Source organism: Rhipicephalus microplus, unplaced genomic scaffold (assembly GCF_043290135.1).
Source record: "Rhipicephalus microplus isolate Deutch F79 unplaced genomic scaffold, USDA_Rmic scaffold_12, whole genome shotgun sequence".
Classification (NCBI taxonomy): Eukaryota; Metazoa; Arthropoda; class Arachnida; order Ixodida; family Ixodidae; genus Rhipicephalus; species Rhipicephalus microplus.
The window spans coordinates 42,176,309-42,248,397 of NW_027464585.1; the positions used below are offsets into that span (position 1 = coordinate 42,176,309).

The window sequence follows — 72,089 nt, forward strand, 5'->3', positions numbered from 1 at the left end:
GCCAGATTTAATTCGCGCCTGAAGGGGATAATAAATGGTTTGAACGTTACTCGACCATTTCAAGAAAAAGAAACACGTAGCAATAAAATGGTAATAAACACTAAATAAAAACAGATACATTGTTTATTACCATAACGGATGCTCACGAAATAAAAAAATATTTTGCCTTGGCATCATCTCCTGGTGGTTCAGGGTAAATAAAATATGCGCGTCATGTAGCTTCCACAACTTCAATCAGCGGTTTTTGTATTGATTCACAGCATGAAAGAACAACAAATTTGGCTAAGACATGGTCAGCTGGCTTTGTTTGTTCAACATGGCAAACAGCAACAAAATATATTGCCGCGTTCTATTTCCCAAGTTTTTATTATCGTACCAAAACATAACACGATTCTCAGCGCAAACCGCGCCTGCAGTTTTCGAGAAGGTTCCGGACTGTAGTAGATCATTTCGATAAGACCACGCCCACTGTGCGAATGGTACAGATTGTTCTGGAACCTACGCCACCGCCAGCGATAACGCTAGAACATTTGACGGCAAGAGTATAAATGCCAACGCGCTTCGCCGCTTGTCAGTTGTTGATCGAAGGCCGACGCTTCGTTCGCCGCTATCAGTCCGAGACTGCTATCTGTGCGAGGCTGCTGCTGTAATTGGACTTTCCGTTTACCGGGCACAGGTTCGCCCAAATAAACAGTTAAATACCAACACGAAGTCTCCTGCCTTCAGCCATGTCACGACCCCGTAACATCTGGTGGAGGTGCTGCTTCGTTCATGTACCGGACACCCCCGTCAAGCCGTGAACCCAGCCCACGTCGCGGAGAAGACACCGACGCCAACAAGGAGCAGCGAACAAGCCGCCGACAGCAAGGGCTACCATCGGAGTACGGGCTTCTACAAGACAAGGCGCGGAAGACCAAGGCCATGACCGCGACTGCAGCGACAAGGACAACCGTCGCGTCCGAGCCCACGATGGCCATGCATACTCAGGGAACCACCAATTTTCCATGGGTCATCGTTCGAAGACCCGGAGTCCTGGCTAGAAACATACGACCGTGTGGCCGCCCTCAACCACTGGGACCATGACGAAAAGCTGCGTCGTGTGTTCTTCTATTTGGAAAACACCGCAAGGACCTGGCTCGAAAATCGGGAGTCCACGCTCCGAACGTGGGATGTTTTCTGCGGCGCATTCCTGCAAACGTTCGCGAGCGTCGCTCGCAAAGAGAGGGCCGCTGCCTTATTAGAGACCCGGGTTCAGCTACCAAATGAAAATGTCGCCATTTTCACAGAAGAAAGGGCCAGACTATTCCGTCACGCTGACCCAGACATGCCTGAGGAGAAAAAAAGTTCGTTTCCTCATGCGAGGGGTCAAACAGGAGCTCCTCGCGGGACTGGTGAGAAACCCACCGAAAGCCGTCCAGGAATTTGTAGCCGAAGCGACCACTATTGAAAAGACCCTGGACATGCGCACCAGACAGTAAAATCGTCGCCTGACTGCAGACTGCGCTGCTGCTCAAGCCAGTAACTCCGGAGACCTGCGTGAAACGATCCGAGCGATCGTGCGGGCAGAGCTGCGCAAGCTGTTGCCTTCGGCGCAGCCTCAAGTGGATTAAATCGCCGACATTGTGCGAGAAGTTCGGCAACCGCTTCAAAATCCCCACGCACCACTGCCCGAGCCGGAAGCTATGAGCTACGCCGCTGCACTGCGTCACAACGCTCCTCACCGTCCACGCCAAAACGCCGCCCCATCGCACTTCCGTCGACAGACGCTACCCGCGCCACCACCCCCACCGACGTCATACCGTTCGCCAGCGGCCCAGCGCAGTGCACAGAAAAAGACTGATGTCTGGCGCACCCCTGACCATCGCCCGCTCTGCTACCACTGCGGAGAAGCCGGACACACATACCGCCGATGCCAGTACCGACAGATGGGACAGCGTGGCTTCGCCGTCAGTGCACCGCGTCCACAGCCAGGAGAACGACCACGTGACATCGCCGACTACCTGACAGGAACTCGGTAGGCACCACGAAGCCCTTCGCGTTCGCCGTCGCCCAGCCGCCGCACGTCACCGCACCACCGGCAGTACTCTAGCCCAACGCGGGGCCGGTCTCCTAGCCCGTATCCGGGAAACTAAGGGCAGCAACCGGTGGAGGTGCGGTTGCTCTGCGACGAACTACCGAAGATTCTCCGACGACGACGACGCCGCGACGGAGCTTTCCGAACACAACGCCAACCAGGCAAAGCCCTGACGGCGAAAGCTCACTTACCGAAGGTGGCTTGACGACACAACGTGGATGCAGCGGAACAAGCCGACGCAGCCGTGACCTGACGCCACGCCCTAACTGTAATGCGAGACGGCGAACTAGCGACCTCGACGTTACAAAACATGTGAACAAAGGAAGAACGGTCGCATACATTGAAGAAATTGTCGAAGCCACCAGTGCTTTCGCCCTCGCCTATTCTGCGGAACCTGCTCAGGAACCAAGCCCCTCCCATAGCTTTCGACATCAATTCCAGACTTCCGAACGATAAGCAAGAACAGCTCAAGGCCCTGCTCCTGCAATACGAAGCTTGCTTTTCGTCGTCAATTTCGTCGTCAAAATTCGTCGTCAATTTCGTCGTCAATTTCGTCGTCAAAATTCAGCAGACCCCAATCACGAAACATCGCATCATAACCGAAGAAAATGCCAGACAACTCTGTCAGAGTCCGTACACGGTTTCGACGCGAGAACGTGAGGTCATGAAGAGACAAGTTGATGAAATGCTGCGGGATGACATTATCCAGCCGTCCAAGAGTCCATGGGCATCCTCCGTGGTGTTGATGAAAAAAAAAGGATGGGACCCTACGTTTCTGCGTCGATTATCGCCGCCCGAACAAAATCACAAGAAAGGACGTGTATCCTCTTCCGCGAATAGACGACGCACTTGATCGGCTCCATAACGCCAAGTACTCTTCTTCAATGGACCTCAAGACTGGCTATTGGCAAATCGAAGTCGACGAAAGAGACCGAGAGAAGACGGCGTTTATAACACCGGACGGCCTCTTCGAGTTTAAGGTGATGCCCTTCGGCCTTTGCTCAGCGCCTGCAACTTTTCAACGCGTTATGGATACAGCGCTGGCAGGATTAAAGTGGCAGACTTGCCTTGTGTACTTGAACGACGTGGTCATGTTTTCCTCGAGTTTTAACGAGCATCTTCGGTGCCTTGAAGCTGTACTTCAAGCCATCAAGACTTCCGGACTCACACTAAAGCCAGAAAAGTGCAGATTTGCGTATGAGGAGCTGTTGTTTCTGGGGCACGTTATCAGCAAGTCTGGAGTTCGTCCCGATCCACGGAAGACAGCCACCATCGCCGACTTCCCGCCGCCCACTGACAGGAAAGCCGTGCGCCGATTTCCGGGCCTGTGCGCCTAATATAGGTGGTTCGTGAAAGGCTTCGCCCGCATCGCCGATCCTCTCACTAACCTTACCAAGGCCGACGTGGAGTTCAAGTGGGAAACGCCACAGGAACACGCTTTCCAGGAGCTTAAACATCCCCTCCAGACGCCTCCGTTACTTGCCCATTTCGACGAATTCACCGAGACAGAAATACATACTGACGCAAGCAGCGTAGGTCTTGGCACCGTTCTTGTGCAGAGGGCTGACGGACTTGAAAGGGTTATTAGTTACGCCAGCCGATCGCTATCCAAAGCAGAAGCAAATTATTCCAAAACAGAAAAGGAGTGCCTCGCCATCATCTGGGCTACATCGAAATTTCGCCCCTACCTCTGCGGCAGGCCCTTCAAAGTTGTGAGCGACCACCACGCCTTGTGTTGGCTAGCCACCTTGAAGGACCCTTCAGGTCGCCTCGCGCGATGGAGCCTGAGACTTCAAGAATATGACATTACTGTCATTTACAAGTCCGGCAAAAAACACTCCAACGCCCACTGTCTCTCTCGTGCGCCTGTCGACCAACCGCTATCCGACGACCCGGATGACGACTACTTCTTGGGAACGATAACTACCGACGACTTCGCTGAACGACAGCGGGCCGACCCGGAACTTAAGGCCCTAATCGAATACCTCGAAGGCAGGACTGCGGAAGTCCCGAAAGTATTCAAGCGCGCCCTTGCGTCGTTCTTTCTACGAAACGGTCTTCTACAAAAGAAAAACTTTTCACCGCTACGAGCTAAGTAAATCCTTGTGAAGCCTTCAGCTCAGCGACCAGAACTCCTGCGGGCCCTGCACGACGATCCGACGGCAGGGCACCTCGGTGTTTCTCGCACGCTCGCGAGGATACAAGAAAGGTAACACTGGCCACGTCTTACCACCGACGTCACTCGTTATGTGAGGACATGCCGGGACTGTATGCGACGCAAGACACCGCCGACAAGGCCAGCGGGACTTCTGCAGCCAATTGATCTACCTTGCCGACCTTTCCAGCAGACTGTTATGGACCTACTGGGGCCGTTCCCGACGTCGGCTTTCGGAAACAAGTGGATTGTGGTAGCTACCGACTACTTCACCCGCTACGCTGAGACAAAAGCCCTGCCAAAAGGCAGTGCATCCGAGGTGGCTAAGTTCTTCGTCGAAAATATCGTCCTACGTCACGGCGTCCCGGAGGTTCCTTATCACCGACAGAGGAACGGCATTCACTGCCGACTTAACTCAAGCGATCTTGGCATACAGCCAAACAAACCACCGCCGGACGACAGCGTACCACCCACAGACCAACGGCCTCACCGCGCGGCTTAACAAGACGATCACCGATATGCTGTCAATGTACGTCGATGTCGAACACAAGACGTGGGACGCTATTCTTCCGTATGTGACCTTCGCATACAACACGGCGGTGCAGGAGACGACGCAGATATCTCCATACAAATTGGTCTACGGAAGGAGCCCGGCAACGACGCTAAATGCCGTGTTACCCAACGTCACCGACGAAGAAAACCTCGATGTGAGCGAGTACCTTCAACGTCCCGAAGAAGCCCGACAACATGCGCGTCTCCGTATTAAGAATCAACAGACGACCGACAGCCACCGTTACAACCTTCGACGACGCTTCGTGGAATACCAGCCCGGTGAACGTGTTTGGCTGTGGACACCGATACGCCGACGTAGACTAAGTGAAAAGCTTCTGCGATGGTACTTCGGACTGTACAGGGTGGTTCGACGTCTCGGCCCACTTGATTAAGAGGTTGTCCCCGACGGCATCACGAACTCTCAACGACGCCGATCGCGACCTGAAGTCGTCCATGTCGCGCGCCTCAAGCCGTTTCATGCGCGTTAACAAACTGAAACAGTGTTTTTTATTATTATTGTTGTATCGTAATTGATTAATTGTACTTTCTTGCATTAATAATGTACCTTCATCATTAGTTGAAGCATCAGGACGATGCCGTTTTTTCAGCGAAGGGCATTGCCACGTTCCATTTCTCAAGTTTTTATTATCGTCCCAAAACACCACACGATTTTCAGCGCAAACCGCGCCTGCAGTTTTCGAGAAGGTTCCGGAATGTAGTAGATCATTTCGATAAGACTACGCCCACTGTGCGAACGGTACAGATTGTTCTGGAACCTACGCCACCACCAGCGATAACGCTAGAACATTCGACGGCAAGAGTATAAATGCCGACACGCTTCGCCGCTTGTCAGTTGTTGATCGGAGGCCCATGCTCCGTTCGCCGGTTTAGCTGTCTCTTCTCGAGTCCTCAAGCGAAACCCGGGGTCGCGTCCCGCGGACGTCGTCCACCCCAGCGTTTCAAGTCGACAAAAGAAGTCCAGGCGGCACCGGCGTCTTGTACGCGCGACCACCGCCCCTGGGTCTTGGGCCTTGCTGCCTGGAGCCCGCCTACCACATGCAAGGAGGAGGTGCAAGGTCCCCGGTTCACGCCCGCTGTCCCGGAGTCCCCCGGCGTTCCACCTGGTACCACCAAGACCTGCGCGGCACCCGCCTCGGCTGAGCCGCTTCCTACCAGAGTGCAGCTCGACTGCACGTTACAAGTCACCCACGAGCCACGCGCAACTGGCGGCTGGCGGCGCCCGCTTACCAGAATGGCCACGCCATTTGAACTCACGGTGAGGGAGAATTGTTTATGTTTTCCGCGCCCGAGGGCGATATCTCTGTCGATTAGTTAATTGACGCAATTGAAGAGACAGCTCGTGACGACAGCGTATTAGTACTGGAACATATGGGGGGGGCGCAAAATTTCTTGTATGCACCCGCAATGCTGGCCAGGCGACGAAGCTAATGGTGGCGGAAGGATTTGAAGTGAATGGGGCCAGGGTGCCAGTAGAGGCAGTCGGGCCGCCGGTTACATATGTGAACGTTTACCGTTACCCCGCTTTTCTATCAGACGAGGCCCTCAGCAACGCCTTAGCCCAGTTTGGTAAAGTGAAGGGCGTTTCGTTCGCCACCCTAGCCACTCGCCAGACCAAGTTAAACGGAGTACGTGTGGTTAAAATTGAGATGTGCCGCTCAGTCCCCAACTTCATCACTATTGCGGGGCACAAATTCATGTGTGAATACAGAGGCATGCGCCGGGTGTGCGCGCGTTATGGTGAAGTCGGGCATATGGCGACTGCGTGCACCATGGCGTACTGTAAGCGGTGCGGCACCTTCGGCCACGATACTGAGGGCTCCTTGGCAGACTGTAAACATTGCGGGGGTCACCACGGAACACGCGAGTGCTTTCGTAAGCGCTCATACGCTTCGGCCGCCCGCGGCTTCCCCTCGCTATCTGAATTCGCTTCGTCGCACTCTCAGTGAAGCGGCCCCGCCTCTGCCCGAGCAACTAACCCGCCGCGTATGCAGGTCCTTACGTCCAGGTCCGCATCCCGCACAACCAAGAGGGGATCCCCTTCCGGGGACCACGACTTAGACTCCGATCTGACTTCAGGTAGTGGCATGGGTGATCCGTCCGCCAGTGAGGGGGAGAGGCCCGGGATTTTTGACGAGACTACCACCAGGTTGACCGAAACAGAGTCGAGCGATATCGGGACGGGTTCAGCGCAATCGCCCCCCCCCCCCTAAGCCGCCTCCACCTTCGGCGAGCCGGGATGACTGCGGGAATTCGCTGACCATGGCTGAAGCGACCCCCGAGTCCAACGAGGAGGGAGAGGCCCTCCTCGCTTTATCCCACACACCCGTCAACGTCCGGGCCCCAGTGACCAGCCTGGCCTTGGATGCCGGCACCCAAGACCCAGCCGGCGACGACGCCCCCATAAAATGTAAAGGGTATTACTTTCTACCCGGCGACAGCGAATGCGACCATGCTATGGTTCTAGCCACCATAACCATGCTGCACAGATTTCCTCCCCCGCCTCCCATTCGGCACGCCCAAGCCGGAAATCGGACGCCAAAACTGGACAGATGGCCACTGGGCTAGAGCAGAGAGCTCGCTCACTCTCACAAAGACGCCCTGATGAGGATAAGCGGTATCTGGGTGAGAGGGCAGCCAGCAAGGAGGCCCGGCAGCGTAGACCCGGGCCAGCAGGTCAAAGCAGTGATAGTGACGCTCCACCACACGCGAAGACTCAGAAGCTCGAGAAAGACGGTGTAGCCAAAGGGGAACCACCCCCCAAGCCCCGAGACGCAAGTCACTGAAGCGGCGCGCCTGCCCTGTCGGCTTCAGGGCCCCTTTCCCTTCCTCTCGTTCACTCTGGCCGCGCTATGTCCCACTTGCCTTCCCTTCTCCTTTTGGCGCAGCACCTTCCTCACCCCTTTCTTGCGGCACGCGGCTGTCGCCTATCTTGCTCGGTGCATTCGCTCACCCTTCTTTCCTTCTCCCCTCCAGCGCTTGGCATCGCGCCCAATCGGGGGATGACGGCCACGCTGCTTGCTAGACTCGATACTTCCCGGGTTTTGTTTTCTTCTTTTTAAGGTTTTTCATGGCCTTTTTGAAATTGGCTACGTGGAATATCCGAGGGTTTAGAGATAGGGCGAAACAAGCAGCCATCCTAGGTTTCGCTAGGAACCAGAAGATAGATCTCCTCTTTATTCAAGAGGCGAATTTCCGAACGCCGCTGGATGTGGTTAATTTTCGCCGAGATCATCAGACCGACGCCTTTTTCTCTCTGGCGACCACGAGAGCATGCGGGGTCGGAGTAATATTCGTATCAGGCAGATTTTGATCAAAATCCCATTGTATTTTCGGGGCGAATGGTCGGTACATAATGACTGACATTTTCATCGAAGGCAAATAGATACGCATTGTGAACGTGTATGCCCCCGTGACAAGAAAAGATACGAAGTTCTTTCAAGAGATGCACCAACACCTCCTAGAGTCCATTCCCCCCGTTCTGGTCGGTGATTTTAATTGTGTGGTAGATTCTAACGGGGACGTGAGGGGGCCAAGCCAAGGAAGATCAACCTACTATGCAAAAGAGTTGGTGAAAACCCTTCGGCACCTAAACCTCTCGGACATATGGGTACACCTCTATATAGACCGCTTCGTAGCAACCCGTACCTCTAGATCAGCAGGAAGTAGAATAGACCTGATGTACTTTCCGGACCTCCTGCTCCCTTTGGTAGAAAGATGCGAAGTACTCGCGCTCCCGGCCAACCTGAAAGAGAAGACGGATCATGCCCCGCTCGTCACGATGGTAAAGGGATCCCCCGGCCGGCACTCTGATAACAATAGCTGGAGAATAGACGCTGAGCTGCTGAGAGATGAGACTTGTGTAGAAAACTTGGAAGCTGCCATCAGCGCATCAGTAGAAAATGCCGGACATATTACCCCCCCCCCCCCTGTGTGGGATAAACTTAAGGAAAAAATGGAAGGCCCTGTTACAAAAAGAAGGCAAAGCCAGAAAAAGACGTCATACACAAAAGATGAAAGGACTTCTTCACCGGATGCAGATCATCAAGGCAGCCGACACGTTGACCTCATGTACAACAGAGTACCTGACCTCGCTCGAGGAGCAATACAACCAACTCTACAGAGATACCATGAGGCGACCTAGAAGTGAGCATGAACTGTTGGGCACAGCGACCGGAGTTGATGTGAAGGAAGTACGTGGAAATGGCTGTTTGCGAATTACGGAGGCAAAGCACTCAGACGGTTCTGTAACCGACGACCCTGCAGAAATTGAGAACATCTTCAGAGAGTACATCAGCATACAGTTCCAAGACACCGAACCAATAGACACCAATAGAAGACACGACCATGTCAAAAAACTTCGCAAACATCTGCAGCGAATTGAGGAGGAGGAGGAGCCAGCAACCCTTAGCGGGGAAGTCTCCCCTGCAGAGCTTCGTGAAGCCATAAGAAACATGACCCCCAATTCTGCCCCAGGCGCTGATGGTCTGACTGCAGCCATCTATGTGACTTTTTTCGAAGTTCTCGAGGAACCCTTGCTCGCGATGGTGAATGCGATCTTCAGGTCCTTTAAGAAACCCGACTCTTTCGGAGTGGGCAAATTTGTCCTACTACAGAAAGAAGGTGCACCACCAAACTAGCCCACGGCGTGGCGTCCAATCACGCTTTTGAACACCGATTACAAGCTGGTAGCCACTATACTGAACAACAGGCTCAAGCTCCTGTTACCGGACATCATTGGCCGGTACCAAACGTGTGCGATTCCAGGAAGGTCACTTTTTGCGAACCTCACAGTGATCCGTGACTCTTTTGAATACGCGACGACAAGAGGTTTCAATGGTGTTTTTATTTCCCTAGACCAAGCTAAAGCATTTGACAGGGTACGACACCATTACCTCTTAGACGTGATGCAGGAGTTTGGCTTACTGGCAAGTTTTATATAACTGGCAAAAACTTTGTACGAGGACCTAACCTGCACCGTTGTGATAAACGTAGTCACAACGCCGGCATTCAAGTATAGCAGAGGCATAAGGCAAGGATGCCCATTGGGCCTGACCTATTTTGTCATGTCGTGCGAGCCACTGATCACAAGTGTTATTGCGCATGAAGGCATTCGGGGCTTCCCACTGACGGGCCAGGAGCAGCTAAAGGGCTGGCATACGCGGACAAAATTTCTCTGTTTGTTCGGGATGAAAGCAGCCTCCAAGCCTTCAGTGCGACGTTCACAACATACGCGCAGGCATTTGGAGCGGCGATAAATGCGGACAAGAGCAAGGCGATGCTATTTGGAACTTTCTCCAGAGAAGCGCTAGGAAACATCGAAGTGGTGTCTATCGTTAAAGTAGTGGTAATCTACTTCTCCAGTGAAGGGGTGGCACCAGCGACGTGGCAGAGAGCCCTCGAGAGGGCAAAGCAGGCAGCCGACCGCATTCGCCTCCTAAACCTCACGTTACGTGAAAAAGCGCTGGCAGCAAGGACCACCGTTTGCGCGTTTGCGTTCTACGCCAGTAGGGTAGCGGTGATCTCTAGGAAAACCCCGAGCCAACTGAACACCGTGATCACCGATTTGATATGGGAAGGGAAACCGGCACCAGTCAAGCGACACCTCCTTCAACTACCCGAGGACAAAGGTGGCCTCGGCCTCCCACACGTACAAATGACCAGCCAGATACTGGCCCTCAAGATTACCCGCACGCTTTATTACGCAGCGAGTTACGTTGAGAAGAATCTAATCAACTACTGGACAAGCACCATCACGCACTATCTGGAAAGCCACAAACACACTGGCCCGCGCGCGGAAGCGCCCTCTCACTTTTACAGGATGGCGGCAACTACGACAAAAATCATAGAAAAAGAAGCCCCGAACTGCGACATTGACAAAGACCCACCCGCCCGAATCGTCGAAGCGGTAACAGAAAATCAGTTGTCCGAAGAAGAAAAGGAGCAGATCAAAAGCCTAGGACTGTGCAAACAAAAAAGCAACAAGTACCGACCGCGCGAAGTACATTACTTCAAGTGGAAGCGCAAGTGGCAAGTTTTGTCCACGAGACATCGCCTGCACCGTTTCGGCATCACGCCGAATAGCCAGTGTCCTAATTGCCGCGCTGAGGAAACGATCTCCCACGCGTTGTTAGAATGCGGGGCGGCCAAGTCGGTATGGCGCCTGGTTGCGAGGTGCTTCAGCATCCGCCCTCCCCCGGCCCTCGAAAGGAATAGGGGCTGCTTCGCAAGGCTGGTGATTGCCATCACACTCTTTGTGATTTGGAAACGCCGGTGCCTTGCTGAGGTAAAGAACACCCCAGTGAGAGCGGCCTACCCAGCACTAGCCATGATCAGGCAGAAAATAGTACAGTACTTGGCCAAGCAACTGGAAGCTGGCGGGGAGAACCAGTTCCTTCGCCGCTGGCACACAGTTTTTTTTCGTCAGAGGTGCGAAACTCCGTAACCCCATAATCCCCTATTAACCCCTTCTCCCCAAAACAATGTGTTACAAGTGTATGTATAGCGCCAGTCGAAGTATCGTAATTATGCCTACCCATGTTCACGATCTCTTGTAAATATATGTATATATGATTGTAAATATATATTTGTGTTTTTTACGAATGTATGCGTAGTTTAGTACGAACTTGTATATACATATATATAAATAGTGGGAGTAATAATTCAATGGGCCAGTTAGTCTTCGTGAAGGTATGGGATATGGCACAACGGGAGCGTTGTCAACAAGGATAAATATATTTATTTCCCAACAGTTTCGGGAGGGGACCTCCCTTCATCAGGGGGGATGATGAAGGGAGGTCCCCTCCCGAAACTGTTGGGAAATAAATATATTTATCCTTGTTGACAACGCTCCCGTTGTGCCATATCCCATATATATAAATATATATAGATATCTCTGTATTTGCCGCTAATTTTCTCTATGGATAATGGAGTTTGTAGGCCCCATAGTGCACAAGAGGGGTGTCTAAACGAGCACTGTATGTATAAAATGATGTAAAGAGTTTTTTTGAGTACGAAGTTAATAAACTTCTCTTTGTATCAGTCCGAGACTGATGAAGGGAGGTCCCCTTCCGAAACTGTTGAGAAATAAATATATTTATCCTTGTTGACAACGCTCCCGTTGTGCCATATCCCATATATATAAATATATATAGATATCTCTGTATTTGCCGCTAATTTTCTCTATGGATAATGGAGTTTGTAGGCCCCATAGTGCACAAGAGAGGTGTCTAAACGAGCACTGTATGTATAAAATGATGTAAAGAGTTTTTTTGAGTATGAAGTTAATAAACTTCTCTTTGTATCAGTCCGAGACTGCTATCTGTGCGAGACTGCTGCTGTAATTGGACTTTCCATTTACCGGGCACTGGTTCGCCCAAATAAACAGTTAAATCCCAACACGAAGTCTCCTGTCTTCGGCCACGTCACGATCTCGTGGCAATATCACCTTTTTTTTAGTTAACCACGTAGTAGGAAGAGACAAGCCTCGCAGAATGAAGTTATCGAACTCTTTTATTTGCATTCCTATTTTGAAATAAGTCTCAAAACAAAAAAACAAAAATACATGGCTATGCATCATATAGGCACTTCAAGCTGCTGGAACTGTTGTATAACTTACAACTCGTTCTTTTGGGGCATAGCTTTGGGGCATAGCAACCAACTGTACCGATACAATTGTTTATTGTTTATAGCTTGCTATACTAACTGGTCAGTATGCTCAGTTACACTCATTCAAAAGAGATCTGTCGGTATGAGTGCGTGAGGAGTGAGTAAGTAGACACGAGTATGAACGCGATCAAGTACTCTCAAGTGAGAATAGGAATGAAGCAAATTCAATAAAATTTATTTTCATCCTGTAATACAGAAAATACTGTGATCAAAATTTGTCTTCAGAACAATCAATGTTGAGAAATTTGATCACAAGTAGACTTAACAGGGAACAACAGTGCACTGTGTGAGCACAGGAACACCAACATGAGCCTACTGAGAAGCTTCTGCAGGAATACTTTAGGTTCATAATATACTCAATTATTTGTTGCCATGAAGTATGAAGTTCAGCCTCGTGTCATGATGCAATTGTAGCAGCCCTACATATGGCTTGAGCGCTTTATAGTAATGCAGCTTAAACCCTACTGCGTGTGCTGATGGACTGTGGGGCATCACTTCTCACCTGCATTTTAAATTCTTATGATTGCATGCATTCACAGTTTTATATTGCTCGTAGCACTTGGACTAGGTTTTGCAGAGGTGTTTTTGAAATGAAATGAACAGATTTTATTTCTGGAGAGAATACAGAAAAACGAAGCGAAGCTAAAGGCCATTCGGCCTGACGTGGCTTCGCTACGCGAGAAAAGTTCAGCAAACAGTGCTACATTGAATAATATATATCACAATAAAAGAAGCAGCATAATAACAGAAACTCAGAAATAGCATAAAAGCAGAAATAGGTGACATATAAGTACAAAAGATAGGCTGCATAGACACAAAGAATCGGACATGGAGGCTCTTTTCATTACTTATCCAAAAAAAACATACATATTGATATATTCATACAATACACTCACATATTAATACATACATCTGCCCAAATGTACCTTAATGCTAACACGTGTACTAACACGTGTACCAATTCTTTGTGTTTACTGTTACTGTGTTTCACTAAAACCTTACTGATGCACGCATTCACACGTAGCAAGCCATACCTCCATGTACCGCAACATTCTTAAACGTTGTCCATCATTTCAACACTCACTCCTATTCTGTTGATGAGCTTAGCTTATCAACAGAATTATACGTCTTCTACTGAAAACAAATAGGGCTCATCCACACCGAAAGGAGTTCTTGGGATGCCACAATTAAGCTACTGTGAATAAGTTATTCTAGTTCTTTGTTGTTTAGTTTAAAAACAGTGCAATAAAAAAGTTTAGGATACGCTCAAAGCATGCAGTTTTGATAAAGATAGGCATAAACTAGGGCAACTGCAAATTAAAAACGTCTGCAGCTCTGTTTAGAAAAACAGAAAGAAGAAAACGCATGCTTGCCTGAGCTTTGTGCAATGACGTATTTCACTTCTGCTGTGACTGTGGCTCGAACTACACAGAATAGCCTTTTTTTCTAAATTTTATGATTAGGATTATCACCGCTTTTAAACATCTACCAGCAGTGGATGCTGGTAGATGTAAACGAACACAAATAAGCTTTATTCCCAAGCTCACTTGTCCCCTGCACATTATTTGTTTATATTTCAGTTGGAAATCTTTTGTGCTGGAGGCTGGAGACGTTAAGGCACTTTCTGTGGTGCAATGGAGTGATATCACCCCTTTCCACATTCACAAAAAGTTTGCTTGTTAGATAAAGACACATGGAATCAGATATGGAAATAAACAAATCAGTTTTTGCTTATTGCTTCCGGCAAGAAGTGTATTTGGAGAAGGGGTGATACTGTTTGAAGCATGATGGAAACAGCGCAGCACATAACCAAACACCTCTGTACTGCTGGAACGTACAGTGACTCTAATGAAATTCTAGAATATTTTTTTGCTGCATCACTCTTTAAGAACTGTACTCATCACTGTAACGTGGGTGTATGGGTAGCTTAGCAGGCCAAGTGTTGTGCTGCTAAGCTGTTTTGATTCCTGATGATGCTTTCCGCATTTCGATAGGGGCAGAGAGGAAGAGAACCAGTGTATTATTGTGAGCAGTATCAGAGAAAACATGAGAAGATAAGAATGGCTCTCGCAGCACTATGCTTCATTATTACATTAAATTCACAAGTAGCTATAGTGATACAATCAGCTGCTGTTTTGTATCCGCACTAGCAAGGCAGTGGCAACGCTTAGTAGAGCCATGCCCTTTGTTAAAAACAGTGAATATAGCACATGCTAAAAGTACAGAAAAACGAGAGATGAAGCATGGGACGAGGATCTTTGCGCTTCTTCGCTGGAATAAATGGCAGAGTTGAGACGCACTGCTTGATGTCTCCAGGTCCATCCATTCAGAAAACTCGTTCATTTACGAACGGAGTGTTCAGATTTTACAACTTTTCCGGTGTTTTCATCAGCTTTTGCCAATTACAATGCAACAGTGTGTTCGGGGCTATTTGCCATGCGCTTCCGTATTCCCGGCCATAGTGTTCATAATAGTATAATTTGAGGTTGATATTGTAGAACACAAGGAGAATAATCCACAACATCCCTTTAGAGTATGTGATATACATACTATGTTTTTTGTGCATAATGTCCAGGATGATATGCTGCTTCACTGGGCAAAGGATTCAATTATACCATGGTAATAAGGGTTGCAGCGCAAGCACGAAGGTTGCAGAAGGAACGTGAAACGAAAGGCGAAGCAAGGAAAGCAAAGAGGACAACACGAGCGCTGACTGACAACTTCTTGCGAATCACGCTCGTGGTAGGGGTCATCAAAAACTAAGCTAGATAAATGTTTCTGCAAATAACTCCCAAAAGCCCGGTTTCTCTTTCAGAAACAATTGCACGCAGTGATTTTTTCGGCTTATGACTCTTAATAGTGAAAAAAATAGACAATTCTCGGGAAGTAGTCTTCTGTACGCTACGCGTGCTAAACCTAGCGTATTTACAGCCTGGAGGCGAGCTATAGCATCTTTCTTGCAACCCCAATTACCATAGAATTTAACCAACTATCCCAAATAGCCGTTCTGCTTCAATTACACTTTAAAAGTTCGGAAGCTGCATTATTTGCAATGAGAACCTATTTAAAGCATAAAACTTCCATGAAACAACCGTATATATTGGGCTCCTCTGTGAATGTGATCGTCCGAACACACCTGATTCAGTTCTCAAAATACGGGCAGTATCCCAGCTATTCGAGTGACTGAATTGTATGCTTACATACAAGTAGCTTTCTAGCAGAACGCAAAGATAAGTAAAACATCAAAATCAACTTTACAGTCCTCACGAAATATTTGTTTACTAGTCATCTGCTCTCGCAAAATTCCTGTACTAAAACCCCCACATTTAGGCACCGGCAAGAACCGAGAAGTAAAGATTCTTTTTGGTGTGCGAAATGTTGCAGTCTAAACACAAAACCATACGCATGCATATCGTGCAGTTGCATAATGTACACATATAAAAATGAAGGCACCCAAGATTATTATAAAACACTCCTACAAGTAGGATATAGACCTGTCAGCATATGCAAAATAAGCCACTTTGTATTTGCACCTCACCAAAAGATGCACTTGAAGTCCACAGGTACCTAACTTTTCAAACAAATAGTACGTTAGAGGTGCAGATAAATCCAGCGTTTATTGTTTGATCAAGAAGACCACATGACTGATTACCGGCATAGTTTAATTAGTAATGCAAACACATTGCACGATGCACAACACATGAAACAGCCACTAAAGCTGCTGCGACCCACTGCAGGTATACGCCTAAGCAATCTATAGGTCCCTCAAAAGCTATGCCATCACGATACAGCAAAACAAACAGCAAGATATCTCAGAAAGAATAAAACATGCATGACAGCGAGGAAGAGGCGAGAAACTAATGCATTTCGCAGTGTACTCTGGACACCGAACGCAGCAATTCAATACGTTCCACGTTTGTGTTCAAGGAGCATGAGTCATATGTAGATTTTACTTGCATGGTATTACTTGAGAAGTTAATAATGGCATGAAACACACACAATCGACACCATCTGACACTCACGTACAAAGCACACTTTGTGCCTTTCCATAGGTGATATTACATCTAAAACCTAACAATGCCTCGCTGTTCTTCGATGAATAATTTCACAAATGCTGACTAACTCTCGTACTAAAATCGCAATATCATCCACATTAGCTTCTTTTATGCAGATGGTGTTTAGGCCTCAGCTCATCCTCACTCACTTTATGTGTGCATCATGTTTCAAGTCAAGCACACCTGAAGACGTCCATTGTCAGTGCCCTTTTCTCAGCCTATCAACGACAGCGCAAAAAGCTCACGTGAATATTTTACTGGCTTGAGTAGTTTAGGGACATGGTATCCAGCACCAGGTGCAAAAAAAATTGGTAATTAAAACGTACTGAAAGGAGCCTCCAATAAAAGTGTTTGGTTAGTAGGGTCAATTTTGTTTGCAATAATAAAAGATTTCTGGCGAAAAGATAAGCCAATAACAATAAGATGAGCAAAAGCCATCTGCAAGGTACTGGAAAGCTACAATTTCGGCAACTCAGTTGGCTTTTGTAACTATCGTTGACTGCCATAAAAGTTTGACACAAATTATTGTGACAGTTGTACGTTAACCGATTTTATATTGAAAAGACGATTTCGATTAGTTATACTGTATTTTCCTCTATATATATATTGCCTTCGATTGTAACAAGAACATTTGTAGAAAACTGCAGCATTTTTTTCGCTTGACTATCGATAAACTTTCCCTGTGGTTGGGGAACATCAAGAAGACTTTCGCATCATTACTTTTCTTATGTGAAAGTTTCTTTGTGTATTATTTTCACCCATTAGACGTGAACGCTACCTCAAGATGTCGTTTATGACTCCAACATTCTTGCACGTATTCAATTTAGCACTGTATGAAAGCAAAGCGTGCAAGTGCGGAAAGAACTTAAAACAAACCATACACGAGCTAGACAGCAAATTAAAGTTTGATGGAATTCCTCTATCGCGATGCCAGATACACAATAAAGCTCAACTGACAGCACTCATTCCCGGCACATTTCAGAGCACACACACGCCGCAAATAACGTTTGCGTCTAGCACCGCTGCAGAACATCACAGGATCATACCCCGACTGGTATCTCGTGAGCGAACTTAGTCAAATGGGGACACGATGGAGCACTTCGGACATGGCGCAGTCATCACAGCATACCGCCAGCGGCAAAGCAGCGCACACGCCGCAAAACATGTCGAATGACGGCAATACCGCAGATTGTGGCATCACCCAGTACTCCTCACGAATGAACAACGAACATGGCGCACATACAAATCACAAACGCTACTTGCAGCGATCGAACATTTTTGGTGACAAGTATGTGTCATCCAAAGATGTTGACGTTCCGGTTTTCCAGGAAAAGCGAACGATGGCACGATACACACGAAATCGTTGGTTCCGAACCTCGCATAAACCAACTCTCTGTCGGGTTTCATCGGCGATTGCAGCCAGTAACGAGAGCAAGAAGGTTGCACCGGCGTGCTGCCTTTCGATGAAAATATGCGCGCCTGCTCATTACATCTAGTGGTAATTTCAATAACGTCCAAATATTCCGTCTTTTAAGCAGCTGCCGACTAGTCCTTGCCCCTCACTTCATCGCTTCAGGCGAGCGCTATGTTGCACGACCGGCTTGCTTGATGACGTCATGTTCCACTGTTTTTTTTTAACTGATCAGCAGCCTAGAGAGCTTGCGGGTTCATCCCCTCCGGCCGAAGCCGAGAAGCTGTCGCCAAATCTGCACCGGTCGAAAACCGGGATCGCACAAAAAAAAACGGAGCGGAACCAAGCATGCGGCCGTACCATGGTTTGGCCATTTTCTACAATAAACGCCCCCTTTGCGGTAGCCGGGCGCGCGAAGTGATACTCGTTGGTTTTGCTGGGGAGCATGGCGATTGGGACGGCCTGAGATAACCACGCTGCATGCCCACAATCTCGGAGACCATGGTCAGGCAGAGGTTGTGAATGTTCGTGCACCTGCTTAAGACGATGCAGACAAGTTTCTGTGGGTGCTGTTCACCATCTGCCCGCTGCTTCGTATGCAAACACGGTACCCCTTAGCGGGAGATGTAGTGATACTTTGGTAATGTTCTTCCTGTTTTGTATGTATGCCCGGTAAGGACCGAATTCTGGTTTGCCAAATGTTATAAATAGATGAATAAATAAACAAATAGAAAATAATCTCTATCTCGAGTGCCAGCGCAAAAACACAAGTGCCGTGCTTCCATTTTCTATGTGCGCAAGGTGGCCAGAATGTACGATCAGTATTGAAGTGTGAATGTCTGCAAAGTAAAAAACTTCAACTGATTAAACTTTATAACACCCCGAATCGTCCCTTGCTGAGCTAACTGGTCCATTGTGATGCATATAACAGCAAAGCAGAAAGAGACGAACCCGTGCAATAGCAAAGCGCAAAACCCTAGTTCGTGAGTTCGGTACCAGCCTCAGCGGTCTCATTTCGATTGAGGCGAAAACGGTGGTGGCTCGCGTACTGTTCGATGTTCATGGACGTTGAAGAACACTACATGGGAGAAATTTGCGTAGTGTTTCACTACGGTATTCTTCATAGTCATATCGCTGTATTGGCACGATAGACCCTAGATAATATTAATATTTAATTATGATAATATTAAATATGACATTGTTAACCGTGTGCTTGGGGTCATTACAGAGAGGGTGTTACATGATACACTACAATCGAACAAATAAGTAAAAAAATTCCATAGCAGATGTGAATTATAGAAATAACCAGCGTAAAAAATAAAAACAAAACTGGTGCCAGATGGTCTGCTTCGGTGAAATTCATCAGGGAAAGAGGAGAAGGACGATCTATCTAAGCTGCTGCTGGGCTAGTCTACTCAACGAGCCCATTATATCAAGTTTGTTGTGAGAAACGTGACAAGACTGGTGGAGATGCTCAGTCCACGTCTCACGATCCACCCGATGCCCAAGAGCCCGCCCTGCAGCCGGAACACAAACCCTGCACCCGTGGACACTCCTGTTCACAGAGTAAGCCGCTGCCAACGAGGCCTACCGCCTGGGACACACACTACTGATGCAGCGACTATGACTTCGATACAAAATCACGTGCAAGCTCTGACACCTTCCACGCCGATATACTGCACCGTCCAGAACCCGTTCATGCCCAGCCCCTTAGACTGAGAGCAGCATGAAGATGTTGACGACTGGCTGAGTGAGTTTGAACTTATCGCAGCGATCAATTACTGAGATGATGCTGCAAAGCTCCGAAACGTGTGCACTTACCTAAAGGACGGTGCCAAGACGTGGTTTTTGAACAGGAATGATGTTCTGACATCTTGGCGCAAGTTCCAGCGTCGCCTTCTGAAGACCTACAGGAGACCCGACCGCCGCAAACGGGCAGAGCGTGCACTACAATCAGGCAACCGGATGCCAAACAAGACCGTCTTGATATACATCGAGCACGTGACATGACTTTTTAAGCGAGCGGATCCTGCTATGGCAGAAGAAAAAAAGTTGCGCCACCTCATGCGTGGTGTGAAGAAACAACTTTTTGCGTGGTGGCTGAAAGCAACAGATCACTTCTGCTGCTCCAAGGTGTATGCGCCACCCGAAGTGTTGTGCGTGTCCGTGATGGACAGTCACATAATCTAGGGATGAACTTCAATTACGAGCACCGGTATCTTTTCCGCGGAACCACCATAGCCTACGAGACCCTGTTGCCGACGTCACGGAGTGCTTCGCGTCCGAGGAAACGCATAAGGATGAAGAATTTCTAGACCACACCGACACTAATTCGACGCTGTCAGACGAGAGAAAGGCTGCACTTCATGACATTTTAAGGGAGTTTCATTCTTGCTACGCCTCTTAATCTGAAGCCAGTCAAACACACCTCACGAAGCATCGAATTATTACCGACGATGACGTCCACACCATTAGGCAGCAGCCTTATCGCGTTTCTGCTAAAGAACGCGAGGCTATTCAGACTCAAGTAAAATATATGCTCGATGACGGGATTACTCAACCACCCAGCAGCGATTGGTCCCCGGCAGTCGTTCTAGTGAAGAAAAAAGACGGAACGCTGCGATTCTGTATTGAATACAGGAAGCTTAATAGTGTCACGAAAAAAGACGTCTACCCGCTTCCGCGGCTCGATGACTCTCTGGACAGGTTACGACGCACGAAGTATTGATCTAAAGGGTGGATACTGGCGAAATTGAAGTGGATGAACGAGACCGAGAAGAAACCGCGTTTGCGACTGCAGACGGACTTTACGCATTCGGAGTTCTTTCTTTCGACCTCTGTTCTGCCCCAGCCACTTTTCAGAGAATGGTGGACACTGTTCTCGCTGGCTTGAAGTGGAAAAGCGGCCTTGTCTACCTCGATGATGTGGTCATCTTTTTCGAGAGCTTCGAAGAACATCAGAAGCATCTGAGAAAGGTTCTGGAAGCCATTTGCACAGCTGAACTCACGGTGAAGCCCTAAAAATATTATTTTGGCTATGAAAAGCTGAAATTTTTGGGACATGTCATTAGTGCGGATGGAGTGCGACCTGATCCAGACGTGCCCTTTACTTGTAGCGCAGAACTAGATATGAGATGACGTGCCCTTTACTTGTAGCGCAGAACTAGATACAGCGTTCATAGAGGTGTGAGAGAGAATGCAAACAGCCCCTTTTCTTGCCCATTTCGATAAGGACGCTGGTACAGAAAGTCATACATTCAACGTCGGGCTTGAGCTATCCTTGCACAACGACACGGCGGCGTTGAGCAGGTAATAGCTTACGCCAGTCGTACTCTTCCTCGAGCCGAGACCAACTATTCTACATCAGGAAAAGAATGCCTCGCAGTCGTGGGGGTGACGACCAAATTTCGGCCTTACCTCTACGGTCGTCCCTTTAAAGTGGTGACTGACCAGCACTTGCTCTGCTGGCTGGCTAATCTCAGAAATCCATCAGGTCGTCTCGCTCGGGGGAGTTTGCGTTTGCAGGAGTTCGGCATTACGATTGTGTACAGGTCAGGGCGCACACACGGATATGCCGAAGCGCTTTCTCGGGTGCCTGTGGGACACGCTGTCAGGGGCTTCAAGCATGAAGATGACTTTCTCGGAGCAGTTAGCGATTCGGAATTCATGTGAAAAGAGCGGGAAGACGAATAATTACGCTCAGCTATTGATTCACTAGTAGGCCGGTACTCTCAGGTCTCCCAACACATTGCTCGTGAGCTGTCCTCTTTCTGTCTAAGAAGAGGCATTCTATACAAGAAAAACGCCCACGGACAGCGACAAAGCCTTCCTACTCGTTGTTCCTACCGACATGCGTGATGAGATCCTCCTCGCGTGCCACGACGAGCCCACGTCAGAATATTTGGGCTATTTGGGCTATTCACGAACTCTCGCAAGAGTACGCCAACAGTATTACTGGCCGTGACTATCCTCTTGTGTACATCACTATGTGAAAAGCTGCCGTGAATGCCAGTGCCACAAGACTCCGCCTGTGAGACCCGCGGGCCTGCTCCAGCCAATCACACCACCGCGGATACCGTTTGACCTTGCGGCAATGGACCTTCTCGGACCCTTCCCTTTATCCTCCTCTGGGAACAAATGAATTATAGTGGCGACAGATTACCTTACTCGTTATGCTGAAAAAAAGCGTTACCCCGTGGCACGGCCTCTGAAGTCGCGCAGTTCTTCGTGCACCAAATCGTCCTACGGCATGCTGCCCCGTCATGCGTGATTACGGATAGAGGGACGTCGTTTACAGCACGAATGATGGAGGACATTTTTAAGTTGAGCTGCACAAGCCATCGAGAAACGACGGCTCATTACCCACAATCCGATGGGCTGACAGAGAGGCTTAACAAGACCATAGCAGATATGCTGTCAATGTACGTGGACGTACAACACAAAACCTGGGACGAGATTCTTCCATACATCACGTTTGCATACAATACGGCAACGCAAGAAACAACGCGATTTCAGCCTTTCCGGCTTATTTACGGACGCAACGTACGAACCGTGCTCGATGCTATGCGTCCGTGCGACCAAAGCAATGAACTTGCTCCAGACGCTGAGCAATACACTCAAGAAGCCGAAGAAGCTAGTGAGCTAGCTCGCATAAACACCAGTCACCAACAAGATGCTGACACACGGCGTTACAACCTCCGCCATCGAAATGTCACCTACCACCCTAAGGAACGAGTGTGGGTATGAATCCCTGTCCGGCGACCAGGCTTATTCGAAAAACTCCTATGCCGTTATTTTGGACCGTACAAGGTTCTTAGACGTGTCACAGATTTCACATACGAGGTATTTCCGGACGGCGCAGCGTCTTCTCCTCGACAGCTTCGGCCCGAAACCGTTCATGTCGTTCGGCTGAAGCCCTACTTCACACAGTAACCCTTGTGATTTCCCGTATTACGACAGGCCGTGACATTGCGTTGCTGCTGCTGTTTGGATTCTCCTGTGTTTTTATGCCTTTTCTTTTTGCGCTTGGCGCAAGTGTTGGCGAAACTTTCTTATTTGCGCTGCGAGCACTGGCACTCTCCCTCTTTTATTTCTCTGGATCTGCGTGTGTATGCTTTCACTTTTTTTTTCTTTACGAGCATCGAGTCGATGCTTTCGAAGGGGGGGACTAGTGCAACATGGTCTGCTTGGGTGAGATCCATCAGTGAAAAAGGACAAGAACGAGCTATCTAAGCTGCTGCTTGGCTAGTTTCCTCAACCAGCCCATTATATAAAGTTTGTCGTGAGAAACGTGACACTATAGTAATCGAGCAAACAAAATCTACAAATAACTGATGAAGTGCCAAGTATGACGAAATTTTTGTAAGCAATTGTATTGTCCACTATGTTATGACCCACTAGGAGGTTTAGAAGTATACTACATGAGTAAATAAAGATACATAATAAATAAATGAAAGCTTAGATTTGTTGAAGGTTGCTGGCTAGGACCGCCAACACTACCCGCGAAAGGAGATTGTGTATGTTTTACCCTGTGCATGTCATGCTGATTAGTCTAACATTTGTGATCACTTCGTTTTTTTTTAACTTGCTTGCCCGGGATCGTCAGTGGAATAGACGATTAGAGATCAGCGTTCTTTACACTCGGTATTTTTACGCTCCACTTCTGCGCATTGCTACATGGTACAATATATACAGTGCACCCCCTTCACTTTGTCAACGCCTCAAAAGTGTTGGGGAACCCTCAGTCAACCACGACAGGATAGCAATTATGTGCAGGCCGCCACCACTTATTAAACTTGCAACATGTGCAAGCCGACGTGCCTTTGCGAGCTATTTCCAGAAGTATGTTTGCGAACACACCGACAAAGTAGCGTGCATCGTGCATGGCATTTCACCGTCCACTGCAATTTGAATGAAACTGAACAGTGTGCACAATATTATCAAAATCTGATGGCGCTTGCAGAAGGTTCATGCTTGATCACGGTTCGTTTGGCTTCATTTTGCTAGTGTTATGGAATTATGTGACATCACGCCGGATGAATGATTCATTTTTCTCGTCTTTAAAAAGGCTTGCAGGGAGAAGCCGTACCGGAGGTTCCACTTCGACAACGTATACCGTGCCCCTTTTTCCTTCGACAAGCAGGAGCAGATGCTCTTCACCTATGACAGCGTGGAATCACTGCGATCAAAGGTGAACAACTCGGAACGAAGCGTTTTAAATGATGTGCACTTGCACTCTTATTGTTTCTTATTTTGTGAAGTTTCAATCGCTCGCGCGCAAGCAGTTGTATCATTTTCTGTATGAAAACCTTAAAGGGCCCCTGAACAACCTCTGAATACTCTTCCGGCATCTCCCATTCTCCTGGTACCATTCATCACGCCAGCAGTTTGTTCACGTGACGTCAGGATGTAATTAGCTCTCGACTGGTGGGTATGCGAGAGACATCCGTTGTGAATTGTTTCATGCTCTGCTTTGCCGTGCTGTCACATGCCCGTTTTGTGTTGTCTCGTATGACAACACTGTGCGATAAACTAATTTCTCTTCATTTTCTGCGTTTCTGACTAGGCTATAGCAGAGACAGCAGCGGGAAGTCGGAAAATGCATTATCCTGATATGTTAAATACTCACTTGGAGTGTTTCATGAAGCAATAAAAGGCAAAAGGAGGTAGAGGTCGTATAGGATGGGTAGTTAAAACGAAAAAAAGTAATCTCTGGCCTTCTAATTTGGTGTGGTTTGGGGAACCGACTATAATTCTCGGAAGCATTATCGCACGCGCCCGCATGTACCGAAACCGGAGGAGTTCGCAGAAATTTATTTCTTTGTGGGTGTGACGCATTACCTTGAACTGAAGTTTGGGCCAGAGGGTCGGGGGGCAGATGTGGCCAAGTGTCACTTTGCACTCTGGGTGCCATGCACACTGAAACAATCTTCTTTTTTGGGGGGCGGGGGGCGCACGCGCATAGTGCGCCACTCCATGTATACGCTACTGGCGAAAACCTTCTTGCACGTTTTATTTCGTGATTTCGTTTATGAAATTTAACTTGTCATGGTTAACACAGTGGCACAGAGTGCTTACTTCCAGTTGATTTCATTTCGCCAAATTACATCAAATATATAGCTTTGCGCAAGCCTACAAAAACTCCAACCGCAATAATGCCAAGATAACACATCATCACAGCTCAGTTTCATCGCCGGTTTCATCGCCGGCTTGCTGGATCAAGGAAGGTATAAGGCCAAGGAAAAGGCACTGATACATGTGATCTTAAGCCTCGCTATAAAATAAGCCTCTGCGATTCCTCGTGTGAAATTTGAACGTGGGAAAAGTATATGGCAATGCTCCTGCAAGATAAGGTTCTTTTTTTTCTAATTACTGTCTAATGAAGAACTCCCTCAGTTTTCTTACCTTCTTCTAACATAATAACATGGGCTTCAATGCATATTCTGAAGATATTATCACAAGCGCATACTCTTATCACAGCGTATAATCCGCACATCAGAGTTGCAACCGAAACCTGGTTGCATCAAGGCATCAATGACCATGAGCTAGCACCAAATGGCTTTAAAATCGAACGCAATGAGAGTGATGGTAGGAGAGGATGTATATCTATTTATTCGAAAAGTCATTGCGAGCGTCAATAGTTGCCTAATGTGCCAAGCTTAAGCTATTTCTTGAAGAATGCAACCTCATTGTATTAGCAGTACATCGTCCCCTGAGCTCGTATACTTCCTTTGCTGAAAACCTGAACGAGTTCTTGTGTTTGAACACGATCCCTTCCTGCAACCTGTTGCTAGCGGGAGATTTTAGCTTCCCAGCGATTGACTGGTCAGATAATTTCTCAGAAGCTTTTACTGACGCGTCTCAATCATTCGTGTACCTCATCATTTTGCACATTTAAACATAATTAGTTGAATTACCCACACGCACTCAGCAAAACGCATTGTCTATTTGGGACATTTTTCTTGTTTATAATGACCTATTAAGGAGGCATCCAAGAATAGGTAATATCCATTGAATATCTCGTCATATATTTTGATAATTAACTTTGGAAATGCAGTTTTCTTTGAAACAAAAATAAAACATAATATAAAATCATTGTTTTCACATGCTAGTGCCGTCGAGGTACTGGATTTGATTGGTACTTAGTTATCTGATTATAGCACTCTGCACGAATCAAGTGACAGCTTCGTTAAACAAATGTGGCGTCTCTTCAGGCGACTGGTTTTTTGATTAATTACGCATTTCGTACCCAGAAAACGCAAGGTTTTGCACAGCTGAAACCTTTGGTTGACGAAGAACCTTGTTCATATGGGGTGTAAATTAAAAAGGCAAAAAATTGCCATAAACCTCATCGAACAACTGCTAACGCATCAAGATTACCAGGGTGCGCATGACGCTAGGAAAATGCATCAAGAATGATCTAGAGCACATCCAGAATGTGCCAATAAAGAAAGTTTCTTATTTCATCCCCTGATAACTTGTGGCGATACTTGTCACCGCAAAAAAAATGACTGTTCTATCTATCCGTCCGTGATCTGTACTAGATGACAAGCTTGAAATAGGTCTAATATTTACCACATATTTTTCTTCTGTCTTCACACAAGTGAATGGCAGCTTTACAAAACAATCGCTTGTCGAAGAATTGATTGATGACTGATATCTGGGATTTAACGTCCCAAAGCCACCACTTTACGTTGAGAGACGCCGTTCTGGAGGGCTCCGGAAACCTTGACCACCTGGGGTTCTTTAACGTGTGCCCAAGTCTGAGCACAGAGGCCTAAAAAATTTTTGCCTCCGTGAGAAACGCAGCTGCCGCAGCCAGGATTTACACCCGCGACCTGCGAGTCATCAGCCGAGTACCTTATCCACTAGACCACCGCGGCGGGGCATTGTTAAAAAAATACTGCCTATTGCTGATATGTTCAATAGCGAGGAGGGGGTCCAGACAATACAGCTTAATTTTGATACTAATAAATCTTCTGGTACTGGTGAATTACGAAATGCATTTCTTGTGCGGTCATAATTGGTATGTGGGGTTTAACGTCCCAAAACCACCATATGATGATTAGAGACGCCGTGGTGCATGACTCCGGAAATTTTCACCACTTGGGGTTTTTTAAAGTGCACCCAAATCTGAGCACACGGGCCTACAGCATTTTCGCCTCCATTGAGAATGCAGCCGCTTCAGCCGAGCTTCGATGCCGTGACCTGCGAATCAGCAGCCAAGCATCTTAGCCACAAGACCACTGCGGTGGGGCCTCCATGTGCGGAATGTTGACTGGTGCGCAAAATATGTAACTCTAATATATCGTAAATCACTGCCTTCCAGATGACTGGACATTTTCTAAAATTGTCCCGTATCTAAGTCAGCCGATCATTTATGGCACTCTACACGCTTATATCAATTTTATGTACCTCAATAAAGCTGCGTAAACGTATTGTATCAAACACATAACTTCTTTTGTCGACATCAATGATTTGAATAATGATCGACAACACAAATTTTGTCGAGGGGTGTCTACAGCCACTAAACTAATATAAATAATGCATGACTTTGATTTAGCTCTACACAGACATAATCAGGTAGATATAATATTTTTAGAGTTCGAAAAAGCCTTTGATCAGGTATTCCACTCTAACCTTACACTGAAATAGAAGCCAATTCTCAAAAATGATCGCCTGGTGGGCTGCATTACCTCGTACCTCTTGTCAACTGATTGCAACATTGTGCAATCAATGATGACACGACTTCTTCAGCTCCGGTGGCATATGTTGTACCGCGGAGCTCTGATTTATTTGTAGGGTTTAACGTCCCAGAACCCCCATATGATTATGAGAGACGCCGTAGTGAAGGGCAACGGAAATTTTGACCACCTGGGGTTCTTTAACGTGCACCCCAATCTGAGCACATGGGCCTACGACATTTCCGCCTCTATCGGAAATGCAGCCGCCGCAGCCGGGATTTGAACCCGCGAACTGCGGGTCAGCAGCCGAGTACCTTATTCACTAGACCATCGCGTTAGGGCGGAGCTCCGTTCTCGGTCCTTTGTTTTTCCTGCTGTTCATCAATGAACTTGTTCAGCACATAGGCATACAAATTAGACTGTTCGCAGACGACCGTTATATACCAGGAAGTATCTAGTCCTAATGATGAGGTGATACTATTAAATATAGCATTAGGTACAACTGTGACCTGGTGTATATAGTACATGGCAGATGACAGTTATTAGCAAAAAAAGTAGCAGTCCACAACCCTCAGGAAGCAACCACTCGAATTCACGTATTTTATCAACAACCAGCTATTACGCTTTGTGCACAGTTATGAGCACTTTAGAGTAATCATAACCTCTGAATTGTGCTGGAATGAACATGTAGTATTTACTGCTATAAAGTTCGCCCCTTGTCGGCATGTTATTCTGTGAATGTCGTCGAAAGACGATAGTCTTGCGTGTGGACAGAGAGAACAAAACATTTATTTTAAGTACTGCGCAAGACAATCAGCGAATGTTATTCTGGGATGCTGTGTTAGAGTGCCTCGAGCGTGCAGTGGAGCCGAAGTAGCGCATCAAGTCACGTCCCACGTGAGACATGAGCACTATCTGGCAGTTTTCGTGGAAAACAGAGTGCCCGACACCGAGACGAGCAGGCGTGCCCGTCTCAGAGGTGATACGGCGTAGAACCCAAGGCGACGGGCAGGTACCGCCACCGTGTTGTCTTAGCAAAGCGTTGGAAACATTCGCCTTTTCGTGCAAGCGCAGCATGGTCAGCGCAGCGCAATAAACGCTATGGTCCTCAGAATTACTTCTGTATGCCTTTTCCAGTAACAGACGCACATACAGAATATGGGCATGGGGTCGGCCGTTTCGGGTGTCGGCTGGTGACGTTCAGAGTACCCGTAACCGTTAATGGTGGACAAACGGACAAATGTAGACAGACAGACCGAAATTTTTGCGTCGAAGGTCCACAAGAAGGACTATTGATCGTCTTTGTTAATTTTAAAGACAATAGGATACCTTCAGCGGTGGCTGAATCATTCAAAAGCAGAAATAAAACTATTAACCTACAAGAAATTTGTCAGGTCACATGGGAGCATGCTGCAATGGCCTGGAATCCCTAGACAGCCTCTAATAAACGGAAACTGGAGGGTGGCCAAAGCAAATTTCCTAGGTTAATTTACAACATTCATAGTTGGAAAACAACTCCGTCGCACCTCCTACAGGAAGCAGGACTAGAGGATCAAGAAACAAGGCGCTATCAAAACAGACAGAATGTTTTTCTGTTTACTTTATTACAAAATGTTACGGGTTCATCCATCTCAATTCATTGACCCGCCATCAGCCGCTTAACCCGGTCTTATCACACAAAAAAGAAGTGGCCGAGGTGAAGTGCAGAAGGAACACTTTTTTGTACTCTTCTTTCCATGGACAACCGTGCATGGAACGTTTTACCTTATCATGTGGTAGAACTGCACAACTTTGATTCTTTTATGCATGCGATAAAAGGTGTCACTCCATAGGCGCTACGGCGCGTGGTGGGCGCGTAATGTGACGTCCCGTATTTCTTTGTTTTGCGATGTTCGAATGAATGCTGAGACTTATTTTTGTTTGTGCTATGTGAGTACGGGATCAGTGCTTGTGTGCGCGCTATGCTGCATGGGTTATTGTAATATGGGTGGTTTGGGGGGATTTGTGCGTACTTACTGCCACAAAGTTTCTTTCGTGTCGTCGTTTTTGCATACTTTTATTGTAACTATTTCACAATATATCACTTCATGCACTTTTTTATCTTCTTTTTTGAGCTTGTGCTGTGTTACCTAATAATGCCCCACTCCTGTCTAAAGCCCTCATGGAACGCTGGCAGTGAGAAGCAAGATAAAAATAAATAAATGTAAAAAATATAAAAGAATTTTTTAGTATTATTTGCAGCACAAAAAGTTGTCACAGTGTGTTGACGGTGTCTCTGACTCATTTGTTGCTTCCATGAATCTCACTGGTGTTCCATTAATCTCACTGGTGTTCATAAAAGTCGCTTTTTAGAGCTTCTGTTGCGTCACATGAAATAAACTGCGCCAATCTGATACCTGGCCCCATTTTTGCGCCAAGCTGCGCCAAAACCACGAAGTTTGCTGAACTTGCGTCAGGCTGGATCTAAATGCCTGACAAGCCTCGAAGTTTTCTCAGTTGCACAAATTTCAGTAAGAAACAGCTACCGCGTTCGCTACATGCAGTTTGTGTCATCAGTCAATCCAAGCGCGCCCATTCTAACTTCAAACAATGCTGTAAAATATATTCTCTTTAGGTCAGGTCAGTCGCGACACACGATTGACCAGATAAAGTAAAAAGGCTGAGCGCCATCATTCCGCTGGCTGCTGCGGAAACATATTGGCGGGATGAGGCAACTCGAAGGCAAAAAAGCGTTGCAGTAGTCAACAACGCTTCGTGCGAAGTATGAATTCTTCGTCAGCAAATTTAGCTATGGCATGTTAGCAACTGAAAGCTGATTTATATGCTGCGTTTCCCACGCGCATATCGACTTGACGTGCTGCGAAAATTTGGAGTTGCTTGTGACCACGTCAGTTGCCATAGCAAAGGCGCAAAAAACATTTTTCTGTCTTCAGGTTGTGTCGTCTCGCCGATATTTTTTTCATTTATATACAGAATACTGTTATGACGACCCCGCTAACACGGACTGAACCCCGGTCCTTTCAAGATGTTTTCGCTCGTTTCTTAAACCGACACATAAAAAAAAGGAAAAGAAAACCTTCGGTGTAACGAATGGGCATTCCGGAGTGGAGAACCTGGAAGGATTATTTCTACTATTCTCGCGGCCTCCCCCGCGCAAACACGAGGACCGGGCGGCGCCTTGTCGTCTACAGACCGTGTGACAGTGTACGGTAAAGATAATCCGCGCGCACCCTTCAGATTTGTGGCATGGGGGAGCAGCAGAGCACCTTTTGTTGGTTCGGGGAATGCGACCCTGCCGCAGCGCCTATGCCGGGTCCAACCTGACTTTTTGTCAGCCTCCGTGGCTCCAGGCCTCATTATGAAGATCACTCGTGGCGTTGAATGACGAAGAAGCAGCGGCTACGGAGAATTTCGCGGGAGACACCGAGCTGCATGGAGACGTCGAGACTCGTTCTGGACATCGGCTCGTCAAGTACCAGAAACCGGGGAAATCGGTTCGGCCAAAAACTTTTCGGCACAACACTGCAAACTACGGACGTTGGCCATTACAGACGACGCACTTTGGCGGAAGCATCGGGACCGTTGTTCGCTCGTGATTAAATTCTGGGTACGGCAGCATCACCACCATGTGGATCGCATCTAATCCCTTCCTGTATTTTGTACAGATATTTGGCCTGGTGCACATCATCAACGAAACGTGCGTTGGTGCGACGAAAGTTGCGCCGTCGCATGGGTGGAACGCCTCCGAGTGCCACAAACTGACTGACAATCTGCCGGCTTTATCGTGGACAAGCCCATCAGTTTTCCAAAGCAAGATACACATCACCACGTGACAAGTAGCTGGGGGACGTCATCTGCTGGTTCGCCTATAAAAGGCACTCCCGAGGACTGGGCTGGCACTGGGTACGGCGGCATCACCACCATGTGGATCGCATCTAATCCCTTCCTGTATTTTGTACAGATATTTGGCCTGGTGCACATCATCAACAAAACGTGCGCTGGTGCGACGAAAGTTGCGCCGTCGCATGGGTGGAACGCCTCCGACTGCCACAAACCGACTGACAATTTCCCGGCTTTATCGTGGACAAGCCCATCAGTTTTCCAAAGCAAGATACCACCACATCACCACGTGACCAGTAGCTGGGGGACGTCATCTGCTGGTTCGGCTATAAAAGGCACTCCCGAGGACTGGGCTGGCATTGGGTACGGCGGCATCACCACCATGTGGATAGCATCTAATCCCTTCCTGTATTTTGTACAGGTAAGCAAACGATACGGAAAGTGCTTTCGTTCTAGCGATCCATTCTTGGTGATGTTGCCGTGCCCACGGTTGTTCGGTTGCGGAATATGTTGCATATTGTTTGATGTGGCGTCATCTGTTAGGAGGATCCTTCTGCTAAGTGGCGATATGGAGACTAACCCCGGCCTACTCTAGAACAAATAGCAAAGCAACTTAGTGAAATTGCAACTGACATAAAGGAAATTAAGGAAAAACGCTTGACCGATATAGACAAAAAATTAGATTCATTAGCCAGCCTAGAAGTAAAGGTCATGTCATGTCAGCAACAGATTGCAAATTTTAAAGCAAGGATTGATGATCTTGAAAACCAAAGCAGAAGGTCCAATATCATTGTTTACGGACTACCTGAATCGGAAGAAGAGAAAAACGAGTTGCTAGAGTCCACTGTGAACAATGATATAATAAAGGGCATTCTTGAGCTAGATCCGGTGACTATTGAACGTATCCATAGACTGGGGCGGCCATCACCCGGCAAGGTCAGGCCCGTGATTCTCAAACTACTAAATTCAAGAGACAAGACAAAAATTTTGAAACGGTGTTTCAAACTAAAAGACACAGATTTTTCTACTGGAGAGGATTTCTCTGTAAGAGTACGGGAAATCAGAAGAAAACTATGGCGGAGCTGTAAAACTAATCTAGATAATGGCAATAAAGCCTCGCTAGTGTACAACAAGCTATATATCAACAAGAAGGAATACGCCTGGGACGAAGACAAAAATGATATAGTGCCCGTTCAAAAAAACGATGCCAGAAATACCGTAGAAACCGAAATCCGTTGGCCAAATACGCGAAGCCACAAGCCGCGACAATCATAACTGAGGAATGTAATACAGACCAAATGCCTTCTGTCACGCCTCTCTATAAAAACTAAGCTAGGTTGTATAAAAATAGCGGGAACACAAACAAACGAAAAGAACTTAGACTAGGTAACATAAACTTGCGCAGTGTCACTAATAAAATAGATTCCTTGGAAAGCATGCTCATGCAGTATGATCCCCATACTGCGGTGATAACAGAGACGTGGTTGCGAGAGGAGATTAGTGATGACGAGGTATTTTCCCCCTGTTACAACGTGTATCGAAAAGACCGATCTGCCAGAGGAGGGGGAGTAGCCATCCTTGTCAAACCAGATATCGAAGCAATGATTGCTGCTGATGTTGGCATTCTTGAATGCTTGTGCGTACAATTGTCCTGCTGGGGACATAGCTTTATCTTGTACGCATGTTACAGGCCTCCAGATGCAATCCCGGAGTACCTAACTTTTCTGAAAGAACATATGTCAAGGTTTTTTAATAAGCAAATCTTTTTGGTAGGAGACCTAAATTTGCCAAGTGTAGACTGGGAGGGGCTGACCTGTTCCCAGTTCAGTAAAAATGCTAACACTTTTTTTGATATTATGCTCGCTCACGATCTAACTCAAATAGTCGGGCAACCAACACGCGTGCAAGGACATACAAGCTCTATCGTAGATTTGGTATTCGTAAAACGTGCTTTTTCAGGATATACTGTAGTCGTGGAACAGGGGCTTTCAGATCATGAACTTGTAAGCGTGACAATTCCTCTGTTTCATTGCAGTAGCCACCAAAAATCACCCATGAAGTATTTTAAGGATTATTCGAGAGCTGATGATGACCGTGTATTAGAATACATGGAAGCTGTACCTGCAGAATTTAACGATGACACTTTAGGCACGTGCGCTCTTTGGGAAAAACTTGTTGATACGTGCCAATACTGTAATAACAACTTTATCCCTAGCCAACCCAAACGAACGCATAAACGTACGGAATGGATGACGCATGAAATTGTTAATCTAAAAAGAAAAGTTAAACGGCTAAGGAAGCAGCACGCGCAGCGCACAGTTATCAAGGAGTACCAAAAAATCCTTGCTGAACAAATGCATCGCTCAAAAGAATACTACTTTAAAACCATAATGCCCGACTTTATAAAGAATGATCCTTCCAAGTTCTGGAATTATCTTAAAGATAGGAAGAAACCCGTTTCAAAGATTGTACTTGACAGCCGCATAGTTACAAATCCTGGCGACATCGCAAATCATTTCAACACATACTTTCATAGCGTGTTTAATGTTTCCGGAGCATCTACGTTTTCTGTAGCGTCATCTCAACCATTCGAGGTCATATTCATTTCATATGCTGGTTTGGTTTCCATGCTTGTAAACCTAAATACGAAAAAGAGTTGCGGTCCTGACGAACTGCCCAATGTCTTTCTCCGACGTTATGCCGAATGCGTTGGCAAATTCCTCTTTATAGTCTTCCATGCTTCCCTGTCAACAGCAACTTTGCCGCGTGACTGGAAAATGGCCCGAGTGGCGCCTATCTTCAAAAAAGGCGACAGATTATCTGTACCTAATTACAGGCCAATATCGCTAACTTCCTCATGCTGTAAAATAATAGAACACATTATAGCGAACCGGATTACAGAATTTCTTGAAACACACTCTATACTAACACATTTCCAGCACGGGTTTAGAAAAAAAGTATTCGACCGTGACGCAGCTTGTTTCTGTTACGCATGCATTTGCCCGCGCCCTTGATGACAACATTCAGATAGACACCATTTTTCTTGACTTTTGTAAGGCCTTCGATCAAGTTCCTCATGAGAAATTAATCTACAAATTAAATCAAATAGGTCTTCCGAAGGTATTGGTCGCATGGGTAGCTGAATACCTGAATAATCAGGTGCAGTACGTCGCCATCGAGGGTCAAAATTCGAGTCTTTTGCCAGTCAGGTCGGGTGTGCCCCAAGGTAGTGTATTGGGGCCCTTGCTATTCTTGTATTACATAAATGATATTGTAGATGTAATTGAGCCAACCGTCCAGATTCGTTTGTTCGCAGACGACTGCGTTTTATTTCGTGAAATTCATAACAAACATGATCAAATAGAGCTACACAAAAATCTAGACTACATATACAAATGGTGCAACAAATGGGGTATGATTGTAAATACAGAAAAAACAGTTTCCATGTGTATAACTCGAAAAAAATATCCCCTTCACTATGCTTACTCCCTTGGTTCATCTACACTTAAGCAGGTCAATAACTACAAATATCTAGGTGTTACGTTCACTACTAACCTGTCTTGGAATTCACACATTGAAAACATTTGTGCATCTGCTTTCAGAAAAATATGCTTCTTGAGACACAAGCTCCGCAATTCACCACCAAGTGTAAAACTTCTGTGTTATAATCCTACATTCGACCAAAATTGGAGTACGCATGCGTTGTGTGGGATCCCTACACCAAATGTAACATAGACAAATTGGAAAAAATTCAGAGAAAAGCAGTTCGCTTTATATATTCTAAATTTCGTCACACAGATTCTCCATCTGAACTAATGTCAGCTAACAACATTCTACTACTTAAGTCTAGAAGAAGGCAACTGCGCTTAGACTTCCCGAGTTCCTTGCTTAACCATAGAGTTGCGATTGACCCTTCATTGTATTTAACCCCTTTGTCAACCAGATATACACGACATCACCAACCAAACTCTTTTACACCACATTTTGCTAGAACAGATACATATATATTTTCCTTTTTTCCGCGAACAGTGTCTGAGTGGAACACCTTGTCTGAGTGTGACCGCCTTGCATAATATGTATGTTTGTCTCATAGTGTATAATTGTTGATGTAGCACTGTATATATTTCTTCATCTTACTCACTTTGTTATTTATTATGTTCGTGATCAAACTTAGTCTTCTGTTTTTGTGATTCCTGATTGCCCGTCCTGCTTGGACCACGTTTTGTAGTCTGCAGTATGAATAAATAAAAAAATAAAAAAGTGTCTTGGGATAGCTCGCCCATCTCTCTCTCTGAGGCTTGAGTTTGTACATTGTTACTTGCTCGCCTTTGTTTGGAAGAGGGTTTTCTACTGGTGTGAGCCGCGGGGGCGGCCGTCGAAGATGATACATTCTGACTGACAAGAAAATATGCCACGTCGATAGTGGCGGTTGGTTTGGGGCCCCGGTAGGGTGGAGTTTGGTCCTTCAAAAAGGGACTACGAGACGATACGAGAGATGTCAGAGAGATATACGATGCGATGAGCTCGAGATGATAGAGAGGCAAGGACGGTACAATGAGTTAGGGATAGGAGGTGAGTGAATGGAGTGTAACGAAAGAGGGCTAAGAAGGAAATCACTGAGGAGAGGCACGACGTAGGCGACAATTACGAAGACGATGAAGACGCTGACGAATTGGACAGATCATACCTCGACGCCAAGAACCAACTTTCGGCCCCGATTCGAGCAGCCAACTCCGAGGCCCCGACTACATGGACATTCTGTGAGACGAACTTCACCTCCCTTACTTAAACGAGCTTTGCGGGTAGGGATGCGGCATATTGGAACATTGCGTGGTTTTATTTATTGATAACTTTATCATTTGTGTCGTCCTGCGTTTACTCTGTATTGAGGTGTATTGAGGCACCCTTGTATTGTCACCGTTACTTCGCTTATGTATCCTGTTTCGCGTGTCGCGAGTATTTCCTGATGTGTTACAATTTCGTCTAACAGAGATGTCGTTCACGGGCAGTATGTGTGTACGCCATTTGCACTTGCTATTAAATTAAATGAATCAGTAAAACAGAAACAGGTCGTAGCGTCTCTTACTTCCCGGCCCCAGCACGAATCCCTGTATGTGAGAAGTGATTGAGACACATAGCCAAGAGGGAACCGGATAGACAAGGGGTTGAGTGGTCTTCCCTCTCTTTGGTAATCGGTGGCGTAGCGGGGGACATCTCAAGTGGCGGCAGCGGTGGGATTACTGCTGGGGCAACGGTGCGAGATTTCACCCTCGTACTAGGGAAGGAGAGGCGGCAAAATGAAGGAGCAGGCTACCAAGATGACCGACAGAGACGGCCCACTAGAAATGAGTGCGTTAATGTTAGTGGACATGGTTCCGTCGTTTACGGGAGGTGATACGGGTCCGGATGTTGGGGTCTTCTTGAAAATTTTGGAGCAGGTTGGTCGCTTGGGTGGATGGCGGGATAGTGAGCTGGTCTGCATAGCACGATGCAAGATGGTAGGCGCGGCGCACGATTTTGCGTGGTGGTATGATGGCGTCGCTGCGACTTCAACTTTTTCTGAGATAAAATATTTAGCCCTCAAGAGGTTGGATACGGGGCACTTATCTTTAAAACAGAACGGTTTTTAAACGCGAGGCAGAAGGCAGATGAGGAGGTGAGGTCATTTGCAAGTCGCTTGCGCATCATCGGGAACACCACCCTGGCGAGCTCCGATAGTCAGGATCCGGTAAAAGCTTCACTGCGTCGGGAAATTCTAGCCGAACAATTACTCTCGCAAGTTTTATTAGGCCTGAGGGATCCGGTCCGCAGATTTGTTCTCTCTCGGGACCCGAAAACATTTGACGAGGCCATTGCCATAGCGGTCAGGAAGGAACAGAATGAGAAAGTGTCGTGGAACCATACGTTTTTCGTTTGATACGCAGAAGAGAACACGGATATTCATGAGATGCATAGCCGCCTTAACCACCTCGAAAAACTTGTGGAGAGCTTGGCAGTACGCAGTAAGGTGAATCAGAATTGGCAGGAATTCTCGAAGCAGCTTCCTTATCCCGGCGGGTGCTATAACTGTGGCAGGTTTGGTCACTTTTGGCGAGAATGCTATCGGTACCGGCGACGAAAGTGGAATTTCATGGGGGGCAGCCACATTCACAAAGACAACGAGATGGTGACAAATTTGAATCTGAAAACCTAGACGCAACTCCTCCTCATGACGGTGATGCGCAGAGGTCAATCGCGACCGTAAGTATTCGCGAGGAAAGAAGCTCCGTAAAAACGAGTCGCGGCTCGCCGCGTGGGGATGTGGTCAATGCAATTTCCGGGATCGAGGAGGATGTTTCGCCATTGAGCGAGTGCGTGTTTGGAGGGAACGCTCGAACGCCGGTGCCACTGGGTGAAACAAAAGTAGTCGAGGTTGCTAGAGCGGACACAGATGGTTTAGCTGCGGTTTCTACCTCGAAGGTCCCACGAGACGATGAGGCATTACCAGTAGGAGTAACAGACATGGAGTTGGACGAGAATGGGTTTTCTGAGGATGCAGTTGTCGGAGTCTTGGTCGTCACGGTGGTAGACCGAACATTAGAGAGAGTAGATAAGATTGAGGAATGCCTAGATTGCAACGGGGTAGCTTTTGTGGGGCCAGATGGGAACTGCAGCACACTCGATGTACACCGCACGAAACTCGGGCATGCGCAGTGGTGGTCTTATAAGATAGCTTCGCATATGCCCCACTCCGCGACTGAGTCGAGTAGGTGGAAGTTCGGACCATCTAACGAGGGTCCGGGACTCGGAGTCGGGGAAGAAGTCCCCATACAGGCAGACGCTGAGCGCTCGGGGATCGGCTAGGGTCATAAGAGTCCGCAGTGTTGTATGCCATTTTATGTTCTATAATTTCTACTCGGTCATTGTGCATGTTACTTTAGTAAAGACCTTCTGTCGAAGTTTAGGTTTTTTATTTTGTTTGCTTTGGCTTGTACACTTGATTATTTTGTTGATTGTGTTTTTAAATGAGGCCAGGAAGGAGATGGTACGCGAGGGTAATTCAGTATTGCTGCCTGTATGACCTATGTTCTCCCGCCATCCCGCTTCTCGTTTGGTTTGAAATGTTCAATAAGGTCTTAATATTTTTTTTGCATGTGTGGAATGAAAGTGTATTGAAATGTGTGTATCCTCTGTTCAGTATTGCCGAGAGTGGACAGGGCAGGCGAAGTGTGTGATGTGCTCGCATCGTAGTGAACCTTCTGCACTCATGACTGAACGTTGCGTGCCAAAGCATTCGACGAGCAGCTGTGACTAGTGTGCGTTTTGTCCACGCGTCATCCACGAGTTTCCGCAGTGATTCTGAAGGTTTCAAGTGTGTTGTGCGTGGAAGAAATACGGAATCAAACGGCTTCATGGTGAGTAATGAGTCAGCGACATTCACAGATTGGTTCCACTCAGCGACGCGCCACCGCCAGGGCTTAATCACAAGTGTGCTGTGTTCGCATATTGTATTCCTAGGACTGCCGCAATGTCTCAATTTCGCTGCGCATTCCGAAGGTGCTATGCGCCCGCATTTCTCGTGTTTGAATTTTCTCGCTGGGAAAATTCTTCTGCAAGATGAAGGGATTGTGACGACCCCGCAAACAGGGACTGAACCCCGGTCTTTTCAACATGTTTTCGCTCGTTTCTTAAACCAACGCATAAAAAAAGGAAAAGAAAACCATTGGTGCAACGAATGGGCATTCCGGAGTAGAGTACCTGGAAGGATTATTCATACTATTCTTGCGGGCTCCCCCGCGCAAACACGAGGACCGGGCGGCGCCTTGTCGTCTACAGACAGTGTGACAGCTAACGGTGGAGCTAATCCGCACGCACCCTTCAGATTTGTGGCATGGGGGAGCAGCAGAGCACCTTTTGTTGGTTCGGGGAATGCGACCCTGCCGCAGCGCCTGTGCCGGGTCCAACCTGACTTTTCGTCAGCCTCCGTGCCTCCAGGGCTCATTACTGCATTCTGCGCGGATGATCACCCGCGGCGTTGAATGAGAGAAGCAGCGGCTACGGAGAATTTCGCGGGAGACACCGAGCTGCATGGAGACGTCGAGCTTCGTTCTGGACATCGGCTCGTCAAGTACCAGAAACCGGGGCAATCGGTTCGGCCGAAAACTTTTCGGCACAACACTGCAAACTCCGGACGTTGGCCATTACAGACGACGCACTTTGTCGGAAGCATCGGGACCGTTGTTCGCCCGTGATTAAAATGTCTTGGGACAGCTCGCCCATCTCTCTCTCTGAGGCTTGAGTTTGTACATTGTTACAAGCTCGCCTTTATTCGGGAGAGGGTTTTCTACTGGTGTGAGCTGCGGGGGCGGCCTTCGAAGATGACACACTCTGACTGACAAGAAAATATGCCGCGTCGATAGTGGCGATTGGTTTGGGGCCCAAGTAGGGTAAAGTCGGGTCCTACAAAAAGGGACTACGAGACGATACGAGAGAGGTCAAAGAGGTATACGATGCGATGAGCTCGAGATGGTAGAGAGGCAAGGACGGTACGATGAGGAATGAAAGTTAGGGATAGGAGGTGAGTGAATGGAGCGTTACGAAAGAGGGCTAAAATGAAAATCACTGAGAGGCACGATGTAGGCGACGATTACGAAGACGATGAAGACGCTGACGAATTGGAGAGATCAGACCTCGACGCCAAGAACCAACTTTCGGCCCCGATTCGACCAGCCAACTCCGAGGCCCCGACTACATGGACATTCTGTGAGACGAACTTCACATCCCTTACTCAAACGAACTTTGCGGGTAGGGATGCGGCATATTGAGACATTGCGTGGTTTTATTCATTCATAACTTTATCATTTGTGTCGTCCTCTGTTTACTCTGTATTGAGGCACCCTTGTATTGTCACCGTTACTTCGCTTATGTATCCTGTTTCGCGTGTCGCGAGTATTTCCTGATGTGTTTTAATTTCGTCTAACAGAGATGTCGTTCACGGGCAGTATGTGTGTACGCCATTTGCACTTGCTATTAAACTAAATGAATCAGTAAACAGAAACAGGTCGTAGCGTCTCTTACTTCCCGGCCCCAGCACGAATCCCTGAATGTGAGAAGTGATTGAGACACATAGCCAAGAGGGAACCGGATAGACAAGGGGTTGAGTGGTCTTCCCTCTCTTTGGTAATCAGTGGCGTAGCGGGGAACGTCTCACTGTCAATCCCTCCGTGGGGATTATTACAGGGGTGAGCATCGCTGTCAGAACTTTCGACGTTTGAATCAAGAAAAAGCAGAATAATAAAGAACACATAATCACTGAACACAGCAATACGGCATAGAACAATCATACATAGTTATTTGAACGATAACCAAGTACGAAGTACACCATTGGTACACCAACAAAAAACAGGAGTCGAGCAGAAACAAAGCACAGAAAGAAGAAAACACAGATCGAGTATTGTTATCAAGGAACTATATTAAACAATAAATATATGCAGACAAGTGTTTTAGTATGATAATTGGAAACAGGAAGAACTGCGTGAAGAAAAAACTGGTGATCACTGTACATGCTAACTAGGTTAGAATTGATCAGTGCCTTCAATTAGTTTCATAAAGTTCTCTAATATTGGCTGTTGTGTAATAACTGGATTCAGTGTATTCCATTCCCGAATCACGCGCGGGAAGAACGAATAGGAAAAAGTATTATTACTAAATGAGTATTCTTCGAGTTCCCATGCATGGCTTCACCTCGTCGGTCTAATATCTCGAAAGCTCAAGTAAAGATCTGGGTTTATGCGGAATGATTTGTGAAAAAGTAGATCAAGAAATTTTAACCGGAAAACCTTTGCACGTCTATCAAGGGTGGCTAGACCAGCACGATGTAGTAAAGCAGTAGGTGAGTCGTTGCGCCCGTATCTGTTGAAGATAAAGCGCACTGCTTTCCACTGAACCCTTTCCAGTATAGCGATACTACTCACAGTGTGAGGGAACCACACAATATTAGCATAGTCTAAGACCGGGCAGACAAATGTGACGTAAGCAAGAAGCTTCGTTTCATGTGTTGCGAATGACAGGGCCCTTTTAATAAAAATTAATTTGCTCATCGCTTTTTTGGACACTTGACGCACGTGCTCTGTCCAACTAATATCAGATTAATTGTGATACCAAGATATTTGTACTGGTTAACCCTTCGTAGTGGCACAATAATAAAATGGTATTCAAAATCAAACTTAGACACCTTGTTGGTAATGGACATAAATACAGTTTTGTCAATGTTTATAGTCATTTGCCAATCAGCGCACCACTGAGCTATTTCGTTTATTGAGTTACTCAACTTCACCTGATCATCTTGATGACGTATTTCATTGTAGAGCATACAGTCGTCTGCAAAGAGTCTGAATTTAACGTCAGCGCAGTTATGTCATTTATATATATTCGGAACAACACTGGAGCTAGTACAGACCCCTGCGGGACGCCTGACAACACCAGAGCTAGGTCAGAATTGTGGATACCATGCTGTACGTATTGCTGACGGTCAGTTAGGTAATTAGTTATTCATTGGAAGATGGGGCCATCGCCTAACAAGTCATTATGCTTAAGTAGTTCTTTAGGGTGCGAGACGCGGTCGAATGTCTTAGAGAAGTCAAGAAAAATACATCAGTTTGAATACGTTCATTAATGCCGAGAGACAGGTCATGAAGTGTTTCAACGAGCTGTGTAACTGTAGAGAGTCCTGATCTAAAGCCATGCTGGTTTGAATGAAGAATGTTGTTTGATTCAATAAAGTTAATTAGAAATTTTAACACCATATGTTCAAGAATTTTGCTACTAGTGCAGGTGATCGAAACAGGCCTATAATTAGAAGGACTAGCGGCATTACCTGATTTAAATATTGAAGTAATTTTGGCAATTTTCCATTCAGCTGGGACGCAGCCATCTACCAGTGATTTAGAGTATAATAAATAAAGATATTTACTGACTGGTTCTGCATATCGTTTAAGGAAGCCATTTGGGATTCCGCCTTTACCGCTACTTTTTTTTTCATTGATGCCTAGAAGCTGTGACATAATGCCAGCCTCTGAAAGAAGGCGTGCCTAATAATTGCATATTCTGATTGTAAAAACATGCATTCATGTTCACAGTGCCATTATCGACTTTAAAAACCGAATGAAAGTAACAGTTGAAATCGTCAGCTCTTGCTTGGTCTTGACCGTTTCATTAAGGTTGATTAGTCATTTTTGTTTTCATATATTTCCAGAATTTGTGGGGAGAGTTTTTAATAAACTTATTCAATGTGGACCCGCAGAACTTCGGTTTCGCGTTACGCACCTGGTCCTTAAGTGATCTAGTAAGTGAGTTTAGTATAGAAGGGTAGTCTGGAACGTTCCGGTTTTTGTTAGTTTTACGCAACCTCTTGATAATGCGTTTAGTGTGAATTATTTGACGTGTGATCCACGGATTGTGTTTTTGAGTTGATTTAAAAACCATTGGGACAAAGTTACGCATACAATGCATGACATGAAGTTTGAATTTCAGTCAGACCGCATCAATGCTAGAGCAAGCATCAGAACAAAGGTAAAAAAATGCAGTGTACTCGTGTACAAGGTACGTCATTATAGCCACATCATTGGCCTTGTTAAATGCGGGTATTTCTTTTAATTGGCCACGTAATTTCCGTGGGCTAATAAAGGGCAGTGTGCATATTACCATTTTGTGATCGGATAACCCATCAAATACGTCTACTCGAGATTCATTTGTAGGAAGACTGTTACTTATAAAAACAAGGTCCAAGATCGAGGATGACGCCCCCTGTACTCGAGTTGGGACTGAAACAATCTGCTCGAGATTGAAGTCAAACATGAGATCTAATAGGATGCTTTGAGGTTTAGATTCAGGTACAAAAGAACACCAGTCAATGTCAGGAAGATTAAAGTCCCTGGCCAGTACAATGAAGCCCCCGTACAAATTCGAATTCATGTAATCAAATATAGATTCAAGATATGTACAATCGGCATTGGGGGGCTGGTAGAACACGCCCACTCTAGCGATCCTGTGTTGTAGGTGAACATTGCACCACAAAGCTTCAACATTTTCAACGTCTGGCATAGTTGAAAAATGGATACCTTCCCTGATAAGAAGCGCAACACCCCCACCACGTGATTCCCTGTCTCTGCGCACTATCACATATCCGGGAGGCACAATTTCCTTATCGGTAATGCCAGAATGTTGCCAAGTTTCTGTGATAGCGACAATATCAGGGGAATGGGCGAGGAGTATTGCTTTAAGCTGATGAACTTTATTGACGATACTGCGAGCATTCAAGCTTATAAGATACTGCGGCTTCGCGTTGCACGTGCTTCGTTTGGTGCTTGTTTTTGCGTTACAGTCTCCTTGCCTTTTTTTGAGATAGCTCCCATTTTATTGCTGTCTTCACTGCGAGCTTCACTTGGTGCTTTTTTTTGCGTTACCGTCTCCTTATTTTTCAGGATAGCTACAATTTTATTGCAACATTTGTTCCATATATACGCGGAACCATCGCCAGGCCAACAAAAGCAAACTGTTGTTGCTTTGGTCAAGCGCACCTCGCAAGCGAGCCAGGAAGTTGGGCTTTAAACCTAATTCCATCGCGAAAAAAGAAAAGAAAAGGGAAAGGGGGAAGGAGAGCGTATCAATGTTTTATTACTTGTTCTAACTCGAGCACAACGCTGCTTAACTCACCTTAGCTGCGCACTATTCTCCTGCGAAAAAGCGTGTTATGATTTTGAAGGGACTGTTAGCACAAATCATGAGACACATCACATTCTATTCAACTACTCATGTGTATACAGCGCATAATTGTGAGTACATGTAAGATTGATGACGTCTCAAAAAGTTACTGGCAATAATTTTCAGCAGTGTATGATATTTCTGGTGTCATACAAAAACTGTGCGCCAGTTTTTTTCTTTCTTTTTCTCCACCCCCATGAATTTCAAGGTCGCCAGCTTGGCAGATTCACATATATATTCGCCGAGTTAGACGCGCCAAATCCTAATCTGAACTTTATCATCAATTGCTCAGTGGGACGGCTCAAAATACTACTTTTCTTTAAATAACAGTGCTCTTAGTTACGCAGCACTAATTAGTGCATGTTGAATTCCTTGTATACATTTTTATATCCTAAATGTAAGATTTCTTTTTCAGACTGCTCCAAATCAGGTATTTTGGGATAAAAAATGAATGTTTTGTTCCACGTGAACCACTCCGAATTCGAATTCTTGTGTTCCGAAATTGACATTTTGCTACTCTGTGAGTTGCTTCAAATGCTCTTTTGGCTGTTGCACCCCTAGCGTGTGCGTTTGCGTGTGTGCGTCGATTGCGTTATGTACGCAGCTATCGCTAATCATGAAGACCAAATAGCTTTACGAGCAGACCTAAGAGCAATTCAAAATTGGGGCCACAAGTGGCAGATGAGTTCAAACGTTTCTGAATGCAGATCAGTGTCTTTTCACTGACGTACTAATCCGTTAAAGTACAACTACGCTCTACATAACAGTTTTCTACAACCGACTAGCTCGTATAAATACCTCGGAATACATATCTCAAGTGACCTATCGTAGACCCTCCACATCAATGACGTCATTTCAACAGCTGGTAGATCTTTAGGTTATATCGAAAGAATCCTGAAGTTTGCTCCCAGCGACTTCAATATATTAGCTTTCACCACAATATTACGCCCTAAATTGGAATATACCGCAGCAATTTGGGACCCACACCAGCAATATCTCATCCAAAACCTAGAAGCCATCCAAAACCGCGGTGCCAGATTCGCCTTTTTCGAGTACTCTTCGCTTACCAGTGTAACAGACATAAAGAAACGTGCCGCATTCATCCCTCCTAGTATACGCCGAAAAACTGTGCGGCTCGTATTATTCCACAAGTTCTATCACGCATCCCCATCCAGCATTTATGACACCCAACGCCCCTATTTCTCTGCTCGTTGTTGCACCACTGTGCAAGTACATTACCCTCTTCATAAAAATACCACAGTTGCCGAATATTTATTCATTCGGACCGCTAAAGAATGGAATGCCCTACTAGATACTATTGTTAGCATTCAGGATGCCGACACCTTTAAAAATTCCCTGTCAACCATCACTAAACCGGAATAATTTTTTTCTGGGTGACTCACCATGCTAACTCTTGTGTAATGGTTTCTAGTGCCATCTTCCTAGTATGATGTATGTGTACACTTTGTGTACTTGTCAATGTTTTGTACCTCATAAGTGGTATCTTTTGTCACTGCAAAATGTTTTCATCTAGAGTTCACAAACAAATGTACCTGTTACCCCCTCTTTTTTTTGCTTTGTTTGATTCTGCCGCTTCAACTTTGTCTTAAAATTTGTTTTTTGTTTTGTTGCACATCCAACTTCGCCTTTTCCCATTTCTTGTATGCCCACCCCTCATGTAATGTCCCTTCTCTTAGGGACCCTTAAGGAAAATAAATAAATAAATATATGCATGCCCGTATGTCTGTGTGTGTTCGTGCATGTTTGCGTATGTGAGCATGTGTGTTAATACTACTTGAAAAAGGCGTTATCTCAATATGATTGAAATGTAACGGAGTTCCCCTTTATTATGCGCTTTGCACGCGATAGTTTAAAGACAATAGTATCAGTCCTCTTTCTTAGTGTTGTTTTCGTATCGCGTTGGTGTGTCTGCGTGTTGCATTTCTCTCTCTGTGTGTGTGTGTGTGTGTGTGTGTGTGTGTGTGTGTGTGTGTGTGTGTGTGTGTGTGTGTGTGTGTGTGTGTGTGTGTGTGTGTGTGTGTGTGTGTGTGTGTGTGTGTGTGTGTGTGTGTGTGTGTGTGTGTGTGTGTGTGTGTGTGTGTGTGTGTGTGTGTGTGTGTGTGTGTGTGTGTATGGTCCACCCCTCCTCCAGGAAAATTCCCGCCACGTGAGCGGAAAGCCTACAGCCCTACCCTTTCCTTTCTTGTTAGGTTTTTATAGAAGTGGTGAGAAGTGATTCTTGCGGTGGTCACTTGAAACACATATGTGCGCATGCGTACTCTACCAAACCCGAAACTACCTTTCCACGACGCCATTAAAATTCATTTATTTCACCCTCAGGGCCCATAAATGCGCTACTGAGGGTTATACGAACAAATGCAAACATGCAACGTAGACACAAAACATGCTTCTGAAAATATACGTTCAAACAAACTAAGCTATGATAGGCTGAGGATGTAATGGGTTAGTTCAGCTTTTAATGAGGAAGTGTTCTCGATGCAGGCGATGAAGGGGAAAGGCGGTTACACTAAGCACAATGCAGCTCTTTTAAATACCAAGCAGCTCTTTGACTAGCCAGTGTAACGATGTGCCTCCGCGCATCGGTACGAGCGTGCCGCAACAAGCTCCCCTCATGGCAGGTGTTGGAGCAGTGTCAAACAGGTCACACTGCAGCTGCGCGCTGACGTCACTTTCTCCCTCAATTACCGCGCGCTCACCACAGCACCCACAGCTGCCGCCTCGTCCGTTATCCCGCAACACCTAAAAAAATCTTCTAGCACTCACTGCAGCACCAGCGTTTGCGCCGTTAAACCCGTGACGCTACCCGCGCGCGATGCTGCTGCTTCGCATCCAAACAGAGTTCTCTTTTAGAAGATGTTGCGATTTGATTGCCATTGCAATTATATGAACACTCTCAGCCAGATTATGCCGCTGACGTCAGCGTCGACATGGGCATTGACGTCACTCACCGTATATGTATACTGGGACTCCACAAAACCATGAATAAGCAGCACATCAAAATTACCGCCCTCTTTCATTACCTTCGACTGCATGCAAAATTCAGGAACACATCATTCACAAACACATTTTGGAATTCCTTTAGACACATAAATTTCTAACAATCCATCGCATGAATTTTGTAAAGGCTATTTGACAATGACTCAATAGATACACACTGTACATGACTTCGCAAACAATAGAAGAAACGGGAAACAAACAGACGCCATAATCATGAATTTTTCAAAAGCTTTCAAATAAGTGTCACATCAAAAATTTCTGGATAAATTGAACCTAATTCTTATCATTGCACGGCTAAATAATTGGATTTCGACTACTTTTTATTTTTATTTTTTTATTTGAAACAAATCCCGCAGCGCCACTTAGGCATTATTGCGGGGGGCACAGAGCCTCATAAAATGAATCCGCAGTCTTGCGGCCAACTACATCGGCTGGTAACGTGTTCCATTCAACAATGGATTGCGGAAAAAAAGAATGCTTAAAAAGATCCGTTCTGGGGTTGTATGGCCGTACTTTAAATTTGTGATCATGACGGGAGGATTGATAATACGCTTTTTTTAAATAATCTGAAGCATTAATGCCCGTTTTATTGTTATATATCGAATAAAATAGTTTTAATCTTAGATTACGTCTTCGATCTTGTAAGTATTGCCAATTAAGTTCTCTTTTCATACAACGGGAGCTTTCAGTTCGGCCATATTTTCCCAGAACAAATCTTGCTGCCATCGACTGAATGCGCTCTAATTCATGAATATGTATTTTGTTAAACGGATCCCACACAGGACAGGCGTATTCTAGTATTGGTCTCACATAGGCATAATATGCGGCCTGTTTAACTTCCTTGGTTACATGTTTAAGATTTCTTTGTAAAAAGCCTAGGGCTTTTCCCGCTCTACTTACAACACTGCCAATGTGCTCAGACCATCCCCCATCCTCAGAAAGCGTGACACCCAAATACTTATATTTGTGTTCATACCTAATAACTTCATTGTTTAAGATGTACTGATTTGTAAATCTATTAACCTTTTTGGTGAAACTGACGTGAACACATTTATTCGTGTTTAATACCATGTCATTATTTTTACACCATGCCTCCACGTGATTAAGGTCATCCTGAAGCTGGGTGGAATCCGTTTGGTCGGTCAATTCAGTATACAACACACAGTCATCAGCAAACATTCTAATACGACACCTAATTGTATCCGAAATATCATTAATAAACACAAGGAAGAGAAGCGGACCGAGTACGGAACCCTGAGGTACCCCTGATGTCACCGAAGCTAAACACGAACAAGATCCACCAAGCACAACCTTTTGTTTTCTTGAAGTTAAATAGTCCGCAATCCAACGGCAAATGGTTTGATGAATGTTCAAGTTCTGCAGTTTTTGAATCAGAATAGAGTGTGATACCGTATCGAAAGCCTTTCTGAAGTCTAAAAATAAACAATCAATCTGTCCTCGATTATCTAAAACTGATGCTATATCATGATAGAATTCAATTAATTGGGTTGTGCATGAAAAACCCTGTCTAAATCCGTGTTGTTTAGGATTAAAAAATTTAATTGAAGTCAGGTGATTCATTAAAGCAGAAAAAAGAACATGTTCAAGTACTTTACAACAAATCGGCGTCAAAGAAATTGGTCTGTAATTTGATACGTCTGATTTAGAACCACTTTTGAAAACTGGCACAACATTAGCTATTTTCCAATCATCAGGAAGCTTGCCTTCATCGAGTGATTTTTTATAGATAACATAAAGGTAACGAGCCACTGCCTCAGAGCAAAGTTTTAAAACTCTTGGTGATATGCCATCTGGGCCAGTTGCTTTACCTTCGTCAATGCGCTGTAACAACTTCATTATGCCATTGAATGAAAGCTCTATCTCACCCATAGGCAAATATTGTTCTTTTTTATTCGTGACAATCACTTGTGTAGGTGGGCGGAAGACCGATTTAAAGAAGTCGTTAAAAAGTGTGGCTTTATCTCGATCCTCAATTACAATCTCGCCACCGTGACGTAGGTTTGGTGGGCTAACCTTCTCAGTACCACATCGTCTCATATATTTCCAAAACCTTTTCTTATTAGAAAAGTCAGCGGCCAGACCCTTAAAATACTTTTTCTTGGCTTCTTTCAGTTCCATTTTATAAAGTGATGTCAAATCTTTCATTTTATTAAAATTTTCAGGGGATTTTTTTTGGCAGTATCGGGAAAAAGCCCTCTTGCGCTTTTTGATAAGCTGAATAAGATGCCCCTTAATCCAAGGTTTCTTTATTTTACTCAGTTTATCGCTTGAGACGCTCGGGACGTGACGCCGAATGAGCCCAGTAATGCGTTCCTTAAACACTTGCCATAGCTGCTCAACAGTTGCTTCGTCTGCACTGCATTCAAAAGACAGAAATTGTTGCTCAAGACCAGCTGATATTTGCTGATAGTTTGCTTTACTATAAAAGAAGATTCTCCTAGATTCGCATTTCTTTGTATTTACCCGAGATCTTGTTAGCTTTGCAAAGACGGCGTTGTGATCACTAATACCGGGAATAACGTGTGACGTGGTCAAATCGTTACCTTTAAAAATCATGACTATGATAAACTTTCTGTTAACACAGATGTACCTCAAGGTTCGGTTCTAGGCCCTCTTTCCTTTAGCTGTCTATATGTATGAAAATCCAAGAAAGAAAAAAACAAAGACTCCAGCACGTGTAATCGAACTTGGCTCCTCAGAATCGTAAATGCTAGGTGTTTACCACTGCGCCACCGAGGAGCACGGCCTTCAACCTTCAAACTGCACGCTATATATAACTACCACTTACAGCTGCTGACAAATATCTCGGATGGATTTGTGTTTTCATTATTACCAGCAAGATGGCGCAATGAGTGCGCGTCGCCACATCACGTGGTGACACCCGCTCTAATCTCCCACGCGTACTTTGCCCGTCTTATAGAAGGGGAGTGACCCTCCCTCGCACGCCGTTATTTCGCACCGTGGAGGACGGAAGGATTGCACTTCTTGGCTGGCCTCGGGCTTCACCTGAAACGATTATATTGTAGTTACCGGTCACACACAAAGGTCACTGCAATCATTGCAGTTGCCATTTGCGAAAAGCGCGCGCTTTTCAGTCACAGCGAAGTAACAACTGAGACGCTGATTCACGTACATCTGTAGCTGCGAGTGCGTTTCGTGCGTCTATTGGTCGTGCGAAACGCGGGGCATGTTTCGATCTGCTTTTAGTTCTGCGCCCGACCTTCCAATTTTATGCTATCTCAATCATTGCCTCACCTTTGCAGCAAAGCTGTGACTTTTTGAATCAGGTGTTTTTATTATGTTACTAAATTTAGATGTATGAAAACCTTCTGGCCGAGATGACATTCCTTATTGTTCTCCTAAACATTACGCAACATGGCTATCCAGATATTCAAAGTGGTTGATCATAAAATCCTTGAAATTTGGCCGAGTGCCGAGTGACTGGAAGACCACTAGAGTCAAGCCACTCCACAAAACCATGAATAAGCAGCACATCAAAAATTAACACATCATTCACAAACGCATTTTGCAATTCCTCGAGAAACACAAATGTCTAACAATTCATCGCATAGATTCTGTAGAGGCTATTTGACAATGACTCAATAGATACACACTGTACATGACTTCGCAAACAATATAAAAAACAGGAAACAAACAGACGCCATATTCATTATTTTTTCAAAAGCTTTCAAAAAGTGTCACATCAAAAACTTCTGGGTAAATTGAACCTAATTCTTATTAATGCACAGCTGAAAAAATGGATTTCTGACTACTTAACTGAGGTGGTTAAATCGTTACCTTTAAAATCATGACTATGATGAAGTTTCTGTTAACTCAGGTGTACCTCAAGGTTCGGTTCTATGCCCTCTTTCCTTTAGCTGTATATAAATTATATGGCAAAGGACCTATCTGTTATTATTAAATTAAATGCCCCGTAATTTCTCTCATATTCCACAATTCAAAGTCATTACGATCAAATATTACTAAATGATGCATTTCAGCAAAATGTTGCCTAGGGTAGAGATCGAGAAATGACGGTTAATTTTGAGAAAACTGTTTTATGTGTATTACTAAGAAAAAATACAAGCTAAGTATCAATTACTCGGCTGACCATATGTTCCTCTCTTAGGCAACAGAATACAAATACCGACCCTGCAGATAAAAAACACTTTAAAATGGAATCTACACATTCAAAAAGTGATTCGTAATGCCTACCGTATATTGTTTCCTCTTAGGAGGGCACTCAAACTGTCAAGACTTTCCGTTGGCTTGTTAGCATACAAAACAGTTATACTTCAAGTACTTGATTATTCCGCAATTATTTGGGACCCCTTTACTCAAACTAACGTGAAAAGAGTTGAACGGGTGACGCGGATGGCTGTCCGCTTCATCTAAAATAACTACTCCCGTATCTCTGCAACAGAACTCTTAAAACAAGCCAATTCGCCCGCACTTACAGATCACAATTGTGTTTTCCAATTAAAATCCTTATTTCATCTGATAAATTAACTATAAAATATTGATATTCCTGACATAATTACTTTTTCCTCAGGCTATGCGACAACAAAAGGCATCACCTAACAATACCTTCATTCTTTTCTTAGGTGAGCTTCACGTGCCTTAGCAAGCTCTAGCTCAGTCTAAATAGATTCGTGTATGTCCACACTGTTTTACAATCCTCAGTGACTTCTTTTTCAATTTGTTCAGTAGCTATTTCTGTTTGCCTTTCTGGATAACAATTTTCCTATAGTTGCTCATCTTGTCTATTTCCCACTTTCACTGCTCATCCATAACTTACCTTGAAACGTTTGTGATCACTACCAAGACTTCTGGAGCCACCTTCATCTATGTGCCTTCCCCTGAGCTTATCTCACATTCTGTGTGACATCAGTGCGTAATCTAGCGTCGACTGCAGCCTTCCTACCTCCCATGTTATTTGCCCTTCACACTTCTTGGTACCGTTGCGAATGATCAAATTATGTCTTTCCCACACATCCATGATCATTTTGCCTGCTGGGTCAGTATACCCAACTATATCTTCTATGTGCGCATTCATATCTCCTAGTATAATTATTTCGCACTCTTCGAACTTCTCAATGTCCTTTGATATACACTACAAATGCCTGGTTTTCCTCTCTGGCCTTTTCTCCCGCCCGCAAGTACACCAAACCAAGGAGTGTCATTTGCCCCGCCACTTTCCCTTTTAGCCATAAATGTTCCTTGCACTCCTGCTTGACACTATGCCAGTCTGTACTTTTATGAATGAATGCCCAAATACCACCCCCCTTTTCTGCTGCCCTCTGTTCTAATAAAATATTCCCATGCGTAGTCCGGATTGTTAGGAGGTTGTTCCATGTCCTTAAAATGCGTTTATAGAAAACCGTATACCATCAGCCTCTCCTCTCTTAGCTTTTCTTCTATCTCTTCTCACTTCAGCGTGTTCCTGCCATCATGCACGGTAATATATTCTATGTCTGATTCGGCTCGGCACTCGTGGCTACGTCTATTGCTGCCCCAGACTCTGCCTGTCTTAGATACGGGTGCCACTTTGGAATTGTATCTGTCCATGCCACCTGTCAAAGACTCTCCCTGGTTGTTTTTCTTGTTACTAGCTATCCTGCACACCGAACGGCCCGCGTGCCCCCCAAAAAAGCTACTGCACGTCCTGCAAGTCAGCAACCCACCTCATGACCTAGCCGCTATTAGATGTGAATTCTGTTTTGTTGAAAACCACCCCACCAATGCACCTCTCTCTTTATTTCCTCCACCTGAAATCTTTCTCTCGACTCATCCGCCATATCTCTTGGTTTGCGTTGACAAGCGCTCTTTGCAGGTTGTCGTCACGCACCAGTACTTCTGGTATCGTGCATATACCTGAGGAGAAGTGGCGCGCATGCCATGGACCCCTTTCGCCAGTGTGGTCGCTAGTCCTGCCGTTTTTCATTTATAACATCGTTTAAACTGCCTCAAATTATCACGAGGTTTCGTTTATCCACTGTAGTTTTGAGTTTTGCACTCGCTTGCCCCATGACTGCTTCCAGCTTGCGTCCCGGGAACGTCCCTACTGCAACCCTCTCGTCAACTCTCACCCTGTATTTGATAGCTTCTGCGCATCAATTTATATTCGAGTCCGCAGCGATTATCACATGCTGTGACTTTTCAGCTGGAGCGTCCTGCACCAGGGGGTTACTTGCACCTGTGACGCCAGCGGCTTTGTCCCCTTCCAGCCCCACCACTAATTCGCTGAAGCGCGGCGTTGCGACAATTGAACCGGCTGAACCTGTTTTTTTTTCAAAGTCTTTCTCCTCTGCCATTCGAATTGCCAGTGGCCTACTGTTTTTTCCGTGGTCCGTTCCTTTGTTCACCTTGGCTAGTGCTTCCTCGGCGGACTTCAGCCATTACCCCATTGCCTCCATTTTCTCTTGCGCTGTCGCCAACGCAGTCTCCAGCTCGGTGAGTCTCACCTGAAGTCCACTCTGGGCAACCATCATTTTCTCCATTTTTTGCTCGACCTCATATTGCCTACACTTCGCGTCAGCCTCTTCTTCATCAGCTTCTACCCTTCAGTTCATTTTCAAACCCACCCTGCATCCTGAGGAATTTACAGTCTTTCTAACCATGTCTTTTTGACACCAATTGTCCTTATGACTTGTCTCACTCGATAATTACAAAACTTGAGCCCTGTCCTACGAAAAGGAGAAAGTCAAAGCTCCACTACAAAAATTTGCGTGTTCAAAGTGCGTGCACCTCCCCCACAGGGTGGCAACAAAAAAATCAAACGCAGACACACACACACACGCACAAACTAATAAATACCTGATGACTGGCCCCCCAAAAAGCCGTACAATGTAATAAGTGCTACAAAGATTTCAACTGCTGTCTTAATAATTATAAAGACAAGCTCGAAACATACAAAGCCACTTATCTGCGCAGTCAATCGGGAGTGCTCAAAAAACACGTCCATCCATCGGGACAGTCCAAACCGAACCGAAAGTCACGTTAGGCACAAGCGCCATCTGGCAGTTATCTTCGAAAACGAAGGCGTGCAGCCAGCGGAGAAAGATGCGCGCCAGTCTCGGAAGTGTTGAGGCTTAGAACGCAAAGCGACGGGTAGGTTCCACCACCATGACGTCGTAGCAAAGCGTTGGAAACACCTTTTTGAGCATCGCGTTGCACTGTCTGCGCTGCGCGATGAACGCTATGTTCCTTAAATTTACTTATGTGTTCCTCTTCTAGTATAAAGGAAGACCTACAAAACATCGAGGTGTTGTTGCGGCGCATCAGATATGCGCAATAATTGCTTTTTAATTCACAATCGCACAACTATGAACGCTAAACCTTGAGCAATATTAGTGGGCGCTGCGCATGTGGTTGGCCGTTTGGTGCCGTTTGAGATATTGTTAGGGCGGACAAACAGATAAATGTACAGACAGACAGACACACCAAACTTTTTTCGTCCAAGGTCACCAAGAAAGACCATTGTGTTTAAAAAATAATTATACTGGTGATCAAGGTGCAAATGAAGGTGTTCAGATGGCCCCGCCGCGTAGGTCTAGCGGCTAAGTTACTCGGCTGCTGACCCGCAGGTCGCGGGATCGAATCTCGACTGCGGCGGCTGCGTTTCCGATGGAGGCGGAAATGTTGTAGGCCTATGTGCTGTAAAGGATGTGGGACTACCCGGTCTCTTGTGGTAGCGTGGTGTAACCGGGTGGAGGAAACGAACGCTGACAAGAAGAGGATACGGAAAACAAACAGGTTTATGACACTATTTACACATATTTACAGCAAAGAAAGCTTAGGTGTTTCCCTAACCACGAGCGTGGTGGTCGAACGTTACATTGTTCAGAGCGACGTCCAGCCCTCTGCGGCGTCGTTTTAAGCCCTGTTGAGCTCCTCCTCTCCGAGTGGAACACCTATCACACACACACAGGTGAGGGGGACGAGCATGCACGGTCCACGTGAACGTCCAATATTGAGTCGTGAACATTGCACTGCAAGGTGGCGCCAGCAGGGCTCTTCCTCATCGTGTGTGTGCCGCTAGTCGAGAGTTCCCACGATCATGACAACGTACATCAAAGGGTCTGCCGCACAGCTCGCCTAATTAGCGGGGTGATTTGCGGTGGCCGCCGCGGTCTTTTCCAGAAAGAGGCTGTCTTTGTTGTCCTCCTTCGTCGTGGCGTCGTGGTGACACGACGTCTCATCCTCCGGCTAGCAGGGACAATGCCTGGCGGGCATAGGCAGTCGGCCGGTCACCTATTTGATGAGGAATTAAAGAGCGCCGCTCCCCCGTCAGATCTGGCGCCAGTCACGCCAGCTTCCTCGTCACCCGATAAGTCGCCGAAGGCATTAGTCACTGCTTCTGCTCGAAGAGGTGACAAAAGGGTCCGTAGTTGAAAGTCAGGAACTCGCCTTCGCTTGTCACATGGTCTGGGTAATTACTCGAATATTCGACAGTGTCTGGCAGACTGGGTGCCGAAGGGATTGAGAGCCTCTCCAGTGAACCGGCTTACGCACCATGGCGTCTGCCCAGATGAATTTTCCGGCCAAACTTAACAGCTCCTCCGCCGCCCGGAAAATCTCGGCTGGCCAGCGCTCTCAACTGCTGGGCACGAAGAGAATGGTTGGTGACGAGGACGATGACCTGGCTTTCTCCACCTGCGGACTCGAAACCAACTCCCAAACTGAATTCAGGAACAGCGCAACCTACAAGTAGTTACTTCGTAACTACGGAAGCGAAAAAACAAGGACAGAAAAGAGCGCTGTAGCTCTTTTCTGTCCAACTACCAAACCAGCTCACAATGATTGACAACAGCAAGGCGAACCACACAACACAATACCATACTGAAGTCAAGCACATTGGACCCGCTTAAAACCCTCCAGGCTTCTCAAATCTGTACGCAAAAATTTTGTGATAATTTAGTGCTGCCAAAGTTAGTACAATCATGGAGTAAGACGTAAAAACTAAAATAAACTAAATCGAACCTCTTTGGTCATACAATGCGAAAATCAATAAAAAATGAAAGTGGCTTTTCATTCCCTAAAACGGCTCTTTTCAGACGAGTCTACTAAGGCCATCTGCATTGTTGTGCAATTTACCTTTCTTATAACGAACCTCGAAGTTATACTGCTGGAGGGTGAGGCTCCATCGGAGCAAGCGACCACTTTTGTGTGACATTTTATTGAGCCATGTCAGGAGACAGTGGTCTGTTTCAAAGATGAACCTTGCTCCATACAAGTAACATGACAACTTTTGTGCTGTTCAAACCAAACAGGCGCATTCCTTTTGGGAAGCGCTGTAGGCTTCTTCTCGGACCGTTAGTTTGCGGCTGGCATAGAGAATAGGGTGCTCTTCTTGATTGTCGTTAACCTGGCTAATCACTACGCCCATTCCCCTGTCGCTCGTGTCGCATTGAACTCTAAATTCCTTACCATAGTCCGGTGCACGTAACACAGGTTGGGAAACGAGTGAGGCTTCCAAACCCTGAAATGCGGCTTCTTTGTCCTCATCCCATTTCACACGGTTGGGCTCCCCTTTTCTTAACGCGTCTGTAAGAGGACTTGCTCGTTGCGAAAAATTGGGGATTTAACGCTGGTAGTACCCCAAAAGTCCCAGGAATGACCAAATATTGGTTTTAGTATGTGGACGTGAAAACCCGTTAATCGCGTCTGTCTTTAGTTCGGCCGGCTGCCTCCTTCCCTGCCCCACAACATGACCTAGGCAAGTGACTTGAGAGCAGCCAAAATTACATTTCTCAGCTTTCATTGTCAAACCTGCCTCTCTCGAGCGCGAAAATACCTTTTTAGGTGCTTGAGGTGGTCCTCCCAGCTGTCGGAAAATATTGCGACATCATCTAGGTACGGGAGTGCAAAGTCTTGCAGTTCTTTCAGTGCAATGTCCATTAACTTTGAAAAGCTGAAAGGTGCGTTTTTTAGCCCGAAGCTAAGAACTAAGGGTCTAAAGGTGCTGAAAGGTGAAATGAATGCGGAATAACGGCTGGCACTTTCTGAGAGAGGAACCTGCCAGCATTCTCTTACGAGATCTAGCGTGGGAATGTACTTCGCTGTGCTGACCCTTTCGATTCGCTCCTCAATATTGGGTATAGGGTACAACTGATCCCTAGTGATAGTATTCAATTTCCGGTAGTCTACACAAGGACGGGTTTCTTTATTAGGGGCTTCCACAAGTATTAGTGGGAACGTGTAGTCACTTTCAGCGGGCTCGATTACCCCAAGCTCAAACATGTGCCGTATTTTGGCCTTCAAAATGTCTTTCTGTTTTGGAAACATTCTTACCGATTCGGCTGATGTCAATTCTATTTCGTGGGTTATTAATCCTGTTCTACCCGGCCGACGACTGAACCTATCTATGTACTGCTCCAGAAGTTCTTTTAGTTCGTTTACTTGTTCAGGCTCAAGAGCTTTAGTGTTTAAAGAGGAAGCTACAACCTCTTCTAGGCTAATTTCTGAGTCGGAAGTTCTCGTGCATCTATCGAACTCAGAATGAATTTCTTCGAGCTCTTTTAGAGTGAGGTTCACAAGTCCCTGACGCTCTATGTAGGGCTTCATCAGGTTACAATGGTATATTTTTACCTCTTTCCTTCGACCTGGCATTTTCAATACGTAGTTTGTGTCAGAAATCTTGTGCATCACTCTGACAGGCCCGTCCCAATGAACTTCCAATTTGTTTTTTCGTGACGGTTTTAGAATCATCACTTCAGCCCCGATATTAAAGGTTCTAAGTCTCGCATTCTTGTCGTAGTAATGCTTGGCCGTCTTTTGAGCCCTTTTCATGTTCTTTTCTACCAGCCCTTGCGTCGTACTGAGCCGCTCTAGCAATTTCAGCACGTATTCGACCACAGTTTGACTCTCCCTCTTTTCTTCCCACATTTCTCTCAGCATCCTAAGTGGGGAACGGAGCGTTCTGCCATACACTAACTCTGCTGGCGAGAGCCCCGTGGCCTCATGCGAGACCGTACGCAAGGCGAACAAACTAGCCAGAAGACAGCTTTCGCAGTCTTCTTTATGCTCATAACAGAGGGCGCGCAACACTCGCTTCAACACTGAATGCCATCTCTCGACGCTATTTGATTGGGGATGGTATACGGAACTATGTATCAGTTTTATCCTGAACTTCTGCAGGAACGTTGCAGTCGATGAGCTCGTAAAAACTGACCCTTGATCAGCATGTATTTCTGCCGGAAAGCCGACTCTCGTGAAGACTGACAGAAGCGCGGCTACTATTTCTGTCAGAGAGAGCTCTTTCAGAGGGATTGCTTCTGGAAACTTTGTTGCAGAGCACAACATGGTGAACAAATACCTATAACCAGACTTAGTTGCCGGTAGGGGACCCACCGTATCAATCACCATACGTCGGAATGGCTCTGATATTTCAGGCACCGTTTTTAGCGGAGCTTTCGACGTTTCCCCGGGCTTACCCGTGCGTTGGCACGTGTCACATGACCTTACGAATTCCTCTACCTCTTTGAAGCACCCTGGCCAATAGTATTCCATTAGCAATCTCGCTTTTGTTTTGCTTATTCCTAGGTGACCAGACCAGCCGTTTCCATGGCAGAGGTTCAAGAGATCCTCGCGATATTTTCTAGGAACGACCAACTGATCCAGAACCCTTCCACTCTTATCTCGGTAGTGCCGATATAACAAACCTCCTTTCTTGTGTAACGTCACGTTGCCCCTAGCAATCCCCTCTTTAGCGCTAAACTGCAGTTTAGCTAAGCTATCACCACTGTCTTGCTCAGCGGCCAGCGATTGTCTGTTTACCTGTACCAGCCGGTCAAAGTTTTTTAACGCCAGCGACAATACTGACCCCGTTTCGCTCGTGGGTGTGTCGCCTGGCTTTCCCTCTAGGTCCCCACCTAACTCTGCTGATAAAGCTTCACGTTGCCAATCAGCTGGCTTTCCGTTTATGTTTGTTGGTGAAACTTCATTTTGCTGATCAGTTGCCAACTCTCCCTGCGCCCCTGATTGGTGACCTGAGCCTGGGTCTGTTTCCATTGGAATTGTTTTTTCCAATGCCCTGGACGCGATTTCACGTGCTTTGGAACGAGTTAGCGCTTGAACCGTTCCTTCTCTAAGTTTCTGACCTCGCTCGCACAGTGTCCTGTCTAAACGGTTTGAAAATATGTACGGGTACTGCAATGACAGTGACGTTGAGGCAGCTGCCTCTGTCACAAGCTTTCCAAACGGCCCAGTGATCGTTACTTTCGCCATGAGAAGACAGACGCTGTTTTCCTCTACAACATGTTTGATCCATGCCACTTCTCCAGTGAAGTCATCTACAGTGATGTAAGATGGGTGGACAATGTCCATGGTGGCGCCGCTATCTCTGAGTACCTTACAGGGTTTCCGTTAACCTTCAGGTCATGGAGATATGGGCGTAACAGCTCCAAGTTCTCGTCACTTTCATCCATGTAGGATAAAACTACTTTAGGATTTCTGCAGTTTACGGCGATATGGCCACTCTTCTGACAGTTATAGCACCTAACAGGTTTAAAAGCCTCAAACTCTTTTCTTTGCGACTACTGGAATGTCCTACTGTTCGAGTTTTCCACCTTGTTTTCTAGCGTACTTGTTTCCCCCTCAGTATTGCTCAATTTTTTGCCTGCGGGCCTCTCCTGAATACAAACTGTTTTCGCGGTCTTTTTCGTCCATTCGGCTCTCCGTACTCTGTGCTCAGTTTTCTACGCATTGTGTATTCTTCGGCTAACTCAGCCACCTTTTCCATAGTGTTTACATTGTGTCTGTCTTGCACCCACAGCCTTACGTTCTGAGGTATGCTTTTGTAAAACTGCTATAGACAAATGGTTTCGATAACCTTGTCTTTACTCTCGTAGGCTTCCGCGCCTTTTAACCACTCGATTAGGTTTCTTCTCATGCCGTGAGCAAACTCCGGATATCCCTCACTATCCTTCTTTTCTGGGTTTCGAAACCTCTGGCGGAATGCTTGGGCCGAAAGCCGGTACTTCTTCAATAAGGCGGCTTTAACCTTCTCATAATCATCTGCTTCTTGCGCACTGAGTCTCGTGATCACTTCAGCGGCTTCATACGGCAGCAGAGAAAGCAACCGCTGTGGCCATGTGCTCGGAGCAAAGTTCAACCTCACATAGTTCTGTTCAAAATATGCGAGAAATACCCCTATGCCCTCCCCACTTGATGTGGCTTGAGTATTTTATCCATGCGGTATAATTCTACCTCGCTCGCTCGTTCTGCAGCCCCTCCACTCGCTTGAGCCATCCATTTGCCTTCATTCTCAAGAGCGATTTTACGCAACTCAAATTCTCTTTCTTTTTCCTGTTCCTCTCATTACCGTTTCTCTCGTTTCCGTTCTCTCTCTTGCTCCTCTATTTTCTGTTTTTGTTCAGCCAACCTTTTGAAAGCTCGTAACGCGTATCTAATCGCCTCCTCATTGGCGTTTTGCAAAATTAGCTTCACAATTTGTGACCTGCCCATTTCTTCCTCAACTTCAATACCTAAGTCATTACATAAATACAAAAGTTCGTCTTTTAGCAGTGCGTATACCTGCATGATTGCCCTTTGTCTTCGGTCCTGCCTTTCGCACAAATGTAGGAGATCCCTAAAACACACTCCGAACTTAGACTAGGTGATCTTCCTAACTTTGACTCAAACAATCCAGTTTCTACTAAACTCACACAGTGAAACCTGGAAAGTTAAAGTAAGGACCAAGCACTCACCTCAAGACAGCACCACGTCGCGAGGTCCATCTCACCGCTGCCAACCAGTTGTTAAGGGTCAGAAGGAAGGTCGCTGATGGCAACCCACCGCTGCCATCAATTGTTGCGAATGGGGTTCTACCCGGTCTCTTGTGGTAGCGTGGTGTAACCGGGTGGAGGAAGCGAACGCTCACAAGAAGAGGATACGGAAAAGAAACAGGTTTATGGCACTATTTACACATATTTACAGCAAAGAAAGCTTAGGGGTTTCCCAAACCACGATCTTGGTGGTTGAACGTTACATAGTTCAGAACGACGTCCAGCCCTCTGCGGCGTCGTTTTAAGCCCTGTTGGGCTCCTCCTCTCCGAGTGGAACACCAATCACACACACACAGGTGAGGGGGACGAGCATGCACGGTCCACGTGAACGTCCAATATTGAGTCATGAACACTGCGCTGCAAGGTTGCGCCAGCAGGGCTCTTCCTCGTCGTGTGTGTGCCGCTAGTCGAGAGTTCCCACGATTCAACGTACATGAAAGGGTCTGCCGCCCAGCTCGCCTAATTAGCGGGTTGATTTGTGGTGGCCGCCGCGGTCTCTTCGAAGAAGATGCTGTCTTTGTTGTCCTCTTTCGTCGTGGCGTCGTGGCGACACGACGTCTCAACCTCCGGCTAGCAGGGACAATGCCTGGCGGGCATAGGCAGTCGGCCGGTCGGCTATTTGATTGAGGATTAAAAGAGCGCCGCTCCCCCGTCAGCTCTGGTACCGGTCACGCCAGCTTCCCCGTCGCCCGATGAGTCGCCGAGGGCATCAGTCACCGCTTCTGCTCAAAGAGACGACAAAAGGGTCCGTAGTTGAAAGTCAGGAACTCGCCTTCGCTTGTCACATGGTCTAGGTAATTACTCGAATCTTCGACAGCGTCTGGCAGACTGGGTGCCGAAGGGATTGAGAGCCTCTCCAGTGGACCGGCTTATGCACCTTGGCGTCTGCCCAGATGAATTTCCGGGCCAAACGTAATAGTGCTCAGATTTGGGTGCACGTTAAAGATCCCCGGGTGGTCGAAATTTCGGAGCCCTCCATTACGGCGTCTCTCATAATCATACGGTGGTTTTGGGACGTTATATATCCAACATATCAATCAATGAACGTGGTGATATGAGTTCTTGAATAAGTTAATTCTCTTGGCGTATGATCTTCTGAAAAATATATCTAGAAGAAATTATTATTCGAAGTTCAAAATTTGTCCGAGATGCGATTTCATTAGTAAAACGCTAGCTGTGCGGGGTTAGTTTGAACTAATGAAATACGCTGAACGATTTTGATCTGATTCAATAATAGTTGCAATGTTTTTTTTTACCAGGGTATCGAACAAAAGGAGCATACTCCAGCTTGAGTGTAATTATTGTTTCGTAGTATAGTAACCTTACATGATCTTGAGCTTTGGACAAATTTTTTGGTATTTACTCTATTGGAAAAAATGAATGGTGGGCATGGTGTAAACCACCACCCAACATTATAGTGGATTATTCTAGTGGGTTAATGCTGGAAAACGCCCAACATGGCGCATGGCGGGATGTGGTGGGTGCTGCAGTGCCGGCAACATTTGAGCGCGAAATGGCGTCAGAATCACCGTGACGAGCTGCCACAGAAATGAAAAAAATTGCTATAAAACAATGTAAAAAAGACGCATTTCGTAAAAAAAGAAAAAAACAGCTACCAAGGAGGATCGAACGTGCAACATGTGGATTCTTATTCGGAGACACTAACCACAGTGTCATACCAACATGGCGCATAATGCGTGTTTTATAGCTACTTGACATACAATTGCACTGTTCGATTTCACTTTTGTTTATCTTGTACACAACATAAACGAGGTCTGTGCCTGATACTAAAATCTGCGCAATTAATAAACACAAGCAGCTGCTGCCAGTAACGATTGCCAGTGCGATAATGGCACCAGAGCTATGTTTTTGTTTTACAATTCACAACCGCAAGAAAAAAACCAAAAGGACTGGGGAGCAGCTACAGTTTACCGGCAGGGTCTGCCAAGTTTATATCCGTTTCACGCTCGTTTTAAAGGGCGACATCTGCTCACGCTTCATGACGCCTATAGGCACATTCCATAGAAACGCCCACCAAATTTAATTGATTGAGTAATGGGATGCTTTTCGCAAAACGTAGAGGGCAGTGATGCCAGTGCACTGCTGTAGCTCTTTTGCTATAGCAACAACTACATAATGGCACGGCTAAAATGAATGCAGTGTGCCGGAAACATTATGCTATTACATTGGTTCCCCAAGCATACGAATTGCTAAGTCTGTGTTCTCGCATAAAAGCTGAAGTGCCGGAAAATGCGACCGGTGGCTGTCAGTGAGGGGAGGAATACGTTCTCTGGGAGTGCTGGAATTACGTCGCATCGATGTTTGTTGCTTCTTGCGCGGGCACCATACACAATAAAAAAATGCTTAATTAGGTTAATTGATGCCATGGCTGTGCTGTAGTGTCATTCTTAATCGTCGAAATCATGTATTCTAAAACCCAGAAGTAGGAATAACACAATTGTACGGGCTCGGTCGGTAGGCCTAACCTTTGATGGAAATCATGGTGGTAGAACATGTAGAGTACAGATCCCAGCTTGGTACACTATATAATATGCCCACCATTATAAGCCCACCCATCATCTTCTTACTGCTTCCCACCATTATCGCAATAGTAGGAACAGCTTCTCAGCTGGGTACACCATGTGGTCCACCATAATAAGCACCACCCACCATCTGCTTAGTGCTTCCCAGCATTATCGCAATGGAGGGCAGAGCGTCTTGTGATTTCCCACTATCGAGCCTCTACTTTCCACCATCGTTTCCACTTTACCCATCTTTTGTATACTATACCACCCAGTATGCCCCGGCATATCCACCATAATTTACACTACGTCCCACCATATTCATCATAATTTCCACCATACCCACTCTTATTTCCACTACTCCCACAGTGTTTTTCAGTATCCACCATGGCAGTTTTTCGGATATGGTACCCAAAAGTTCTGTTGGCATTGTTAGTGACGTACTCAATGCGAGCATGCCAAGAAATGTTCTTGGTGTGCTATTTATATGATGTCACGTACTCGAGGTTTATGTTATTGATGGCGTAGCCAGAATACATGGATGAGTCAGGGCGACGTGAAAAACGCATGATTTTTCATTTAGTGGGATTGAAGACCAGGAATCGTTGTGGCCACCAGGTTGAAATGTTTTCTAACTCTGATTGAAGATTAAAGTTATCATGCTGGTTAGGTATTTTGCAGTATAAAACAAAGTAGCAAATTGCCTTATGGAACTAATATTAGCAGTAGGTAAGTCAATAATGCAATTTAGAAATAACAGTGGGCCTAAGACGCAGCTTTGAAAGATGCCCGACTTGACGTCACAACGCAGAAATGCAGCATCATTTGCAGTTACAAAATGAGTGTGGTTCCTTAAAAACATTCTATTCAGTTCAAGATGTAACGGTTAATGTTAAGAATATACTCAGTTTGATAAGTATTAGGCGGTGAGACACCTTTTGAAAAGCTTTAGCAAAATTTAAATAAATGCAGTCAACACTATGGCCTTCGTCTAAAGTAGAGGAAATATTGTGGGCGAACGAAAGTAGTTTCGTTCCACAAGAGAAGCTTTAGCGAAACTCAAACTGAAATGAAGTGAAAAAAAAATGTCTTCATTCAAGAAAGCAAACAAGTTTAGGAAATATGACTTGTTAAAATCTTTTACAAGCGACCCCCGTGAGTGAATTATGTGTTTTTGATAGAAGAATGCGCGTCACTTAATTCTAACTGAAGCACCATCTTCCAATCTGCGCGTAAAGTGGAGCACGCAATAGACAGGGTAAAAGATACATAAAAAATATAGAAGAGTGCTCAGCAGTATTTTTCAAAAACTTGAATGTAGTTCTATCCGTGACAGAAGAAGAAATCATGAATGAACATTTAGATACCAACAAAATCAACTACAAGTGAACAATTATTTTTGTACATGTTTGCCACTGTCAGTACAGCAATGAGAAAATCGTTTCCTCACCGGTGTTATTCAATGTAATGCAACATTATTCGTTGCTCACTGTCCAACCATCTCAGCCTGTATGGAATATGTTGTTTTTTATTATAGAGCACTCGAAAATTTTGCTGGATTGGCAGAGAGAACTGAATATAATTTGACTGTTATGTGGCGTTTAACGTCCCAGAATTACCTTATGATTATGTGAGACGCCGTAGTGAAGGGCTCCGGAAATTTCGACCACCTGGAGCTCCTTAACGTGCAACCCAGTCAAAGCACACGGACCTACAACATTTTCGCCTCCATTAAAAATGCAGCCGCCAAAGCCGTGATTTGATCCCAAAACTTGCGGGCCAGCCGCCGAGAAAATTAGCCACTAGACCACCTCGATGAAGAAGAAGTGAAGGTAAATATGTGTACAGCTTTTGAGAGAAATATGCACAGAAAATATAGTTTCCATTGAATGGAAAGGTATAAATAGCAACTACAAAGCTTCAGTTAACAAGAGCTCAGGCGGAGATGTCCTTTGTCCCCGCTGTTCCCGTGTGCTTATCACAACATAAAAAGAAAAATTTTGTTTTGTTTTTCTTGCGAGCCTGGTGGCACACAAGTAATCGCGTCGTTATAAAGAGAACGCTCTTAGCATCCATCCATCCCATCTATGTATTAAAAAAAGCGGCCTCTGCTTGTCTTAACGCGATGCGATATGCATGCGGTGCGTTAGAGTAACCTTTCGAACAAGCAAATATTTGAGTGCGTTTCTCGAAACGAAAAAGGTGGGGTTTTTTTGGTGGTGTTTTTATTGTCGTTGAAAACCAAAAAGAACGTTGTTTGCCGGAAACTTTGCGCAGTAGAACGTATTTAGCAAGAAATGACGCAGCATTACTTTTTAACAAGTTTCATTCATCTTCCACAGTGCTGAAAAATTCTGGCGTGCACTCTTTATTGAACAGTGCAAGTTCTCTCTTAATTGCAGTATAATCATCCCTGCCATATTCTCTGATAAGTTTCGGATCGCTTTTCTCACTTGTTACGTGGCGATTTACAAAACATTGTAATAAACAATGATCACCTAATCCCGGTAGACAGTTTAATGAATGCGCTATGTTAGGGTTGTTGACATGCACAAGTTCAAGAGTATTTGTTGAAGTACTGCCAGTTCTAGCAAGCCCACAAAGAAGTCATGTGAAATTAAAATTTACGCACAAGTCAATGAAAGATTGGCTTTCAACGTACGAGTCCACAATGAAGAAAAATCACGCACCCCCATTTATTTTGGGCAAATTAAAATCACCCAAAAGAAACAAAGGCGATTGTGAAAGTTATTAAACAATAAAACAAGCAAGTCATGCAGTTCATCACTGAAAGTAGTTGGTGCACTTTACGGTCGATAAGAAGCCCAAAGCAATGGATTTTGTTTGTAGAACACAGCACACACACACAGCAATTCTAAGGATCTTGTCAATGTGATCCTAGTCGACACTATACAACAGCAACAGCAATCAGAACACAACCACACAGCTTATATCACTCATCACGGTACACAACGCAATATTCTTCACAGTGAAACAAAGCGCCAGTGAAAATTTTATTGGTTGACCAAGTCTCCATCATATCAAGTATACCAGTGGCGCATGAATTGAGAGTAGGCTCATGAGCGTTGTGTTTTTTTTAATACGATACGCCTATTTCACAAAAATTCAAAGCTTTGCCACAAAGCCGAAGCAATGAACGCAATAGCAGTAAATTGGAAGGTCATGCGAAGAATGGCGAGCAGTAGCAAACGTGCCCATCGTTTCTCACGCACAGTTAGCGCACGAAACATACTCACAGGTACAGATGAACGCCAATAAGCGTCTAGGTTACTACTTCGCTGTGTCTGAAAAGGGCAGTGACCTTTGTGCGCCTGTTACTTACAACGGAATCGTTCCTATGAAAGCCAAAAACCAGCCAAGACGTACGATCCTCCCCACCAAGAGATAAGGGCCCGCGAGTGAGGGTCCACCCTCTCCTCTGCACGAGGCAAAGTACGAGTTGGAGATGAGAGAGTGCGCGCCGCGTCGTGATGATGTGGCGACATGCGCTGATTGCGCCGTCGTGCTGGTAAGGCTAAAAGCACGATGGTTTCTCCTTAAGAAACCATCGTGCTTTTACCAGTGGTAAGTGGTAGATATATGTAGCCTGCCGTCTGGATGTTGAAGGCCGTGCTCCTGCATTGCTCAGTAGTTAATGCTGTGCACTAACATTGCAGAAATCCGACGTTAGATTTTGCACACCGGAGTCTTTTTTTAATTTTTTTTCCTATGGTTTCATATATATAGATACGTATACATATACGGTAAGTAACGGCGACGCCCACGCGGACGTCGACGCCAACGGCAAAATCTAGCCGAGAGTGTGCACATAGTTGCTGTTGCAATGATAAAAAGAATAATTCCGTAGAAGACTGGTTGCGTTGTGGATGCTCTGTTCGAAAAAACGCGTCTAAAAACGACGGTTCGCAACGGTAGAGGACATCTCAGCAGCAGTGGGTGCACTGCCCAATTGCAGTTCTCGTACACTGTTAGTATCAGGCGAGTATATGTAGCATTTTTTCAGATACAACGTATTATCAGATACAACGTATTATATCTCACAGTGAAAAATTTACCATTTTTGTCCAAATACTTATAGAATGTATACAGATTACTTAACTAACATGCTGCGAGCGGCGTTGGAAACTATGACAGCGCCATTGGTGGCCACTCCGGTATCTTTCTGGCCACGGTGTCGTAGTGGTAGCATTGTTTGCCTCAATGTCTGTTATTTTAACAGCTGCTGCCCCTTTGGGACGTCAGTTTGTGCTATTATCGCTGCAAGAGAACAGTCTAAGAACGCGATCCGAGAAGCTTCACAGCAATGTACGATACATATATGAGAGCATACGCGCAGAGCTTGGACGAGATGGGCAAGTGGCGGCACTTCAACAAATTCAATATGCGGCGGGGTTGACCCACTGCTCCTCGACACCGACGATCTGCGTCACGACGCCAATTCCGTTTCGAGGGTCAAAATTTTCAACATCGCAGATTAATTACTCCATGAAACTAGCTACATCACTCATCAGCAGGTGAAAGCGGAAAAGTCACTCGAGACTCACAAATACCTCACGATCGGCTTCGCTCAACACCCACTGTTCAAGAAGGTCGACGACGTTGATATCGCACGTAAGAGTTTGTTCACGGCTCATAAGTTTTGTGACCCGCAAGCAGTACCGAACTCACGTGCTAACGCTGATGTACTAAATTTTACAAGCACGCGGGGATGTTATGAGGCCAAAAGCAACACAGGCATCGTGACACAGCTGTACAGCGTGCGCAGTGCTCAATATACTCTTCAAATGCTAAAACAGGCACAACGTTTGAATATTGTGAGATGACTTAGAGCGGGGTGAAAGGTCTGGCAACAACTGCGCATAAAAAAGGAAGCGTGGGCAGCTGAAATTATTACTAACCAATCTGGCATCGATCCACAGAAGTTTACACAAGCTTGTCGTGAAGCTGCGGAGAGGTAGGCACGGATTCACACTTGACTCAAACACTCACAGTGCAGTAGTGTGTCCTTTTATGTCCGGACTTGTGAATGGAAGCAGTCGTCGATTGATTGATGTGTGGTGTTTAACGTCCCAAAACCACGATATGACTATGAGAGACGCCGTAATAGAAGCATCCGGAAAGTCATACCACCTGGGGTTGTTTACCATGCACCCAATTCTGAGCACACGGGCCTACAGCATTTCCGCCGCAGCCCGGATTCGATCCCGCGACTTGTGGGTCAGAAGCAGGGTACCTTAGCCACTAGACCACCGTGGTGGGGCATGAAAGCCGTCGTTTGAGGAGGGGGTGCTTACCAGCGCAAACGACAAGGCAGGAGGGGACAGAAGAAAAAATCCGGTATCTGTATTTGTTCTTGCATTGCTCCCATCGTCAGTGACCTGTTTCTAGGCAAATTAGACAGATCCATTTCGGAAGTTTTCACTAACACTAATGTGACGCACGTTTTCAGATACGTAGGAGATTTTTTTTTATTTTTATGGACACTGATGTTTCATTGTATAAGAATGACGCTCTTACATATTTAGACCTGATGCGAAATGGTTTTAAAGATTTTGAGCTTACTCATGAACTTTCTGAGAATTGTGAAATCAGGTTCCTTGACTTTAAGCTTTCCCTGAATAATGGACGCACTTGCTGGATGTATCAACCGCGTGGAAATAAGCCTGTTTTGCCATTTCATTCCGCGCATTCTAAGTTAGTTAGGCGAGGTATTGCAAATCTTGCTTCGTGAATGCCTTGCGAAAATCCTATGTGCACAGAATTACAGAAACCTTTGTTGAGCAATCTTCAAGGCTGACGTTGGCTGGTCACCTTGAGGACGTGCAAGTTTCCATTGCCGAAGGCCTGCTGCGTGAACTTAAGGCCAAAGGGACAGATAATGCAGTCCCACCTGTCACAGCTAGACAGGTTTTCGCCGTGGCCCCGCCGTGGTGGTCTAGTGGCTAAGGTGCTCGGCTGCTGACCCGCAGTTTGCGGGTTCGAATCCCGGCTGCAGCGGCTGCATTTCCAATGGAGGCGGAAATGTCGTAGACCCGTGTGCTCAGACTTGGGTGCATGTTAAAGAACCCCAGGTGGTCAAAATTTCCGGAGCCCTCCACTATATACGGCGTCTCTCATAACCATGGTGGTTTTGGGACGTTAAACCCCACATATCAATCAATCAAGGCTTTCGCCGTGGTTCCATATATGCACAAGATAGCGCACAATCTTAGGAAAGTGGCGCTGCGAGTTAATGTGAAGGTGGTCTTTACAGCCTCTCAAAAATTGAGCCGCCTGTGCAAGCTGTCCGTTCCTCCGTCCAGACCAACCCTCGGTTGCACTACAAAACATGCAAATAAATTCAGAGATGGCATCTGTAATGTGGTGTATCAGCTGCTGTTATCGTGTGGAAGGTATTACGTAGGTCAAACAGGTCGCTGTATAAATGAGAGGCTGAGGAAACATATGTAGAATGTGGATCACTATAAACAAGGATGGCTGTCCGCTAACTGTGGCACGTGTGGTTGCCGGCCAATTTTTTCAGAGTGTTCTATTGTTGGTAGCCGCAGGGATAGTTCCACACGTGAGATCATAGAGGCAGAAAAGATTTGCTCATTGCAAGATACTTGTGTTAGCACTCCTTCTGTCGCGCTCACCGATAAGGAAAAGTTGTTCTTTTGCATGTCAATGTGATGTACTTATGCATTGTCATTGTGTTTCGCGCATGACTAGTGCAACTGGTAACTGTATAAAAGCGAATACCTTCACAAGAAATAAATTGTTGGCAGTTTAGCGCTCTATCTCGTCTCTCTCCTGTCCCCTCCTGCCCTGTCGTATGCGCTGGTAAGCACCCTTTGTGATGTTATACCGACACGCCCAATCCCACTGTCTCTTGAGTTTGAGGAAGGGTTGGTGTAGTTGCTATGTACGTCTGAGTAAATAACTCAACCACAACGATTACATCCTATAGTCATGTGTAAGCATTTCATGGCGATGATCAGCAACTAGCTGAGAAGTTTGGCAGCTTGGGCTAGTTGGTATGGCATGACGATAGTTATAGCGCGAGAACAAAACGACGACACAGAGACAAGAAGGACACGAAAGACACGAGCGCTAACATCCAACTGAGTTTATTGCGCAGAGCACGAAAATATATAGAGGAGACAGTGACCATGTGATAAAAACCATATGGCACAAGAGCAGAACATGAGTAATAAAAACAAAAACAAACAACACAAAACCGAAGGCACTGAAAAACAGCAAAGAAAAAACCTAGAAGAAAACGAAACAGAAAGGTAAAGACAAAATAACTACCTGCCCGCACCGAAACCTTCGAGGAACCTGCGTTCCTTCTCGGACAAAGCCACGGAGGGCTTGCTAATACAAGGCACCTGTTCGCGTGCCATCTGCGCAGCCTCGACAATGACCCGGGTGCTTACATCTCTGTGTTTGTACAACGTCGCTGTGTCCTCGAAGAGGACAACACACTTGCACTCAGCGCAGTGCTGGGCAAGAAAACCATCTTTCCCGTTTCTAACATTGTTCACGTGCTCTCTCAGCCAATCGTTCAGACACCTTCCGGTCGTTCCGACATAACAAGCACCACATGAAAGGGGGGTCCTATAGACGACTTCCCGGGAGCAGGCCGCATACCTGTTTCGATGTTGAACTCTGCATTCTGTTGATGATTTCGTTTTCAGGGGGTTGGTAGATTTGGTGAGGCTGATTAATTTGAACGGTGCCGAGAACAGGACACGAACTCCAACATGTTTCCGATTTTTTTTTTGAGCCTATGTGATATCTGGTGTATGTATGGAATCACGGCTATCCTTTCACGTTCTCTATCCGTGTTGCTCAGATTCTGTCGCGTCCTCTGCTCTGCCTTATTAGTCCGCAGGATCGTCTCAGCAACAGACGTGATAAACGCCTCGGGGAAACCTGAAGCCTTAAGGCGGGAAACTTGAGCTTTGAAGCTCGCAGAGATATTGTGGGCGCACGACCTATTTAAAGCATTCTCAAGGCAGGTTCGTGCTATGCCTCGCTTAACTATCTTACTGTGAGCAGAAGAAATGGGAAGTAGAGGTTTCTGCGCACGTGGTTCATAACACCAACAAATGTGCTGTGAGCTAAAAGCCACATTTAAATACAAAAAGCGTAATTTGTCATTATCGGGCATTTGATGTGTCAACACAAGAGGCTTCAAACAATTTTCGAACACACCTATAGTTTGAGCGGCCAACGAGTGAAACATAGAAGAATTACAATTTAGAAGAACCAAGAAATCATCCACGTATCTAAATATTTTGACGACATGCGAGCCTTCTAACTTTTCCTGCAGTTTTTGCCCATTTTTGCCAATAGAAGATCACTGAGTAGAGGTGCGATGCATGAACCAATTGAAACACCCTTTTTCTGCAGATAAATGCAATCATTCCATTGAACGAAAGTAGACGTAAGATACAGCAAAACCAGGTCAAGAAAATCTCGCGAACTAATGCCAGTTTTTAATTGGAAGTTCAATTCCCCGAAAATTTCTATGTTATC

At 45.9% G+C, this 72,089-nt stretch overlaps 1 protein-coding gene across 1 annotated transcript; it reads right to left on the reverse strand.

Annotated features, from left to right (window-relative positions):
- Positions 1-8,454: 8,454 nt before the first annotated feature.
- Positions 8,455-59,563, reverse strand: LOC142783726 (uncharacterized). The gene is made up of 4 exons (XM_075882304.1): positions 59,115-59,563; positions 58,672-59,069; positions 8,929-9,059; positions 8,455-8,640 (listed from the first exon to the last, which is right to left on the reverse strand). The coding sequence occupies exons 1-4, from the start codon at positions 59,561-59,563 to the stop codon at positions 8,455-8,457; spliced, it is 1,164 nt and encodes a 387-aa protein (XP_075738419.1).
- Positions 59,564-72,089: the final 12,526 nt, after the last annotated feature.

Coding starts and splice junctions, on each gene's coding strand:
- LOC142783726 (XM_075882304.1), bottom strand. CDS start 59,563: ATGGACATTGTCCACCCATCTTACATCACTGTAGATGACTTCACTGGA. Junction 9,060..58,671: donor TGACACGTGCCAACGCACGG/GTAAGCCCGGGG, acceptor CAATTTCTGCAG/GGTCGTCGGTTACAGAACCG. Junction 8,641..8,928: donor CACTTCTAGGTCGCCTCATG/GTATCTCTGTAG, acceptor ATCTCTCAGCAG/CTCAGCGTCTATTCTCCAGC.